Below are 72089 nucleotides of genomic sequence, written 5' to 3' on the forward strand. Positions count from 1 at the left end.
AGTATGTCCACTTGGTCTGGTGCATTTAATAAGGCATCTTAACAAATTGACATGAAGTGCCTGCTCCGGAGAGGAAGGGGGAGGAAATTGGCTACGGGGGCCTGCTTTCTGTTGGCTGTAAATGATTTCGATTGGGCGGGGTGTGCGGGTGGGAGAATGGGTGGAGATAGAGAACAATGTGTCACAAATTAGACTTGGAAATCAAGAGCCATGGGCCCTGGTCTTCATCTTAATCTGCACAGAGATCCTAATCTATACATGAAGACACACACAATCACAGGCACAGACTGGTGGGCAATCTAAGGGATAGAGGGGGGTGGGGAAGTTAAATGCAAAAGAGCAGAAGTGCAACAGTGATGGTATTTTACTTCTTTTTATTTCAGTAACTGCTTTTATGCTGGTTAGGACCTTTATGGAGTTCTGTATTCTATTCAAGAAACATAGCATGTGAGGCAGGACTATATCATGGATGAGATGCCAGTCCCAGGGCACCATTAACACAAGTTCATTCTCAGGAACTATTTAACATTGCTAATCAACCAAGTGAAATGTCAATAGAAAAATAGATACATAGGCAAAAACCCACAGGGCTCGAGGAAAAGCTCCACACAGACTGGATCTGGGGACACTAGAGCTGTGAGATGTCAGTGCTATTGTGCAATCATAAAGAAGTTATCATTGTGCACTCCCAATCAATGTAGCAATGAGCAGTATGTTTTTTCTGAAATGTAGTGAGGTAAAAAGTAAAATAATATGCATTCAAATGGTGAAAAGTAAAAACGTCTGATATTAGAAAAATACTACGTAAATGTCTACCACTTGTATATTGCCACAAAATGTGCACAGCTGGTGTACAGTCCAGCCTAATTACATATTTTTTTCTGTCCAGAGAGAGAGAGAGAGAGAGAGAGAGAGAGAGAGAGACAGAGAAAGAGAGAGAGAGAGACTCGAAATACAGCATACTTTTACATTTGCATTTCCTTGTTTCCTGTCAGCACTGGTCCAGCCTGATCCCACAACACCAACATATCAATACCTTTTCATCAAAATAACAGTGACATCAAATACCCTGTGGCTGAGTGGTCATTACTGCCACGTGGTATTCATTTAACATTATTGTACTTTTCATACTCAATTCCACACAGGTCAAGTAGGACTGGAAATAGTTAGGTAGACATGTATGAATGGCTGATCAGATGCTTTGATTTATTGGAAACACATGTCCAAGGCCTATAAATTTCTGCATGGTAAATATGCTTGAATATAGATTCTAAATTAAACAATTCAAATAATAAATGGTGAGCTATATATGCTGTGATAAGTTAGTTGAGCCTAAGATACTGAATAGTGTAAGAGTTTGAAGCAGGAATTGGAAAACCCATGCAAACTCTCGGTCAACAGGGATTCCATACCAGACCTTGTTGGCTCTAATTGAATTCAGTGACTGCGGGGTGCTGGTTAAGGTGTTGAGAGAAATGCCTGTCAGGGCATCTACAACAGGAAGCTTTGGATTGAGGTTCAGTATGCTTGGCTACTTCTTATCTATCGAACTTTTGAGGAAACGTCAAGGAAATATTAAGTAACGAGACACTTCTACGAAGGATATTAAAGCTTACCATATGGAATGCAAAATGAAACTGCGGATCACTTCCTGTTGCACGAAATGTTCATAGTAGATTTATAACTCAGTGTTGGTCACAATTGGATTCCTGTAAAGATAAAAAATTTTGCAGGATGTTATGATGATTGATAAAAACGAGTCTCAGTGGGCACTTAAATGACTCAACTGAGTGATTGAAATACTGGCATCTTAAACAGACCTTGCCAAGGTGAAGTTCAAACCCACAAAATCAGGCCCAGTGCTGAAAACAACAATAAAAAAAAAAAAATATATATATATATATATATATATATATATATATATATATATATATATATATATATATATATATATATATATATCAGCGCTCCAATTGTGTTGTGTCAAACATGAATTATTAAAATGCATAAAATAAGCCAGGAAAAATGAAGTAAAATAATCAGAGCTCATTGAATGACAGAGAAAAAACTATTACTTCATTGTTATAATTTGTTAATTTTGTAAGAAAAATAGAGTTCCATGTTTTCCTTCGTGACTATATGAAATTTATGCACGGCTTAGGAAAATGTGTGTGAAAGAGAGAAGCAAAAGAGAGAGAGAGTGAGAGAGAGGTGTGTGTGTGTGTGTGTGTGTGTCCACACACACACACGCGCTAGGGCACTTGGGAAATTAAACCAGTTTACTTTCAAGATAAATTTCAGCTGGTGGTTTCTAGGAAGTTCCTTTAAATATCCTGTGATGAGTTTGAAATATAAAAATCAACTCATGCACAGGACAGAGCAGAAAAAGAGAGCTAGAATAACAAGACTATATATATATATCTTGCAAAACATAATATGCCACAACTCATTGATGGAAATTATACCTGGATTTATCCACATGCATCCTATCCTGTCACAGGGGATTTTCTAAGATGACTTAAAAACATCACTTTCTTTAAGACAAGAAAAGAAGCATGTAACAAAACTGTACCATGAGCTTTGTCATTAAAATACATGCATATCTGATATATTATTATTTATTCCTTTTTTCCAGTTGTCTTCCACCCTGTTAAAATCCCAGAACCTGTGAATTATTTAACTTTATAGGTAACAGAATACTTGTTTTATTATGTTTAATAGTTTTACATTGATAATTACAATCACCACAAAAGTCAAGTAAAACCAAAAACTAAAACAGCTGTTAAAAAAAGTTAATGAACAAATTATGTTAAATAAATCGCAACTGTGTGAGCTGCAGGCCCACAGGAAGAAACTCAGTGGCCATTAGCACCACTGTCATCATCATCATCATCATCATCATCAGAGGCACCACCCTGAGTGCATTGGCCTGCCTCTCATTGTGACTGTAGATATTTCTTTTCCATTTCACATTAAACTGTTCCTCTCAAGGGCCTCAAGGCTCAAGGGGTCACACATTCAAATACCTTTCGGTCCTCCTGTCCTCGCTGCTCTGTTTTCAAACGAGCCCTGATAGTAAGAAATTCCTTTTCCTTCCCGTTCAGAGTGAGGCTCAAATGAAGACCCTAGAGACACTGGTTAAGGCTACTGCCAAAAACTCTCTGCATGTTGTTCTCAATGTTCTAAGAAATGTTTCCTTAGAATCAACACAGATTTATCTTAAACTAATTAAAATCACTTGCAAAAGTGATGGCCAAGCCAGGGTTTTAGTTTTGATAACAGAATTGTACATAATTCATTTCAATCACTAGGCTAGATGTCTATTAAATATATTAGCATTTTTAAATAAATAAAAGCATAATGTTAAGCAGAAATAAAGATCATCATTTTTGTTTTTTATGATTAATTAATACTAAAACCATATTATGGACCACCAGGTTCGCATGGATTTTGGTGCACTGAAGGAGGATGATCACGAAAAAACACCTGAGAAGAAATGAAGAGTAACAGTAGAGTTTTAATTACAGCTGTCCAACTGTTGCGGCCTGATCAAAGAGATCACACAACTTCCTGGATATTTAAGTGACGCATAGCACAGACCAAGACCTGAGAAAATAGGACACATACTCAAACTGTCAATAAACAGACACACACACACACACACACACACACACACACACACACACACACACACACACACACAGACTCCTCCCCAGCCAATTCTAGACACATGTCTGAGTCACTGAGCAAAGTCTGCTCCAGCAGCACAAAACCAGACAGTTTTTCATCTGGAAGCTACTTTTTTTTTTTTTTACCCCCAGTTGCCTTTGAATGTCATCATGTAATTATCTAATGTCAAAGCTGTATAGAAGAAGGACTGTGACAAGACTAAATTACATCTTTTCTTCTTTGCAGTTCAGTCTCAACTCAAAATCTGATCCGTCTACTTCACATCTTAACTTTGAGAGAAACACGGGCAGCAGGCCAAGTCAAAAGAAACAAACACACATACATAGACAGACACACAAAGACTTGTGACTTGAATTTCTGGCAAAGCAAATAAAACTTGAATAAATTTCATTCCATTCCTTCTGCACAAAAATTTGCGTGCAGCATGCACATATCGAGTCTCAGGAAATCGGGGACGACAATTTCCTCCCCACGTAACATTAGAATGCAGAAGCTTGGAGTCCCAGAGGCTCCAGAGTCGCCACTGCTGGTTTTACCCAATTACTTTCATCCTTCCCTTTGTGAGTAGAATCCAGTCACAGCCCATCATGCACCATGCCTATTAACATCAGTGGAAGAAGCAATGTTAGTTCACTTACACATCTCTGTACTGTAAGACAATTTTGACTTTTTCTCTAAGAGCAAACTCAAGAGTGATAGTAAAAATTAGAAGTTGTGTTCTTTAACAGAAAAGAAAGACAAGTGCTTTAAATTTGGGTTCACTTCATGCTCCCCATCCCGCATCCTACTGTACACATCTCTTAGACCTGCCTCTTCTTAGCAGAAACTTGACTTGTGCCTGGTGCTACAAAAATGAAAAAAATATTTTCATGGCGAATTCGAAGATGTTAGGTTTGCTTTGGACATAACTCTGAGTACATAAGCACCAAAATAAAAACAAATGAACCCACTTACTACATAGCACCAACAAATTAATGAAAAAGAACCTTATATACCTATTTACTTAACATGAATTATACCATCTAGAACTGAATGTGCAACTGGATATGTTCAATATCCTTTAAATGCCCTAAAATGGGATTTTTATCAAATGACAAATTTGGTCCTCTGTTCAAAATGTTTCCCAAATGTTTCATTGTTCATTAAATCCCATTCCCCAAATCTGCAATATCACTGAACTGAAATAATCCTGTCACCGTGGACTAATACTAAAATCCCCTGTGAATATTTAGGTTAAAGTATAGGCTCCAGTTTTGCCCCTAAATGCCCCAAGGAGTTTATTTGACCTTTGAGGATTTACTTTCTTTTTAAACTTGTGCTTAATTTAAGAACTGCTCTTTTTCTTGGGCCAGATAATCTGGAAAGTATAGATCTCAGAGATAGAGATGTGGTCCAGGACAAGCAGAGATCTGCTTCTCATATGACTACTCACTTAAGGGTTAAGGTGACACATTCAAGGTAGTCGTTAGATGTCATCACTTCTTCATTGAGTTCTCTTCTACGACCCATTACTGGGTCTGTATGAAAAAAGACGTTTTTCATTCGTTACCTGTTGCCATATATGCTGCTATGCAAGTAATAGGGGATGGGCGGAAAAGGTAGATATACTGAAACACTCTAACAAACAATCAACCAATCAAACATAACCTTATAAATTAAGACTTGTCTTGATCAAAACATGCCCCTGCCTTTGCATCTGCCTCTGATAGTTAAACAAATGACCTGCATGCTCAGTGAAATTCCAACCTGCTAAAAATGAAGTTAATGAATCGGTAACCTGAAGGTAAATAAGACAGTTGGTGTTATGTGGGAATATTTTAGGGAAGTACATGATAGAATACAAACAGGGCTTCTGTTTTTTCAACAGGAAAAACTAGTGTGAGTTATATTTTCTTATTTTTACATAGGCATTTTCTGTAGCCTTTATTTATTTGTTTCCTTGAATAAAAAACGCAATTCTAAAATCATATGCTATACCCTGAAGTTCAATTAAACTAAAGTGTTTTAAATGCCTTTTATTTGTGCTTACAGTTTCCTCATTGTTACGTCACCTTACATGGACAGGGAAACACCTTTGGTAAAATTTGTGACAGGATGATGACAGCTTTGAAAACTAAATAATACTGAATTGAATTCAGAACTACACTTCAATATATTATTGATCTGATTCATTATGAGATATTTAGTTAATAACAGTTACATTAACAGTGTATGTAAATGCCGTGAGTAGCATTTCTGCCCCTAGCTCAAGGCCAGTTTGAATCTGAGCTCAGAGCTTATTGAGCTTGTGTGGTATTTTACATGTCCTGCTTGTGTCTGTGTTGGTTATCTCTGGGTTCTCTGGTTTCCTCCCACATCCCCAGTAAGTAAACTGGTGAATCTAATCTGACACTAGGTGGACTTGTCCTTCATTTGCCTGAAGCCAGCAAAAGAGCAAACTATTGAAATAATACACCATATTGCATGTTCTCATATGAATTGCTTTTGCCTATGCTTAGCCCCCTATGACATCTTGTTCCAAACTGGCATAACTGTGCATTGGATGTCTTGGTTTTCTGGAACATATGAGATAATATCTCAAAGCATGCTGAATTGATAATTGCTCTAAAGAGTAAAACAAACAAACTTTCCAATATATAAAAAAAGATGAGACATTACCAAGAACAGAAAACAGAATCACTAGCAGCTGTGGCCCACCATCATTCCAGAGAAAACAAATCCAGTAAACCGAAGGTCAAAACATTCTAAGTGGTTAAAGTTAATACATTTGCATTATAATGCAGTAGGACTAGTGTCCAGACAGACACAGAGGGCTACAAGATTTGCACCATACCGAGGTCATAAAAGCCTCCAGCTGCCATAGCTTTGGATAGTAATGGTATCTTCCTTTCCATGCATTCAAAAACTGTCCAATAAACACTTACATGAAAGGATGAGATCCTATCAGCTATCAACCTAACAGCTGTCCACACACCTACTGTACATGCAGATAATTAAAGTGGCAAGGGTGTATTTTAGAAACTGTAGAGAAACTGTACATTTTTGTTCACAGTATTGAAGACAAAGTTTATTTCATAGGATTTTTAAACATAGACATGGCTAATGTAATCACAGATTACAAATGTATAAGCAAGCCCGGCAATTACATTGTCTAAGAAACTGTAGTCAAAATCAGCAGAAGCAGTATTGGGTGATGTGTGTAGTGTGTAACCTTGTTGGCAGACAATGGGATTCTGAAACAAGCATGGTAAACAAGCAGGAAAAACTTTGTTAACAGCAAATAAGATGTAGCTGTAAAAGATTAGACTTTATTTTTTATATATATCTGGGTATATTTTCTTGACAGTAAGGGTGGGCTCAGCCCTGCTAACCCATTTATACCAGCTGTCCTTGGCCATGACTTTATGCAATATCTAAACAAACTGAATGTCAGTGAAGGTTTGTTTTTTTCTCTGCCTGGATGGAATAACTATGATATCACAAGGCAAATGAACCTTATTATATGCAGAGCAACTAACCCTAGTCTTGGCCACACAGACTAGTCATCTTTCCATCTCTGGATATAGAATGAAAGATTAATAAACAATGTCTACTATCTTCTGTTAGATAAATAGTTAGGAAATAATCAATAGGCTGAATACATCCTCAGAACATTCATATTTAGAATGAACTAAAACATATCTGTTTCAAATTATTCCAGTATTATTCCACTCCTAAAGCTTTGCTGCAAGGATTGGCAAGTCCATGCTACTTAGTGCAGAGATTTTTTTTTAAAACCACAGTCAGTGAAATTCTGCCAGGGAGTAGCAGGGAAGTGTGAGAAGGTGGAAAGCAGCTGTATGAGCCTGGCCTTTCCAAGGTGTTGGGGGCATGATAAGTCTTGTTTAAATGTCACCTTCTCCAAAATGCAATGTGTCAACAAACGCCCGTGCCCTGTAGCTCTGATCTGGCCAGGCAAAAGTCCAGGATAGTCATCAATCAGGCTCGAGGTCTTTCAAAATTTTGGACTGAACTGCAGAAAAGATCCATGGTAGCAAGGTGAGACCGAAACCCACAGGCTGATCTCTGACCTGTGTGACATCTATGGGAAAGGGCTGTTAGTACAGAATGCTGTGTACCTTTCAGAGAAAGTGGCAGACTGGTGTAAAGTCATTTTTCAAATCCAAAACTGCCTTTTCTGCTCTGTATACTTTTTAACATATGCTCTTGCTATTTCTTTTTCATTGGCATTTTACTTAATTGTTTATTTGAAATTACTAGCACCATATGAGAAAAGAGACAATTAATTCCAAATCCAAATTTCAATAAATTCAATTGCACTTTCTGCTCTGTAAACCATTTTTTAACATATGCTCTTGCTATTTCTTCTCCATTTTAATGAGGAATTCTAGTTCTTGATTGTGTATTTGAAATTACTAACTAGCACCGTTTGAGAAAAGACACAATAAAATCACAGATAATATATAAAACACGTAATCAGTGATATTTTGAGTTGAATCATGGGTAATAAATCTATAATTTTAGTTTTTTCAAAACTATTAGCATTTTAGTTTGGAAATGACTGGCACCTTACATGCAGTGCAGGAGAATATACATTTCTGAGCTGCCAGAATGGCTTCGGTGCTCCTTGGCAGAGATTTCACAATTGACTGAAACTGTACTGAAGGAATTAACACTATTCTTCTTCTTCAAAAATGTTTAATTTTATAGTATGGGATACATGTTAGTCCTAAATCTCCCTTAGCAGTTATGATCTGGAGACTATGAAGGCTATAGCATATGATTTACACTATTTGCATACTCAACAAACCATTCACTGAAACCTGATTGGACAGAGTCACCCAGGAAGAGACCATTCTTGGATAGAAATGATTTATCATAATATAAAAGTGAACAATCAGACTAATTTTGGTATTGATTTGCAGTGATACTTTTTCTACATAAATAAAATCAAAACCACTTGAGTAAAATGACCTCCAAATTATGCTGACTGTGTCTGTGTCTCATTCAAAAAATACGATCCAATATAATCATACAAACTAGGTATGTTACTGTTAATGTGCTCTTTAGAGTTCTTGTGGTATCACAATGAAATGGAAATGGCATGCATTAGTTTAGATCAACAGTATTTGTTCTTTGTACTCACATTGTTTGGCTACGTCATTTATAGCTACAGACAAACAGGATAGGTGAAAAAGATCTGAAGCTACTGATTGCAGACTACAATGAATAGTACTTGACAAGCACAAATATTTACAAGCGCAGTCCTGTATTCTTTTTAGAGATATTTATCTGAAGTTGTGTTACTGTTGTGTGTTCAATCCCTATACCAAAACCTAAGCTTACCCTTGGTGCCCAGACGGTTTTCTTACTCTTTAAGTATTATTAGAATGTATCTAAAAATTTATATAAAACATAAAAAGCTGACTTCTTTAGAAGCATGAAGTGTTAGCAACTAGAGCAGACAGAAGACATGATTTAGCAGTTGACTCCCACTGTTTGGGTCCTGTTTTTGACGCTGGGGCTCGAGGTGGAGCTGAGAAGTTTCCCAAGGCCTGGCGAGTGCAAACGCTTGCCGTGTAGACCAGGGCTGACCAGGGGGACCCGTAATGTGTGTTTTTACGTATGTGTGGTTGAGCCAGTGTCGTCATGCGGCCCACCCACACAGCTTGTAGCCCATTGTCAGTTTCCGCTGCTGCTCAAATTAAGTCTTGAATGTTTTTTAGTTTATATATTAGTTTTAGTATGCTAATATGCCAACTGAAGGTTTCAGTGTGTTACATAATACATAAATGATTTTTTTTCCCGCAAATATGAAGTAATTGTCCATACACTGTATGGACAAGGGTACTGGGACACCAGACTTTGCCAGCCATATTTTGTTCTTCCCCAAACTCTTTAACACAAAGTTGAACAAAATCCAGCTCTATGAAGATACAGTTTACATGGGTTGGTGTGGAAGGTCTTGAGTAGTCTGCTTCAGAGCTCTGACCTCAATCCTTATGAACAACTTTGGGGTGAATTGAAACACTGACTGCACCCCAGACCCCCTCACCCTACATCAGTACCTGACTAATGTCCTTGTGGCTGAATGAGCACAAATCTCCACAAGCCCACTCCAAAATATGTAGTAAAACATATTCCCTGAAAAGTGAAGAATATTATAATAAGCAATGTTGACTAAATATTCCTGTGATTTTACTGCAGTGTTACAAACTTTAAACATGTTTCTATGACCACAAAGTTATAATCAAACCAACAACCACTAAAATATCCATTAAATGATACATGTATGGTGGTGAGTCAAATAAAAACCCTTTATTTTTTTTAGTGATTATTGCGAATATGTCAAAAAAAACATATAATTTGTCTGCATCTTGTTGAAATGTTCCAGTGCTAAATGAGGCCCTGGAGTTTGTTAGAAAAACAAACTGATTCAGTTTGAATTTATGTTGCACATTTAAGTTTTTCTTTTGACTCACCATCATAAAAAATATTTTCCACAGGCTGATGACTTTGCTCCTAGAAAATCTCTCAGATCCTACAATTCGAAATTAAATTCAAAAGTTCTCAAAATGATATCAAAAGAACAATGTAAAAAACAAATGAACACAGCTACGTGTTAGCTTTGTGAGTGAGTGAGTGAGTGAGTGAGTAAAGGAGTGAGTGAGTGAGTGAGTGAGTAAAGGAGTGAGTGAGTGAGTGAGTAAAGGAGTGAGTGAGTGAGTGAGTAAAGGAGTGAGTGAGTGAGTGAGTGAGTGAGTGAGTGAGTGAGTAAAGGAGTGAGTGAGTGAGTGAGTGAGTGAGTGAGTGAGTGAGTGAGTGAGTGAGTGAGTGAGTAAAGGAGTGAGTGAGTAAAGGAGTGAGTGAGTGAGTAAAGGAGTGAGTGAGTAAAGAAGAGAGTGAGTGAGTGAGTAAATGAGTGAGTGTCCCTCTTTTTGAGAAAAGCCCCAGGCTTTAATGGTCATCTGTAGCAAAGCAGTGGGGGTGTGATGGTCCATGCTCTCCTAGAATGGCTGAACATAGTAATTACTGGTTTTACTCACTCATTCATTCACTCAGAAACTCCTTTACTCACTTACTTATTCACTCACTCATTCATTCACTCACTTACTCAGGCATTCTGTAACTCATTCATTCACCAACACACTCTATTCCTCACTTTGATTAATCTCTAATCATTTATTCAATCACTCACACTAACACTTTCTGTACTTGCTTTCATTCACTCACTCATGTTTACTCACATCCATAAACAATTCATTTACTCCATCCCTCACTCCCTCACGTTCACACTTACTTCCTCATTTACTCAATCTCACACTCACTCACTCACTCCTTTCCCACTCACTCATTCACTCTCCAACTCTCATACTCACTTACACTCACTCATTCACACACTCATTCACACACTCACACTCACTCTCACACTCACTCACTCACTCACTCACCACTCACTCACTCACTCACTCACTCACTCCCTTTCCCACTCACTCATTCACTCTCCAACTCTCATACTCACTTACACTCACTCATTCACACACTCACACACTCACTCACTCACCACCACTCACTCACTCACTCACTTATTCACTCACTCACCACTCACTCACTCACTTATTCACTCACCACCACTCACTCACTCCTTATTCACTCACCACTTACTCACTCACTCACTCACTCACTCACTTACTCTCCCACCTCATACTCACTTACACACTTATTCACTCACTCACTCCACTCACTCACTCACTCACTCACTCACTCAATTACTCATTCTCACACTCACACGCATTTAATTACTCACTCACTCACTTAATTACTCACTCTCACACTCACTCACTCACTCACTTAATTACTCACTCTCACACTCACTCACTCATACTCACTCACTCACTCATTTATTCACTCACTCACTCACTCTCACACTCACTCACTCACTCACTTAATTACTCACTCTCACACTCACTCACCACTTACTCACTCACTCACTCACTCACTCACCTCACACTCACTCACTCACTCACTTAATTACTCACTCTCACACTCACTCACTCACATACTCACTCACCACTCACTCATTTATTCACTCACTCACTCACTTACTCTCACACTCACTCATTCTCTCTCATACTCACTTACTCACTTACCCTCACTCATTCACTCACTCTTCCATTTACTAACTCACTCTCACATTTACTCACTCAATTACTCACTCACTCACTCACTCACTCACTCACTCACTCACTCACTCAATCACTCTCTCTCACACACACACACACACACACACACACACTAATTACCCCACTCAAAATACAGTAAATATATTCTTCCGGTTAAATAAGGAGACTGTGTTAATTAAACACACACATTTATTACAGTATAACCCTAACCCTAACCGTTACATTTACCCTAACCATAGATTTTCTGACTTATTCTCTGATAAAAATAGGAAATAAAGATAAATAAACCTTTGGCATTTCTGCCAGCATTACCCATGATCCTCTGCATCAGTTGCTATAGAAACGGAGTCAGACAGAATCAGTCGTTCTGAGTGACAAGAAAATAGATGGAAATTCGTGTCCATTAACACGAATCAATGAATTAAACTTCGTGACTATATCACGAAATGCCGTGAGACTGTTTTAGAAGAGATGATTTTTATTTCTCTGTCTTTGTTTCAAACTAGGGTCTCAGGATAGACACTAAAAGACAATAATAAATAGACATTATTGCAATATTACTGCAAAATATTACGCACTTAAATATTATATATTAAATATTATAATAAATCTATAGTGAGTGGATCTGTAACAAAACAAATGAAACAGTTACTACAGTTGGCAGTTCTTTAGAAATTTCTCCTTTGCTGGTCTGTGTGTGTGATCTTTTTTTATTGTGAGATAAGGTAACTAAATCTACGGTCTGTATAAATGAATTATAATGATAAAAACAGTAGACCAATTTAGTAAATTCGCTTTTATTTACACACAGTCGACTGATGCCAAACTGAGAGTGGTGTTTAACAGTGTTTGGGAGATGTGGAAGCTCCAGACTGAGGTTCAGGAAGGGTTAAGGTCTTGTCCAGAGGAGCATGTCTCCCCCTATTGGTGATTAAAAAAAGTGCTTCCCAAAATTAAGCAACATGAAAATGTATGCACGTTATCCTGAGGAGGCAGTTTATTAGGAACACATACACTTATCTGTTTTGTTTTAGGGGTCCACTAACTGAACTTTATGTATGATGTTGATCTCATTAAAAAAAAAAAAAAAAAAAAAAAAAAAACAGGCATTTAGGTACACTATATATTCCTACTGGTGTGTAGCCTTGAGTTAGATCTTGATGTGTAAAGCGATATAAATCATAAATCATGCACACTTGCCAAAAAGTTAAACAACTAGTATTTATTAGCAATTATTCCTTTTAATGAGAATAACAGGTTATATCAATGATGTACAGATTATGCGTATGGAAGAAACACACAAGTTTAGTGCAAATGCGTTTGGTTTACTCCTCACAACACCTGTTGAAGACCAAAGTGAACTTTTATTTAAGTTTACAGTTATGGATTTACACACATTCATAATATAAACGAAAGGGCGCATAGTATTTGGAATGATTATATATTACTTTGGAAGCAATGCTTTTGCAAAACTGTTCCATGATATACTTTTAAGATTACGTGTTGCTGTTTCAATCCGTGCTCTCTCTCTCTCTCTCTCTCTCTCTCACACACACACACACACACACACACACGTACACACACACGCACACGTACACTGAGTGGTGAAGGGGGGGGGTCATGTTTAAGTCTCCGCCTTTCCATCTCTCCTCTCTATAAAACCTGCGTAGCATGAGTTAGTGTGTTCATTGCATCTCCACCTCTCGGAAATCTGAGTTCAGAGCACAGGAGCGGGATTCCTCACTAATCACCGGTCCAAGACTTCAGCAAGTTTAAGAAGCGCTCGGAATCTGATCTAATGGACTTGTAAAAAAAAAAAAAAACTGACAGCAAGTTTAACCAACGACTATTTTTTCTTTTGCACGCTCTGTGCAGGATTTTGCAATCCGAAAAAAAAAGAAATTCTTGCTCTATATCCATTTTTTCCTCTCGTATGAATCTACTCGAGTCGTACGTGAAGATGACCGACGAGCAGGACAAATGTCTCTCCGACGCGCCGAGTCCGAGCATGTCGGAAGACAGTGTGGCCTCTCCATGCCCATCCGGATCGGGTTCCGACACCGAGAACACGCGGCCGCTGTCCGAGAATCGGCTCAAGAAGGACGAGGAGGAGGAGGGCAAGTTTCCCGTGTGCATCCGCGACGCAGTGTCCCAAGTGCTCAAGGGCTACGACTGGACGCTCGTGCCCATGCCAGTGCGCGTGAACGGCTCAGGCAAGAGCAAGCCGCACGTGAAGCGGCCCATGAACGCGTTTATGGTGTGGGCGCAGGCGGCGCGCAGAAAACTGGCCGATCAGTACCCCCATCTCCATAACGCCGAGCTCAGCAAAACTCTGGGCAAACTCTGGCGGTGAGCTTCATCATCATCATTATTATTATTATTATTATTATTATTATTATTATTAGCTTCTTGTTGCATGTGAACAAATTTAGGTACTTTAAAAATACTTTCTAAATAATACAATGGTCTTTGATATCCATCATGTGCATTCTTATTAATTAATTTTGCATGTTTTTAAATATGGCATATTAAACGATGTATCAGAAATTATTATTATTATTACCAAATCAATATTTTTGTTATTATTTTATTAATATTTTTAATATTTTATTAATAATAATATTTTCTGATACCCACAGCTTTAAATAATAATACGAAAAAAAAGAGAACGAAAACAAGAAGATAAATGTCTAAAGACTACTTTTTTACCTCGCCTTCTTATCCAATTATTTGCTTCCTTATTTTTGCAGGCTGTTGAATGAAGGGGAGAAGAGGCCGTTTGTGGAGGAGGCAGAGCGACTGCGCGTGCAGCATAAGAAAGATCATCCGGATTACAAATACCAGCCCCGGCGGAGGAAGAGTGTGAAGAGCGGCCAGGGCGAAACTGAGGACTCCGAACACACACACATTTCCCCCAATGCCATCTTTAAAGCCCTACAGAGAGCGGACTCCCCCGCTTCCAGTATGGGCGAGGTTCACTCCCCTGGAGACCACTCAGGTAAGAAATAAACAGAAACAACTGCTCCACAATGCCATGCTTTCTTTTTTACGCACAAAATTATTTCAGTTATTCTAGAAATGTTTATGTACCTGTGAATGTATAGCTCATACATGAAGCATAATTCATTTATTATAGGGCTTTAATGTTGCATCATGTTGACCATTTCATTCAAGGACACCCTGATGCTAAGACCTAAAACACTTTAGAGTAGAATATGAATTTTATAGGTATTTTATCCGAAAACATACGTATAATCTATTGCTTGATAAACAGCATATTCAAAAGAATTGACTGAACTTGATATCAGCTAAAGTTGGCCTGTTTCACTGTAATGTTTATGAACCGGGATCAGAACCAAATGATGCTTGTTTATATTGTGATGATGACCATTTTAAAACATTGGGCAACTGTAAATAAAATAAAGCTGTTAAAGATTATAGAAGGGTGATGCAAACTTTCAAATCTTTTCTATTCGGCTGCTCAAACATCTCCAATGAAAATGTTAGATGTATGATTGTAACGAATGGCGACCAAGATTCTTTTTCTTCTTAATCATTTTAATTTTGGTGGTTATTGTTTTTTGCACTTTAGGAGCATGCATGAAAATGGGTAGATGGTTAACCTACTATTTTTTCTTGCTCAAATCAGGTCAGTCTCAGGGCCCGCCAACTCCTCCCACGACTCCCAAAACAGACATTCCGAGTGTGAAACCAGACCTGAAGCGAGAGGGCCGTCCACTTCCCGAGGGCACGGGCCGCCAGGCCAACATTGACTTTGGCGATGTGGACATTGGTGTGCTCAGCAGTGACGTCATCAACATGGAAGCATTTGATGTGAACGAGTTTGACCAGTACTTGCCGACACATGGGGCCCCGGCCTACTCCTCCGGGTATGGTATCGGTCAGACGGCAGGCACCAGCGGGCATGGCTGGATGAGCAAACAGCAGCCTCAGCAGCAGCAGCCTCAGCAGCAGCAGCCTCAGCAGCACTCTCTGACCACACTTGGCACAGCTGGTGAGCAGGGCCAGGCACAGCAGCGCCCAGCACACATCAAGACAGAGCAACTCAGCCCAAGCCACTACAGTGAGCAAAGCCAGGGTTCACCCCAGCACTTGTCATATGGCTCCTTTAACCTACAGCATTACACCGCCACCACCTCCACGTACCCATCCATTGCTCGCACTCAGTATGATTACATCGATCACCAGGGAGGTGCTGCCTCTTACTACAACCAGGGTTCAGGCCTCTACTCCACATTTGGCTACATGAGTCCTGCCCAAAGGCCAATGTACACTCCTGTCGCTGATGCTAGTGGTGTTCCAAATGTGCCTCAGACCCACAGTCCCCAGTGGGAGCAGCAGCCAGTCTATACCCAGCTCTCCCGACCCTAAACAAGAATGAGTGTAAGAGGGGCACAGACTAAACAATTAGCACCACCCTATCCATAAGACATTGCTCAAACACAGTGGCCTCAAAGGACCTGCTGTCCACTCCCTGCACCAGCAAACAGAAAACAAACAAAACAAACAGGACTAATGTTTTTTTTTATTAATGAAAATATCAAACGGCTCCCGACAGTGCCTTTTTAAAAAGCTCTGAGTTGCGACTATATTTTTCTAGTTCCGATGAAAAAGAAACTCGCTTGAAAAAAGAGGAATCCTCTGTGAGGACATATTCATTATAAATATTTGTTAGTATGTACTGTGTATGTATTATCTCTTTTTGTCCTTTTCAGGTTGGTCTGGGGGTTTTGTACATTTACAAAGGATGCGAGACTTCTCTCTAGTGTATTTTTTGTAAAGTCGACAATTCCCTCGTCATTCCTCTGTAAACGCTTTATTGTGATTCCCTTTGGTCTTTTAGATTTGGGTAAAGCTGACATGAAATTGTTAGAAAAATCTTTGTTTCCAGTCTGTGTTTTTCAGCCATTACGTTTTAAGTGCCACACCGAGTGCCATTTAGTTGCACACGAGGCCTTTGTTTTAGCCGAGATACACATATGCCTGTGTGCCATCAGTGCCTGGTTAAGCAGTGTAGAGATCCACAGTGCCTCAATAGCCATCGCTCGTCTCGCTCTTCATGTCTGAGGAGGACCAGGAAGTGCCCTTTGACCTGAGACTTCCTAAGTCTCTATTGATTGTTTGCGTATTCATCTGCCACCCCCATCTTGTCTTGACCTCTTTAATTTATTAATTAGTAATAACTTTATTATAAAAAGTAATAATTATTTGCATTTAATTTTTTTTTATTTTATTTTTTTGCTTCACCTTTGTCTCACTAATTTGAGATGAAATCCCCTTACCCCATGGGATCAAATTTTAGTTGCAGTGCAAAATTTAAACCATTTTGTTTTTATTTATCATTTGTAAATGTTTCCATTTAAATGTTCTTAATTCGTTTTGTACAGATATCTTATAATTGTGATAAAACTTGATCAAAACAGAAACAACTGGAATAATTTTTTACAATTAATTTTAACAAATATGGATTACTGTAGGCCCAGGCCACATTATAAAGACATTTTTTATTTTAAGGAAATTACCAGCATACGTTTTTGTTAAAGTTTTATTCCTTATTCATGTTTTGTTGCATATTTTAGACTTCATGACATTCTTTAATGCAATGATTTTTTTGGGGAAAATGCCCTTTTCTTAAGAAAAGCTTATCTTTTGTATCATACCATTTGCAATAAAAAGAAAACATATAGAAAATAAAGCCTAAATGTTGATGGTTTTATTCAGCTTTCGGGAAAAAAACACAAACAAAGGAGATTAATTCATTTAAATAATTAAAGTAGTTATTATTATAGACTTATTTATTCTTTCATTTTTACAGATAGTTTGGCTTTCTGAATTTTAGACCTCAGTATTTTTTGTATCTCAATGCTTTTTTTATTAAAAAAAAAAAAAAGCATAGCATACAAAACATTACAACAGTATAGAAAACATAACAACTGCTCTCCACACTCCCAACTCGTCCATCTCACCACACATCAGGAATTAGAATACATACAAATAAAGTGTAAATCAATAAATAGAACAATGAGCAACAACAAAAAATCGAAATATACAGTTTTTGCACATATATTTCAAATTCACAAATAATTGTCAGTAGGCCATCAAAAACTAAACATCGCACCATCCAGCCAAAATAAAATAGTCAACTCCATCAGCTGACCCTTTATTTAAATACTCTTTAAAAATAGCATAATCTCAAAACAGAAACCTTCCAACATCCATAAAAATTGCAGATGCTTTAAATGAGCATTTGCTGTAAGATTAGAATCTTAGACCATAAACTAACACTCCTCTACTGAGTGCTATTTTTGTAATGAATAAGGCCTAGTCTTCCTTGACACCAATACCCCGCTGCTTAAAGAAATAAACGGACTGCAGGATGCTGTTTATTCATTGCGAAGTCTCGCATAATGGAATCACCAAAAACCTAAATAAATCAGACTGAAAAACTGAACAAACACAAAGTTTGATTTGGATAAGGATCGAAATTTTAATGGAACTGACTTTTTTTCTAACATCAGAGATAGTCATGTAAAAATAAAGGAGAAAGCATTAGTCAGCAAGAGACAGTGTCCTTAAATATCTTCTTCTTTGGCCAGACACAACTGCACCCAGGTTATAATGGCGATAGAATTCAAAGAAACCATTAACAATTGGAAATGAACAATTAAATAACTGTCTTTGTTTAGTACCAAATTTACACTACGTAGTACAACATGGCTTATACTATATATATATATATATATATATATATATATATATATACTTCAAACCTTCAGCTCAAAATATAAAAGAGAGTAGCTATTAGGGAGATGGCAGTTAATGCATTGTGGGACACGTCTGATAAAGCCATCAGCACATATTTTGGAGTAGAAGGAGTAGGCTCCTGTGTTACTCAGAACTCTGGCTGCTCTCACAACATTCACCAAAAAGCCTCCTACAGTGCACTTGACTATGCAAGCACACAGCGCCTACATCCGTCATCATAGATGTAATTACCTTACATGAATCATGACACCATGCAGCCCACCAGGAAATTACATCAAAACGAGCAAGACATAACAACATCTGACCTCAACCAGAGAGGTTAAAGGTAAAGCCGTTAAGTTATGATTTATGATATGGTTGATAAATGTGCTGGTCATGAAGAGTAAAATGTCTAGAGATATCAAGTATAAGGAACTGCTTAGTAAATTATATTGAGTAACTTTTAGAAGTATCCTAACACATCTACTGTGAATATGTGCACTCATAGTTGCCAGAGACACCCCCAATAAAAAAAAAACAAACAAAAACAAAAAAGAAAAACAGTGGGAGTGGACTGATAAATGTTCCTGTGAGGGATCGGAAATAAGACCAAATTTTTCTTTGCTGTCAGACTGGTCTCTGTGAGGGCATGTTTCCCAGGAGGACTCCATTATTATTCCACACAGACGTCAGCCCCCTCCGGACCCAATGTGTGGTCTTTTTTTTTTTTTTTGGTCTTTAAGAGCCCACAAGAAATCGGGAAAGAGCAAATGAAATCGAGCCCTTGGTAACTGGATGACAATAGAAGCAACAAAACAAAGTGAAACAATCCTAATTCATGATTGGCAAGCTATATGGTGGTGAACAGAGAGCTGAAAAACTGAAGCATGGGTGCTCACCTTTAGATTTTCATGTCATCTAATTTTGGTAACTTCTAAAGCACCTTAGAAAAAGTTCACTAAATACTGACAGATTACATTTTCTCAACTCACATTAAATTGACAATAAGTAACAATAATTAAATAATCTGGGAGGTCACAATTTAACTTCCTAGTAAATATTAGGAGTATTAAAGACAGTTTCAAATGTCTTGTAAATGGCTGACTCGTAGATTGGTCTTTAAGCTTAACATCAGATTTTTGCCAAAATAAAAAGGTACAAGCCCAAAATAGCAAATAATTTAACAATAAACCACATGTCAGGAAATTACCAGGAAAGTTATTTGGAACAATAAACAATATTTGGAAAATTTTGTACACTCAGACATGTGCTTATTATTATTTTTGCTCAAACATTTTCATTTATTATAAAACTTATATACCTTTAATTGCACAAAAAAATCTACATAGGAGTTTTTATATTCGGTATGCGTATGTAAATGTGTGATAGTGGAACTCAACGTGCATTTGTTTAATTCTTGCAAATTATCTGACCAATGATTTGATTTTAAGACCATCAAAGCTTAATATATAGTCATTTTGATCTTGGCCCTTTTTTTTTTGCCCAGGATAGTATTTACATATTAACTTAATTACTTTTGAGATTTTCTTATGTGTGTGCAATTTTTATTGCTAAAGAATACAACTCTCACAATCTTTAATCCGCAACACACACTGGTAAGCTCTGCTAAAGGTTCCCTGGTTACCAGATCACCTAAAAAAAAATGTGTGCGCACTCACACACACTACGTCTTTTAAATAACCCAGACGCTCAGTGTTACTGTCTGAAGTCTTACTCCTTCACAGTGTTCACTGTGTGGTCATGCCAAGCCTTTATTTTCCTGTCTTAATCAGTGTTTTTACTATAGCCTGCTTCATGTTACTGATTTACTCTTATCTATTTTCTGGTTTCCTGGCTTTTTCTTTTGTCTGATAAAACCAGAAAATATTCACTTGTGTGCATATGTCCACTTAATGCCATTCTGAGTGGTCTGAATCAAACAGGGCTATTTTGGAAGTAGAGGACATCAAGCAAATACACATACACAACATAATTAGAAATATGTACTTGAACACCTAAGCAAACATGTTAAAAATTATATTTTTATGACTTTTTTTTAATTCTGTAAATCAAATCCTATCATAACGTATGCTTTTTTCAAAACAATCAGTACACAATTTCGAGCACATGCAATTAAAAAAAAAAACTTTGTAACTGGTATCAAGCACCATTTAATTTATTTACTGTCATGGACATATTGAAGATTTTCTATCAGTATAAATTAACAATTTTACAGCCACAAGCATAAGATTAGCCACTTCACTGAATGTAAAGTATCGTGACTGTTTACCTGTTGGTGAGCAGAGTAATGGGAAAGGGGAGGGGTATGAGCCCCCTGCTGGGCAAACGCTTTACACATATCCACACTAGCATATGTACAGAAATAAACCAAGAACATTTACAGTATTTGGCATATAATTTATAAAAGTAAGTTATAAAAATGATTTTGATCATTAAATGATAAAGTCTCAATAAAAAATGTATTATGATAATGGTCCATTAGAACCTTAATTAGATTATATTAGTCTAGCTCTATTGGGAGGGAATATACTGTAGTTAGATAATATATAAAATTAACCCAGCCATTAGGGAGGCACAAGCCAGTGCGCTCTTAGTGCCGATCCCAAGCCCAGATAAATGGGCAGAGTTGCGTTAGGAAGGGCATCCAGCGTAAAACGTGCCAAATTAAATATGCGGATCACGAAAGAGAATTTCTAACCTGTCGAGGCCCGAGTTACCAACGACCGCCACAAGTATCGTTATCCAAAAGGGTACCGGTGAAAATTGGGCTACTGTTGGCCGAAGGAGAGAAGGAAGAAGATTACAGAGACGTGTAGTACAAAGGAGAAGTGTAGAAGGGTGGGGATTAGGGTTGGTACTTTAAATGTTGGTACTATGAGTGGTAAAGGGAGAGAGGTAGCTGATATGATGGAGAGGATAAAGTTAGATATGTTGTGTGTTCAGGAGACCAAGTGGAAGGGAGTAAGGCCAGAAAATTAGGTAGAGTGTAAGAGTGTAGTGGAGGTGAAGAGAGTTTCTGATAGAGTGATGATTGTGAAGCTGGAAGTTGAAGGTGTAATGATAAATCTCATCAGTGCTTATGCTCCACAAGTGGGTTGTAAAATAAAGTGCTTGAGTACCTAGGAATGAAAGATTGCTGATTGGGGTAGATTTAAATGGGCATGTAGGTGAAGGGAACAGAGGTGATGAGGAGGTGATGGGTAGGAATGGTCTTAAGGAGAGGAATTTGGAAGGGCAGATGGTGGTAGATTTTGCTAAAAGGATGGAAATTACAGTGGTATACACTCATTTTAAGAAGAAGGAGGGTCATACGGTATACATATACACACATATAAGGGTGGAGGAAGGTGCACACAGGTGGACTATGTTCTATGTAGGAGATGCAAGCTGAAGAAGATTGGTGACTGAAGATGTTTACCAGAGGACAGTGTAGACAGTGACAGCATCAGATGGTGGTCTGTAGGATGGTTTTGAAGGTTAAGAAGAAGAGGAGGAGAGTGAGGACTGAAAGAAGAATAAGATGGTGGAAACTGAAGGAGGAAGAGTGTAGTGTGAGATTCAGGGAAGAGGTCAGGCAGGGGCTCGGTGGTGGTGAAGAGGTGCTGGATGATTGGGCAACTACTGCAGAAGTAATAAGAGAGACAGCTAGAAAGGTACTTGGTGTGACATCTGTAAATAGAAAGGAAGACAAAGAGATGTGGTGGTGGAATTAGGAAGTGCAGGACAGCATAAGGAGAAAGAGGTTGGCAAAACAGAATTGGGCTCGACATGGTGATGAGAAAAGTAGGCAGGAGTACAAGGAGATGCGGCAGCAGGTAAAGAGGGATGTGGCGAAAGCCAAGGAAAAGGCATATGAGGAGCTGTATAAGAAGTTGGACAATAAGGAAGGAGAAAAGGATTTGTACCGATTGGCCAGACAGAGAGACCGAGCTGGGAAGGATGTGCTGCAAGTTAGAGCAATAATGATGGAGATGAAAATATGTTGACTAGTGAGGAGAGTGTGTTGAGAAGATGGAGGGAGTATTTTGAGCAGCTGATGAACAAGGAAAATGAGAGAGAGAGAGAGAGAGAGAGAGAGAGAGAGAGAGAGAGAGAGAGAGAGAGAGAGAGAGAGAGAGAGAGAGAGAGAGAGAGAAGGTTGGTGGGTGTGGTGATGATGAAGCAGGAAGTGGATAGGATTAGTAAGGAGGAAGTGAGAGCAGCAATTAAGAGGATGAGGAGTGGAAAGTCGGTTGGACCAGATGACATACCGGTAGAAGCATGGAGATGTTTAGGAGAGATGGCAGTAGAGTTTTTAACAAGATTGTTTAACAGGATTTTGGAAGGTGAGAAGATGCCTGATGAATGGAGAAGTAGTGTGCTGGTACCGATCTTTTAGAATAAGGGAGATGTGCAGACCTGCAGTAACCTCAGGGAAATTAAGTTGATCAGTCACACCATGAAGTTATGTGAAAGAGTAGTTGGAAGCCAGGCTGAGAGAAGAGGTGACCATCTGTGAGCAACAGTATTATTATTAGTATTATTATTTGCTTCAAGAATGTTGATGGAGAAGTATAGAGAAGGTCAGAAGGAGTTGCATTGCGTCTTTGTGGATTTAGAGAAAGCATACGACAGGGTGCCGAGAGAGGAGTTGTGGTACTGTATGAGGAAGTCAGGTGTGTCAGAGAAGTATGTGAGGGTGGTGCAGGACATGAATGAGGACAGTGTGACAGCAGTGAAGTGTGCAGTAGGAATGACAGACTAGTTCAAAGTGGAGGTTAGACTGCATCAAGGATCAGCTCTGAGCCCTTTCCTGTTTGCAGTGGTGATGGACAGGTTGACAGACGAGAGCAGACAGGAGTCTCCATGGACTATGATGTTTGCAAATGATATTGTGATTTGTGGTGAGAGTAGGGAGCAGGTTGAGAAGAGCCTGGAGAGGTGGAGGTATGCGCTGGAGAGAAGGGGAATGAAAGTCATTAGAAGTAAGACAGAGTACATGTGTGAATGAGAGGGAGGCCAGTGGGGTGGTACGGTTGCAGGGAAAAGAGGTGGAGAAGGTGGAGGATTTCAGGTACCTGGGGTCAACAGTGCAAAGTAATGGAGATTGTGTTAGAGAAGTGAAGAAAAGAGTGCAGGCGGGGTAGAGTGGGTGGAGAAAAGTGGCAGGAGTAAGGGTTTTTGCAAGAGTGAAAGAGATAGATAGATAGATAGATAGATAGATAGATAGATAGATAGATAGATAGATAGATAGATAGATAGATAGATAGATAGATAGATAGATAGATAGATAGATAGATAGATAGATAGATAAATGATAGCAATGCCCCTGTGCACAAAGTGAGCTCCTTGAACATATGGTTTACATGCTTTGGAGAGGAAGATCTTGAGTGGCCTGCTATAGAGCTCTGATCTCGTCCCTACTGAACACCTTCGGGATGAATTGAAACCCTGACTGCACCCCAGGCCTCCTCACCTCACCTACATCAGTACCTGCCTTTTGTAATACCCTTTTGGCTGATGAACAAAAAATATACATAAGCACACTTTAAAATCTAGTGGAAAAGCTTCCCAGAATAATGTGGAATGCAATACTCACAAATCACATACCATACTTATGACGAGGTAACCCAATACTTTTGGCAATATAGTGTATAACAATAGCAAATCGTAATACGTACAAAGATGTATGTGAGCCACAATAAATGTAAAACCTATATAAAGAAATATGCAATGTATAAACAACAGTACTTAGGACAATGCACAGCATATATACAGATAGTATATGAGCAATTAACCACTATTATGGAGTGTGACATCACACAACAATTCTATTAAGGCCTTAAAAAGATTAACAACAAGAGAGCGTATTTGTGTTGCATGAATTAAAATGTTTATCCAACCTTGGTAACTTTTATACATTTTCTTAGGAATAAATCAACCTGTTTAAATGTGTATTAAGTACATTTTAAGTATTCCTCATTAGATAGATCAGATACAGTATACAGTAGATACAGTATACAGAATGTACAGTATGTAAGGTGTATATATAGATACAGTATACAGGATGTACAGTATTTAAGGTATATAGTGTTTATACAGTGATCTAACGGTGTAGTGTAGAGTTCAGTAGTGTGATGGTGGATTAAAAAAAAACGAACCTGCTGGTTCTGGTGTGTATGTTCATGTATCTCCTTTTTGATGGAAGGATGTTAAACAGTTTGTGATTAAAAACTTTGTTTTTGTGAACTTTTGTGAATAATCCAAAATTAAAACCTTCACTGTATTTTTATTAGTAATTTTTAAATGTGTATTTTTGTAGCAAAGTAATGACACTGAAACAAATATGTTTCATTTATTTAGCATGTTTTGGACTATTGGTATATGTTTTTTAATTAAAAGTAGTCTTTTCTAGGCAGTTACCACACTATATGTCATTACACATGTACAAGTACAAGGCAACGAAATGCAGTTTGCGTCTAACCAGAGTGCAATATCAGCAAGTGCAGGATATACACAATGCCCCCATGCACAATATAGACAATGCCCCTGTGCACATGAGTTCCATGAAAATATGGTTTATGTAGGTTAGATTTTGAGTGGCCTGCTATAGAGCTATGACCTCAACACTATTAAACACTTCCACCAGTATTCGACTTTGCTAATGCCATTTTGATTGAATAATCCCAAACCTTCACACACACTCCAAAATTTAGGGGAACATATTTTTAGAAGAGTCAAAGTTTTTATAACATAAACCGAATGTGGGAACTAAATGTAGAATTGGATGTTTAAAAAAGCACATACAAATCATATGGTCAGGTGTCCACAAACTTTCATTCATTTAGTCTATATACACAGTAAACACATATGTAATATTGATTACAGGGGTTTCTGAGATAGGAGGAAGTCAGGTTTCACAAAGCAGCACATCTATAGCTTTAAAAGTACATGTAATACATCAAATATTACACCAAAGTCTATTTAAAATACATTAAAACCCTATGTTAAAAATGGAATCATGTATTGAAACAAAACAATTAAAAAAAAGTATCCTGGTCTTTAGCTATAATTTGCCCAGCTTTGTTATTGTATTAGTTTCAGTGCACTATATGTATAATAAATACATATTTTATAAATGCAACTATTATTGTGTTTGAAACATTGAAAAATAAATAGGCCCTCTTTTTTCTTTCTCTCTCTTTCTTTTGTAATTCCATATATTATTACTCAGGAAGTGGGTTTGCACTCAGTAAATATTCATCTAGCCTAGCCCCATTAAGAAATCAAGCCGTGGCAGCAGTATGGCCTGAGGGACCCTGCAGCAGCTCCTTTTCTTTGTCTCAGGATAGGGATAAGGTTGGCAGAATCCCCAGGTCAAAGCAGCAAAATTCTATTACCATAATCTCATTAACTGTATCTGTGGCTTTAGGCACTCCACATAGCCAGGGCTCAAAGTCAAGAGAGTGAGGGATAGAGGTAGCAGAAAACACACATCATTATCACCAACAGTCAGTGCTTGGTTTTTCTCTGGAGCACAGACTAGGATCAGAGCTGATGTGCATCAAGACACACAAAAGTTTTTTAAATAGATGACACTGTCCATGAAGACTTGAATAAAAGCCTCCATTGTCAATGGATGGTTGAAATTCTGTGCATTGAAAAGTAGGACGAAGATGCTCACACACACACACACACACACACACACACACACACACACACACACACACACACACACACACAATCCAAAACCTCTTTGGTGTGAGTAGTTCCCTTCATGTACACACAGAAGATTCCAATATGCTGTAGATTTCCCAAATACTAACAGTAACAGATACTAACAATAACAGTATACAAACTGTAACAAAAAGCCACCCTCATTCATTCATTCATTAGTTCTTTTGTTTGTTTACAATTCGTTCTGCAGTGCAGTTACTTGAAACAGATAAAGCTTGTTAAAAATAAATAAAACATTTACCTGTTACTATTAAGCATCTACTGTATGCTAATTGTGCATACCCATCCTTTCTACAGTTCTCAGAATTGCTCTTCCACAACAGTGAGTGCTCTTTACCAACTTTAGACTGATGATCTGGACACAATCAAATGCTGTAGACTACACACTTGGCCTTAATTTGATGCAGAGTCTGAGCATAAATCAAGGATCTCATCTCCATCTTTATGCCCATTATTCAATAACATACAGAGGAGCAATCTTGATGCCATTAAGAGTCTTTTTCTTCCCCAAACTTCCATTTGTTTTCAATTACCTACTTGAAAAAAAGATAGTTGCTGGCTCCACCACACTGAGTTTGTCTTAGTTTGCTCTTGCTGTTACCTTGTAAATCTCAGTTGGAGTAATCCGTTTACAGCCTGGGCCCCAAATGCACAAAAACTGTTTGCTCAAGTGGAGCTGTTTGGGTGAAAGTGATACCACTGTTTGTCTAATTGCTCTGCAAAGGTGACGTTGCACATCCTCCTCGAAGCCTGAAAGTGGTTTAAGTGTAAATGCTCCTATTTTTAATTAGACCTTTATTAGACCACTTTTCTTTAAATGTCCAACATTACAATTCGAGAACTTATGATGCACATTGCAGTTGTTTGCCAGTGTGCTTCTAATTTGCCTCTTATTTTGGGAAATAGACACTGAAGAGAACTTCTCTCAAAGGGGGTGAATAAATCACTTGAATTTTCCAGGCAAATAATATACTTTTTTTGTTTTGATTTCTCTTTGCACATGCATTCTGAATTGATTTGTTTAGCGTTTAAATAAATAAATACATACACACATACATACATACATACATACATACATACATCAAATTGGTGTGATTAACAAATAGAAAAAAAAGAGAAGAAGAAACAAATCTAGCAAACGCTAGCAATGTTTTTGTTTTTACACCATTCTGTGTAAACACTAGATAATATGTGTGAAAAATCCCAAGAGATTAGCAGTTTGAGAAATACTCCAACCAGCCCGCCTGGCACCTTAAAAACTAATAAAATAATAAGCGTAAAAACAATTTTAAATGCGGGAGAGTTGAATAGGTTTGTCATTCTTTATTACTTTTTTTTTTTTTTTTTTTTTTACTAAAATAAAAACTTTTAAGTAATAGTTTTGAAGGAACATGTTGTTGTGTTTACAGTATATAGAAGTATAATAATGTGTATTATTATGACGTATTATTATACAATTTTAAGTATTAATAAGCAAAGATTTGAAATGATTAAAACAGGATGGCAATTTGGATAAGAAGCTATTGTGTATGGATATTAAATCTGTGCATGAAAAAAAGGAGAAAGGTCAATTAGAATAAGACACATTTTGACAAAAGACAAAATTCAATTTACTTACTTTATATTAAAATTAAGTTTTATTTGTAGATTAGTTAAGTCATGTTTCCATTTGGAACCCTTAGCTGGTCTAGCTTCAGATGAGATGTTTAACTTAACAGAGAGAGACAGAGAGAGAGAGAGAGAGAGAGAGAGAGAGAGAGAGAAGAGGTGGCAAGGAAAGAGAAATATAATTTATTAAGTATCCTTATTGTTGTATAAAAAAAGACACTGTGCAGCTGGGGACTCCAGCAAAACTCGCTATGGCAACATAACTAAAATGAGGGATCTCTGGAATAAGATAAGGCCCACCATGCCATTATCAACAAACATGAGTGAATGCGTGAGAGTGAGAGGACAACTCGTCGAAATCGTCTCCAGGTGACGTATGTAACCCTGGTTCACTGAGGGAATTAGACGCTGCATCTACAACACTTTGGGAATGCTTCCGCATTGTCCACGCTTTGAATCACGTGTGTAGTCCGTCCAATAGAAAGCGCAGCGTTACCAGCAGGGTGATGTCACGACCAGGAAGCTATAACAGCATATGCAGTGAAACCAGTGCTAGCTTCTGAAAGAGAATGAAACGCTGCAGGGATGCTGGCAGTGTGGCCTGGAGATGCAGCGTCTCGTTCCATCAGGGAACCAGGGTTACATAATTAACCTGGAGACGTTCCCTTTAAGGAACTCAAGCTGCATCAACAACGCTTTGGGAATGAGAGTCCAATAACTCCAGACTGACCAGTCCCTGCCTAGTGAGCACAGCTAGTTCGAAGGACAAAGGGTCCAGGAGTGCCACTGATTATAAAGATTATAAAACCGGACAAAGGTCAGCAGGGTGGACCAGCCTGCAGCGTTGCAGATGTTAAATTGGGAGAAACTTCAGAGGACCAAATCCAAAGGACCAAGGCTGCCACACTTCGGGTTAAGTGTGCTCTGACACTAAAAAGAGCAGGGCAACCAGAGGACTCGTAGGAGGATGCAATCGCTTCCACAATCCACCTGCTAAGCATCTGCTTGTTCACAGGGAGGCCTCTCCTCTGAGGGCCATAGCAGATGAATAGTTGTTCCGACTTCCTCCACAGACTAGTTCTGTGGACGTAAATGTCCACTGCTCGCACCGGACACAGCCGATTTAGCTTTTCTTGGTCTGGGGCCTGAAAAGGGGGAGGATACAATGCCTGGAGCCTAACAGGTCATGGGACGACCGAGGGCACCTTGGGGACATACTCTGTTCTAGGGTACAGGAAGGTCTGACAAGAAATGCTTTTGCAATTGATGTTTGATGCCGCAGCACATAGGGCCCTCCAACCAGACCATGGGCAGAGCAGCCACTCATGACTGCTCCCCAACCTGTGAGGGAAGCATCTGTCGTTATCGTTATGCGACGACCAGGAACTCCCAACATGGATCGCTCCAGACATCTGAAGCACATAGAGCTCATTGCATGACCTTGATGTATGGAGCGAATTGCGCCTCCAAGATAACTCTCGGGTCCTGAGCCACCACTAAAGGGGTCTCATGTGCAGGAGACCAAGTGGAACCACATTGGACGCTGTTGCTGCTAACCCTAACCCTGAACCTAACCCCAGCAGTCTCTGGAACTGCTTAACAGTGAGTGACTGTCCTTCTCTGACCATCCTGATGGCCATAAGGACGCAATGCAGGCAGAAGACAGCTGCTCATGCATAAGGGTCAAATCCCATACAACCCCCATTTCTTCCCTCAAACCATCAGGCTTCTCAACACAAAACTAAACTGAAACTTACGCACACACAAACAACTGTGTGTCTGATCTGTACAACCCGGACTCAAACACACAATCGTACTCACTTCACACATCCATGTCTTCAACACACTCATATTGCATCACTTCATTACTACAAACTGTTTACATGCCGTTTTTGCACAGATTTTTTTGGATTGCTGCTATTGCTCTTTTGCACAACATTTTGTTTACATTTTTGTTAATTACAATGTTCACTTTACGCTTTTACACACCGCAGTGTGCAAAATACAACAGGTTTACTGGCAGCGCTATTTTGTGTTTAGTGTATTTGTCTTACACTGTCTTGTGTTGTCTTTGCACTGTTTGCACCAGGTTGCACACGATGCACTTTATGTGGCGAGGACACTTACTAGTCCTTAGCCCTGTGTTTTCTGTGATTGATGTTTTATGTAGCACCAGGGTTCAGGAGAAACGTTGTTTCATTTCCTTGTGCACTACGTCAGCTATATATGGTTGAAATGACAATAAAAGCTTCTTGACTTGACTTGACAACACCTAAGTAAGTGGTTCTTACCACACTCTTTTTGCCGTTCAGCCAAAACCCCAGTTCCTTCATGTAAACAAGAACGACATTACAATGCTGGTTGATATTAGCTCGACTGACAACACCTGAATGGTTCAGCTGATGTATATCTAGAATAGGACGCAAACCCCCGTTTTTGGAAATGGGTCCTTTTTAATGGACAGGTTCCTAGGGGTGCCTGGGTGCGGTGGGCCGATGTGGGAGGAACCGCTGAGGAACAGCCTAGGTCGCAGAAAGCGCTCCTCAACCTTCCTCCTCAGAGAAAAAGAGGTGGAGCTGAATGCTCTCTTCGCAAGAGGAGAAGACCACCGTAAGTCATGCTTCCGAAGCTTGCAAACGATCGCCGGACCAGGCAGGTAAGGCAGGAGAATGGGACAAGCCTGTCTCGAAACCCTCTTTAAGGTCCATCTGCAAGCCCCAGAAACTAGCGTGCCGCTCCACCGCTGCGAGAGTTGGACCAGAACCATGAGGAGCGGGGGCACCCACCCCGAAGAGTGCCCACTGGGAGCCGTGCGTTCACAAAGACAGGAAAGCGCAATCTGAGCACTTGGCTCTCTCGAGAACTGAGTTAGCATTCTCTTCTTCCAGGCAAGCCACACACAGCCAGAAGGTGTGCTTAGTCTTCTTGCTTGCCTTCATTTTCTTTTTATATATTTTCTTCTTTGAAATTTACCACTTACCAAGTGACAAACACACACATAAAGCGCTTCATGAACAAACAGAAGCTAGCACCGGCTTCACTTCATGTGCTTTTATAGCTTCCTGGTCTTGACGTCACCCCCCCGGTGACACCACGCTTTTCCATTGGAGGGAATTTCTGCATCCTGTAACAACAACATATTTCTAATTTTAGCAATATTTTTGAGGTGAAAGAAGGCTATACTGGTAATGTTATTCACATGTTTTTCACATGTTATTCACACCTCAAAGAAAGAAAGAATAGATTGAATTAACAAAATTGTATCTTCATATAATGTATTATATTATAATACATTCATATTATAATGTATACAGTGTTCTCATAATAATAATAATAATAATCTTCTTCTTCTTTCGGCTGCTCCCATTAGGGGTCGCCACAGCGGATCATCCGTCTCCATACCACTCTGTCCTCTACATCTGCCTCTTTCACACCAACTACCTGCATGTCTTCCCTCACCACATCCATGAACCTCCTCCTTGGCCTTCCTCTTTTCCTCCTACCTGGTGGCTCCATCCTCAGCATTCTTCTACCAATATAATTCATGTCCCTCCTTTGCACATGTCCAAACCATCTCAATCTCGCCTCCCTCACCTTGTCACCAAAACATCCTACATGCGCTGTCCCTCTAATAAACTCATTTCTAATCTTGTCCATCCTCGTCACTCCCAACGAAAACCTTAACATCTTCAGCTCTGCTACCTCCAGCTCCATCTCCTGTCTTTTACTCAATGCCACTGTCTCTAATCCATACAACATCGCAGGTCTCACTACAGTCCTATAAACTTTCCCTTTCATTCTTGCAGATACCCTACTATCACAAATCAATTTTAATAATAATAATAATAATAATAATAATAATTATTATTATTATTATTATTATCAAATAATAATAATAATAATTATTATTATTATTATTATTATTATTATTATCAAAATAAGAATCCCAGATTGTTTTCTTTAAGCCAGTCACTGCTCTGCTATGTCTCATGCACACAAACAAAGATATCTTTGCAAATTTATTCACATTAGCCGTTTGCATAATCTTTATGTTTATACAAGCTTCCCTTGTAAGCAATTATAAATTTCAAATTCACTTGCTTTTTAGTGTATTTAATATTGAATGATTTAGTTGCAAGTGGAATATTTATAATATATTATGGAATATATATCATTTATGCCTGTCAATCAAGTAATATCAAGAAGCTTTTATTGTCATTTCAATCCTATCTAGCTGACGCAGTACACAGTGAAATAAGACAACGTTCCTCCAGAACCTTGGTGCTGGAACACAGAGCTAAGGACTAAAGTAATTTGTCCTAGCCACATAAAGTGCATCATGCGCAACCTGGTGCAAACAGTGCAAGACAAGACAGTGCAAACAGACAACACAAAACAGTGTAGGACAAACACACAAAATACAAAATAGTCCCACCAGTAAACCTACTGTATATTATAGAGTACAGTGTTCAAAAGAGAACTGTATACAGGAGTGTGCTTGTAAATAAACACAAAATGTAAACACAAAAAAATTTGCAAAACATCAATAGCAGCAGTCAAATGGATGTGCAAAAAACATCATGTAAACAATATGTAATATTAAAATAATATAATATGTGTGGTGCTGAAGACATGTTTGTTTGAGTATGAGTATGAGTGCGTGTTTAATTTCAGTTTTATAGCAGCCCAGTAACACACAGTTGAGTGAGTGTGTGAGTGAGTTTCAGTTAAGTTCTGTGTGTTGAGGAGTCTGATGGCTTGAGGGAAAAAACTTGCACAGTCTGGATTTGACAGCCAAAATGCTTCGGAACCACTTTCCAGATGGCAGAAGGGTGAAGACTGTGTGTGAGGGGTTTGTGGGGTCGTCCACAATGCTGTTGGCTTTTCGGCGTGTGGTGTAAATGTCCGTGATAGAGGGGAGAGAGACTCAGACGATCTTCTCAGCTGTCCTCACTATACTCTGTAGGGTCTTGCTATCGGAGATGGTGCAGTTCCCAAACCAGGCCGTGATGCAGCTGCTCAGGATGCTCTCAATGTTCCTTCTGTAGAACGTGGTCAGGATGGGGGGGAGGGAGATGGGCTTTCCTCAGCCTTCTCAGGAAGTTGAGGCGCTGCTGTGCTTTCTTGGTGATGGAGCTGGTGTTGAGTGACCAAGTGAGGTTCTTCACCAGATGAACACCAAGGAATTTGGTGCTCTTGACAATCTCCACGGAGGATCCATTGATGATGTTCACTCCTAAACACTTCTAAAGTCAATAACCATCTCTTTGGTTTTGTCAACATTCAGAGACATATCCTACATATGAATAATATTGATGTATGATGATGATGATAATGTTGATCTTGATGATTATCCCTCTTTTAAATGTGATTCATTCCTTTTGATTGGAAATGCATGTAAACACAAATAATGTTTGTTTAACGTTTATTCTCAAAAAAAATCAAATAATGGACTATGTCTTAAAATATGCTTTGATTGAATTAGGATTGTATTTGGAGCAAAAATAATCATAATAATAAAAAAACATTTTATTAATTTTTTAATTTTAAGATTCTTTACTGGCCTGGCCAATATTGTTCTATTATAAATCATTACAATAATGTACAAAGTTAATACTATTTAAATCACGTAATAATGATATGGTATATCATTACTCTTAATACTCTATCATACCACACAAGTTAGATTCTAAATGTTTTATCTGTGATAAAAAAAGAAAAAAGATTAGAGTCGGAAATAATTTTATACTATAAATTAAGAGTGTGTGAGTTTCCACAGAATACTGGTACAGTTTAATAAATGCTAGGATTTAGATAGTTTCCTTTGCCTGAGGATAAGCATGTATATATACTGTGTTTATTTGTTGTCTCTGTGAGTAATACCATAAAAGCACAACTCTTGCTAATTTATGTCCTGTCCCTGCATCACACATGGCTGCACTGTGTAGACACTGATTCCAGATGCTCAACGTGTGTGTGTGTGTGTGTGTGTGTGTGTGTGTGTGTGTGTGTGTATGTATGTTTGAAATTGAGTGGTTGTTTTGTTTGGAGTTTCCTTTCACACCCCTGTGGTCCTCCTCTTCCTTCTGGCTGTTGCTCATGGTCTGCAGTTTAACATGTGCGACCTGTCACAGTTCGTTTGTATTCCTCTGCGAAAAAGCTGTGCGAAATATAGCAGTGTTCATGCCATCAGTGGCGGTATTTCTAAGTAAATATTTCTGTAGAGGCATTAACCCAGAGGAATCAGAAAATACAAAAGTACAGTTGCAGTTAGTTAGAAGTACAAAGTTCATCTGAATGTGTATGTACAGCACTGTCGGCATCCTGGTTGAACAGGATGATATAGGTAGTTACCGACTTATGATGAAGAGGCATTATAATGACACCATCATAACAAAAAAAATATCAGTCGAGAGAATAAAAGTCGAGACATGGCCTAGACTACCCGGGATGGTGATCAGTATGTGGCAGTACACTGTAATTTTTAATAATTTAACAAATGACAGTACATAGTTTAGCAAAACAGAGCAATTTACAGTACTGTAATGTAAAAACGTTACAGTATATATTTATGTGGCAGCAGACGTGTGGACGAGAGCCAGATGGGTGCATGTGAACGAGCTCCGGTTTGTGAGTGGACAGTGAACACTGTTTCAGTGTTCGGTGACCATTTGACTATTTGAATGGTATTCTGAATATTATTATTGTTATTGTCATCATCATTCATGCTCCATAACCCAGCCATTAGGGATGCACAAGCCAGTGCCCTCTTAGTGCCAGTCCCAAACTTGGATAAAATGGGGAGGGTTGCATTAGGAAGGGAATCCAGTGTAAAACACACAATATGCAGATCAGTCATGCTCCATATGTAGTAAGTATGGTTGAGAGAAATCTCTGCTCTTACATTTACATTCAAATATTGTAAATATAAGAAAGCTAATTAGACATATTTGTTATGAAATGTTATGAAATGCCAACACAGTCAGCAAACTATATAACAATTTGCACATGGTGTTTCTTGCAAATAAATGTTTTCCTCTGATCTCTGCATGGAATGGCTTGCTTTCAAATGCCTACACGGCTCATGACATTTTATTAAAACAAAATGTTATACAGTAGTTTATCAAAAGTCCTCAGTAAAACTACATTTTGTCTGCCTACAGGGGTTCTTTTAATATCGATGAACCCTTTTAGCTGTGAAATGAAATGCATTTCATGAATGTTATTTAAATGTATACAATAATATTTATTTATTAGCGCCATATTTTTAGCGCATATATTTATTTCTGTGCTATGAAACACTTTAGTAGCAAGGCACTGGATATATTCTACCTGCATATAAGTTAAGCTCTCGGGTAAAAACCCATTGAATTAATTCAAACTCAATTATTATTTCAGGAATTGATGTACTTTTACCACTGTAAAGTAAAAAAAAAATTCAAGACAATAAACATTTAAAATCAGGGAGGCTAAGAACTTTAAGACAGAACTTAGACACAATCCAAAAAAGGAAGAGAAAATTATCGAGCGTTCACAGGGCAGCTGGAGGGAACAGGTGTGGGGGAAGGATAGAGGGCACATGCACTGGATGACAAGAGTGGCCACATGTTTTAGTCATAAATCCCTCTGAAGGAGAAAAACAGGAGAAAGCTGGAGTGAAAGAGACAGACAGAAAGAAGATGATCCCATTACACTTTCCTGCTCTAATGTTCATGTCTAATCGAAACCTAGACCAAGACCTGGCCAATGCATCTGGAGAAAGTAGCACTAAAAAAGGCAAGAGGTTCACCATTGCCAGGTAACTGTCATTTTGAAATCATTTGGATAAAAAGAATTTTAATCTGGTCTTTTCAGTGCAGGGTTGCACAGCAGGAATTCAATAAATAAAGAAGAATCATGCTCAAAGTTAAGGCCAATATGCCAGATGCCGAAACCAGACTCACTTACTTGCTTCCCTAGCTACACCCCCTCTCTCTCTCTCACTTTTTTTCTGCAGTCTCTCATGAAAATCCAGGAAAGTAAGGAGAGAGTAAAAATGAATCAGAGGCTACCAGCATGTCACACTTCACTGACTTGTCAGGCAAAGGGTTATCTCTTCATATTACTGCACTCCATTCATTCATTCATTTCCAATTATTCTGAGAATAGTCAAAGCATCCTGTGTCACAAGTGCACAGCCATTATTTTACCTGGATATGCTGCAGGTCTCACATGGAAACTGCATTTCCTATTGTGTGAAAATTGAATGTGAAAACTGACTCTGATAATTAGAACCATATATATGTAGGGCTAATCATAGCCAGCTTATGTGTCTTTTAACTTAGTTCAAGAGTTTTTTTTCACACCTATAAGTCTAAATGGGGGAATAACTTTCGGTCCCTTTCGTGTTTTTTTTTTCTCCTCGCATGCTTTTTTCTTTCTGCAATGGTGAAAAAAGTTAAGCCAAAACAAAACAAAATTGTGAGAAACACAATCAAGCTTACAAAAATCACAAACTTATAGTGCTCCACTAAATAAATTATTAGTCAATTTTAGATACAAAATAATTTAACAAATTATACTATGTATCACATGCACTGTTTACTTTTTTCTCCTCATCTGTCCAAATATTTGAAACAGGAATTTCATTAGGAAAACAGCTCTGTCCTCTGATTTCAGTCATATGGCCTTGAGTTGGTCTATTTTGGTCTACACCAGAACATTTGAACAATTAAACAACAACAAACAAGTAATCATTCCAGTGGTCAAATTAAATGAATGAAACACTGCTTATGTGTATGTATAAACGCCTTTAGTTGTAAATCCCAGAATCAAACCAATTATCTTACAAAATGTTCACAATCTATTAAATATTAAAAGAAAGGGTGGTGCAAAAAATGAGACGATTTATAAACATACTATTCAACTTTGGAAGTCTTAAATGAGGCATATTACTACAATCTTGTGAACATCTAAAACTAAAATAGTCACTCTAAAAATAATTTTTACTGATTAAACCTATGAACAGTTTGTCAGCAAAAGAAAAATATATATATGTATGATCTTAAAGCCTGAAGCCTCTTCTTCCCTCCCCACTTTGTCAGTCTATCTGTAATGCACTCTTTAACCACTTCATTAATCTCTTACTTAGTATAATCTCTCTCCATATTTTTCTATTTTCTATTTCACTATTTATATAACTCTAATTGTCATCAAATTGTCATCTTTCTAACAGTAACTCTCTGTCTTTCTGTGTCACCTTTTTTCTTTCTGTCTTTCAGCCTAAACTATCAAGCTAGCAAATCTTTAAACTCTTGTGAAAGGCCACATTGACGTCATCAAAAATCTGATGCTATTTAAAGGCAAATCGTCATTTTATTTATGAATATTTACAAAAATAATTCACTAAACACTAATGCACTAAAGAGCTAATAGTAATAAAGGTCACTTCTGATGTTCAGCTGCCTTTCAATCAGTTCTCTTAACAGTGACAGCCATAGTTAGTCAAACACACAGGTGCTATAGAGGGGAAAAAGTAAGAAATGATGAAGGCCAGTGACACGACCCAAGAAAGCTAATTCCACAGCAAGTTGACCTTACATATTTGTGTCTATTTGTGCCTTTTAGAAAGGCACATCTCTATGTTCAATATTTTTCTTTAAAACTTTAGAAATTGTTTAATATAAGACACATAATTTATATAGGACACTTAGTACCGTGAGTCAATGCAAAGTGTTTCAGTGAGCAACCATGAGAACTGAGCGTCCATCTCAGGCTCATGTGAACTCATTGTTGCATATAAATGGCCTAAGCAGGGAAAGAGACCAAATAGATGGAAAGTGAGACAAGCAAAGAGAGACAGAGAGTGAAAAAGAACACAAAAAGATGATAATGAACCACACACACACACACACACACACACACACAAACACACACACACACACACACACACACACACACACACACACACACACACAGAGCTGTAAAATATGACAGGCCAACCGAAAAAGAGGCGGGGGTAAAGGAGGCCATATTGTAACAATCATATACTGTGGTCATTAATTGTATCCTGCTGCTCCTCTAGCTGTGTGTACCATCCGTATGTCAAACACATTTCCCTCCCTTTCTCCCTCTCTCTCTCTTTCTCTCTCTCTCTCATTCTCTTTTTATACATGCTCTATCATACAGTAAAACACTGCTAGACTCAATGTGTATTTTTTATGTCTTCTACTGCACCAGCCTTCTCTTTTTTCTGCTCTTGCTTTACATTTAAATACTTAAACAGACAGTATAGCTTTACATATCTGACAGTATAAAATAATTTGCCTACCCTTTTGTCAGAAATGAAACCAATATTAAAATGAGCATGTGCTGATTCATCTCAAAAGGTTGCAAAACACAAAATGCAGAGTATCACTGTGTTTGGTTTCATTTCTGCATGGCCTTGAGTTTGTCTCTGACATTATACTTTGCTTCCTTTTTGCGCAAGCAATCCAAAACTATGTAGCTTTTTAATCACATGCTCACTGAACAAAATCACTGGCTCATAGCTCTAACTCAAGCAGGTATAGTCTTCATTAGTATGATGTTAATAGACCAATATTGGCTGAAATCTAATGCTAATGTCAGGCAGTGTGTTAATAAAATACCAGTGCTTGCTAAAAGTGCACTTAGAGCTTTCCTGTTTCCTGTGTTAAAGGCAATGCGGTCACCTTATAAGGAACTGAAACATTTCCCTTTTGTGTGTAAAAGCAATCTTCAGGAACTCACAGTGTTTTCAAAAACTGTACCTGGAAAAGAACTAGTATAGGCAAAAACTAATGGAAAAGCATAAATTAAAAAAAAATAAACGTGTACATTCTTTTAGCATGTGTAGCATTGCTGGGTTTCAGGGTTCACAGATTACTTTCCCTGTGGAGTTGATCTGCATATTTATGTGTCCATGTAGGTCAGTCTGAGATTCTTCAGTTTCATCCCACCTCCCAAAAATGTCCTTGAGCATATTTTCTATTCTAAATTGCCACGAGTTGTAAATAAATTGTGTGTCTACAGTGTCATGTGATGGAAAGGCAATCCCATCTAGGATGTGTTCCTCATGCCCTTTTTATTCTTGGATGAGCCTCGAATCCACTGTTTTGACAGGATAGGGGTAGTTACTGAAGATAAATTAATAGATAATAGATCATGATTTTTGATGTAGGTCATTCTACACTTTAGTGTAATCATCATTGATTGGCAAAGATTTCTGAAAAAAATTGTCAGCATGGCAGAGAGAGGGCCATACCTTGTAACCATTTTTAACTTTAGACAGAGTAACAGGTATTGTGCACCATCAATGCATCCCATTTTTAGGGCTGAATTGGGGTCTTACTTTGTCTGCCCTCATTCAGTCCACTATGTATTGTTCTCACTTAGTGTCTAAGCAAGGTGAGGCACAGCTGATAGCTAGCTTAATAATCAATATGGTGTCTAAGGTCAGATAGCTTGCCCGAAAGCTTTTTAGGTGGCCTCAACAAGAGTAATTCACCTACTGGTGCAGCAGAAGGGGCATTCAGAAGTGATGCACCAGAATTAGACAAGTTTTGGCAAGACTAATAAACTAATTTTCTAAATGAAGGCCAATGGTTTTGATTGTCACAGGGATCAGAAAAAATATATTAATAAATATATGGTAATGTGGACTTGTAGAATGTTCATGCATACAAAGAAAGAGAGGAAAAAACACTGTGTCTATGGCACAATATTTGTGAAAATCCACATGCCTACTTACTCATCCTGCTGGTGGCCTTGATTATTAGAGACCTCAGGATGTCTCCTCTTATTAGCCCCACCATTTGTCATTTTGACTGACATCTGTCAGCATGGCCAACAAACAGACAACAGGACTGACTCCATGGAGCCATCTCCAGTTCCATCTTGGTTTAATTTCCTTCAGAAAGTTCTGTAAGGCTCACTCGTTCCAACCATGTGTCTTTTGAGACATAGTCCGGAATCTGTCAGCGGGTGGCAATCCCTGGAGATGGTTATGGAGAAGAGCACAATGCAAGACAATACTGTTTCACTAACTTCTCTATCTGCTTAAACTGTAATGTGCAGGATTTGAGTAATTATTTGCTTATTTTGAGGATTGTAATGGCATGAAAACCTAACAAATCGATTCTATTTATGGTTCTCAACAAACTGTATAGTTTTTGTCTATCTGAAACATAAATTTTAATTGGAATTATTATACTTTTACAATAAAAGGAAATCTCTTCCTGCTCTTAAAATGGGAATTGAGAAAAGATTAAGCAATGGATGGCTTATTGGCAAAAAATAGAAGTAAATTAAACAAAATAATATGAACAAATCTAGGGAGAAAAGGAAATACAATAATTTAGATTACACGTTCTTTATAATATTAAAAGTAAATGAATACATTCAGTTGTGTTAATCTGAAGGCCAACTAAAAGATAAACCACTAAAAAATTCATTATAGAGATGAAATAAGATTAACATCACCTCTGAACCTGACCTCAATAAACACTTGCATGACCAATTAAATGTTTTGTGCTAAAAAACATTGGATATTGTGCTAGAAACAATATTTGTATCAATACCAATGTTGGAACAACAGAGTATGTCTGTAATACAAGCCAAATTTAATAAAGGCTTGTGCTCACTTTGCAGCTTTTAAACAGCTGACCTATTACTATTGTGTTGTTTTGTGGCCTAGTCCTTGAGTGTATTTTGTGTTGCATTGTAATAATATATTTTATATTTATATTATAAGTATGTGCCTAAAACTATAGAAAAATATATACAGTACCTATATACACTATATGGAAAAAAGTTTGTGGACACCTGACCATAAGATTCTTAACTGCTTAGTGAACATCCTATTCCACTTTTTAGTCCCGTTTGCTATAATAATAACCTTCACTCCTTTAAAAAAAAAGATATTCCACTAGGTTTTATATGAGAAGGCCTGGCTTGCATTTATACAAGACATCTATGCATTTGTGTGCCTCTTACATTTTGCTAAGAGTTTGGGAAAGAACCACATATGGCTGGAAAAGAAACGTTTCCCCAATACTCGTGTCCTTGTCAATTATATACTATTTTAAGAGTTGATGAGCAGAATAAGATTACTTTCTAATCCACTCTCGTGTTCATGTATTTATACATTTTTAATCACAAAGTGGCATTTTTTTTAATCTAACTAATTAATATGAAATTAATCAGCTATTTTACCACACATAATACAATTCAAAGCAAAAAAATACACTTGATAAAATGACATAAGCACACTTTTGCAGGTTAATAATTAGATGAAGTGTTTCTGACTGATCTCTCAACTGAGGGCAACGTCAGAGAGGAGCAGCAGTCAGCTGGATCATCAGGCTGTGATGGATTGGGGCTACCCAGCCAGTGGTAAGCAGGTCTCATCTATCATTGACAGACTAGAATTGTTGGAAGGTCGCCCTTTTGTGCCCAGTCAGAGCATTGAGTCTGGCAGATACTAGCAAGCAGAGATTATATACTTCTATATATTCCCAGTTATATTCATCAGTATTTACTTTTCATAAATTGATTTTGAGTTCACCTGATAAGGAAATAATTGCTGAGTTCTGGAATCCAGATAATGTATAAACTTTAATAAAGCCAGTCATGCTAAACCACATTAATTACACTGCTGCTCATTTTAAAACCAATGTGTTCCTGCTTCAAACTGACCCTAGTTTAACTCTTTGTGTCCCAACTGTCTATTGGGAACTCTGGTCGATGTATTTTAATGTCTTCTCTACATCTCATCATTCCCTATTCATGAGTCTGACCATGCATTACTGTTCTTTGCATCAGTCATCCAGTGATGTCATGTTGCAAAGGGATAGGTGGAAATGCTCATTCTTTTTGAGGTGTTTGATAATTGTAACTTGATCATTGTAACTGTAAAGCTAAATCTAAGCCATATGAGTTGCAAACAATTACTAAAATCAGAAAAAAAATAGACAATATCCAGTCTTGTCTAGACAGCTTCTGAGTTACACCAAAGGTGGACATCACACTACCCAGTTTTGAGTTGATCTCTTCCATATGGGTCCAGCCATTTACTGGCTCTATTTACACCCGCTGCTTCCTCAAACATAAAGGAGTGCATTCCCCTCAACACATACTTTCTGCCGCCACGTTGGTGGCTGAACCGTCCATGAAAAACAAATCTATCTATCTATCTATCTATCTATCTATCTATCTATCTATCTATCTATCTATCTATCTATCTATCTATCTATCTATCTATCTATACACACACACACACACACACACACACACACACACACACACACACACACACAGCAAAGCAGTCATATTTTTATAATTGCTAAGAGCACCTGGCATCATGTCCAAGTCAACACTTTTACTCTGGCAGCTAATGAAGAGCATCACTTGTGACTACTGCTGCTGAAATTCTTCTTTTGCTATTGATAAATTGCCAGCGGATCAGCAGAAGAGTGGCACCTTTCAGAAAACTTTGCATCTTTGTGCGCAATCTGCTCAGGGGGATTTATTGAGGTTTGCTTTTTCAGGCGGCCTGAAGTCTTTAAGTATTAATTTCAGGCTCAAGAAAGAAATGTTTGCAAACTAGCCATTGCTGCAAACTGTAGAGGTATCATAAGTTTCAGCTCAGAAAAGGTGTGAAGTTCGAGAGTGCTAATTTAAAATAAATTCATAACACTTACCACTGTGTGTGGAGAAGTAGATGGGAATAATGGATGGAATGCTCCATGCTGAGTTATTTACAACAGATTTGGCCTGAGAAAGCACTGTACTCCGAAACATTCCTTTACATCAGATGCCAAGTGAAATCGTAGACAAAGAGCTTTTTTTTTTATCGATAACATCCATTCATGATTTAACCAGATTGTTTAACAAAAATTTGGAAGGTGAGAGGATGCCTGAGGAATGGAGAAGGAGTATGCTGGTACCGATCTTTAAGAATAAGGGAGATGTGCAGACCTGCAGCAACTACAGGGAAATAAAGTTGATCAGTCACATCATGAAGTTATGGAGAAGAGCAGTAGAAGCCAGGCTGAGAGAAGAGGTGACCATCTGTGAGCAACAGTATGGTTTCATGCAGAGGAAGAGCACTACAGATACAATATTTGCTTTAAGAATGTTGATGGAGAAGTATAGAGAAGGTCAGAAGGAGTTGCATTGTGTGTTTGTGGATTTAGAGAAATCGTTAAAGGGTGAAAGGGAAAGTTTATAGGACTGTGGTGAGACCTCCTATGTTGTATGGTTTAGAGCAGGGGTCACCAACATGGTGCCTGCGGTCGCCTGCAAGGACCACATAAGTTGCCCGTAGTGCCACTTACCAGTGAGCTGCATCTAATTTGTTTTTTTGTTTTTTTGCTATTCTTTTTTAAATCACACTTGCACTGGTATAAAGTTATATATAGTTATATAGGTTTATATAACTTATATAAACCTATATAACTATATATAACTTTATGCCAGTGCAAGTCAAAATCATTGTTGATAATTATTGTGGGAAATCATTAACATGATCAGTGTCTTCACATAGATGACTATCATTAATTATTAATAATAACATATAATTAAAGGTAAATTGAGCAAATTTGTTATTTCAGAAGTGTGTATCAAACTGGTAGCCCTTCACATTAATCGGTACCCAAGAAGTAGCTTCCAGTTTCAAAAAGGTTGGTGACCCCTGGTTTAGAGAGAGTGGCATTGACTAAAAGAGAGAAGGTGGAGCTGGAGGTAGCAGAGCTAAAGATGTTAAGGTTTTTGTTGGGAGTGACGAGGATGGACAGGATTAGAAATGAGTTTTTTAAAGGTACAGCGCATGTAGGACGTTTTGGAGACAATGTGAGGGAGGCGAGATTGAGATGGTTTGGACATGTGCAGTGGAGGGACATGGGGTATATCGGTAGGAGAATGCTAAAGATGGAGCCACTAGGAAGGAGGAAAAGAGGAAGGCCAAGGAGGAGGTTTATGGATGTGGTGAGGGAAGACATGCAGGTTTGAAAGAGGCAGATGTAGAGGACAGGGGGTTTGGAGACAAATGATCCACTGTGGCGACCCCTAATGGAAGAAGCCGTAAGAAAAAGAACAATGATCCATTCATGAAAATGACAATTGTTACTTAAGTATTTAAACGACGTTTATGAAAGTCGAATCCCAGAGTTCAGATTTCAGAGAAAAAACAGTAGCACTCATACTGTTGGAAAAGTCTTTATCTCTGAGTAACTTTTTTCAATTACATTCTGTTTCTCTAGGGCTTATGATAAACACAGTGCATCATGACAAAAAAAAATTTTTGGGATACAAAATAAACGAGGAAAGAAAAACAACAAAAATCTAATTATAAATGCACAATAACAATAGAGAAACTCAACCACAGATCGAACATGATTAAATGGAATTATTTTGAACAGGGGTGGAAAAAGTACAGAGGAATTATATTTACTTTCAAAACCTTAAATAGAATTGAGAGTGTCCAACCAAAGATTTATTTAAGTTAATGGAATACTGACCAAAGGTTTAAGCCCCTCTACCGCCTAGCTACCACTCTTGGGCCCTTAAGTAAGGCCCTAAACCCTCTATGCTCCAGGGGTGTGCGCTTTATCATGGCTGACCCGACGCTCTGACCCCAGGTTCTGAACAAGCTGGGATATGTGAAGAAAAGAATTATGCTGAAATGTATATGTGACAAATAAAAGCTATTCGATTGTTGTTTTTCAACTTTTACTTGCTGTTTATAATGAGTAAGTTTAAGTTCTAATTGAAAATTGAAATAATAAAGTAATAAGAATAATGTACAGATGTATGCGTGCACACACACACACACACACACACACACACACACACACACACTCACATACACACCAGTAGGGTGAAAAACACACTGATGCTGTGGCCTTCAGCCCAGTGCTTTCCAGTACTTTCTTTCAGTAGGGAGTATGTGTGTGTTTGGGAGGCAGGGGGGTAGTATTTGGCAAGAGGAAATGCTCCCCAGCACCCATTTCTGGCACATCCAACACAAACTCCCACACACATCACTGCCTCACTAAATGTTGACAATTGCTGACAAATGGACCGCACAGTGCTCCATGTGACGGTTGCCCCCAGAGATGATGGGAGGTTGTGAACAGTGGGGTCAGCCTCACAGTTAGGCGCCTGGCTGGCACAGGCCGCTAAAAATCAATATGGATTTGCCTTGGAATTAAAGCCGACAGGATATGGGATAAAAGAGTGTGGGAATGTGTGACGGCAATGCACACAATTGAATTGGATGATTGAGAGCAGGGAGGTATTCGTGTGGTGTAAGGGGAAGTAAAGCGTATAGCCAGTGTAGCATTTAGACAACAAAAAAAACCTCAATGCACCTTTATGGTCATTCAATACTTTTAAATATTGGCACATTCTATAGAAACCTCACAGTGAACTTTAGATAAGCCATGAGGAGCCATCCTCAGCAGCAAAGAGTGATTATTTGGTGAAGGATTTTTAAAGCAGAAGTAAAGCTTTAGGATGGATCAGACAGGCCTGATGTGAATGCATGTCATCAGGCAGAAGGATTAATTTGTAATTACTATTAGGTATGCTCTCATTCTGTAATTGTTTAAGCAGAGTGCACGAAGGGCCCTGGCAAGACTAGCAATGACAGAAGAATTTTATGAAATCAAAGTTAACCCAAACATGAGGGCACACTGGGACATAAAGTAGCCAGCCACTCCACCATCAATAAAGCTGAGTGAATTCTTAAGACTGAGAAAGAAACAACATCAAAATATCACAGTAATTCAAATCAGTCTACACTTATCAACACTCTAGATCTTCATGTCTACCTAAAAGAAAATCTATAAAAACAAACGTGGCTAACACAAAGATTTTCAGCTTATACTTATAGACTGAGACTGTATTTAGCAAGAAGAAAAAACTCTGCAATCTGCTGTAAGAGCTTATTTTTTTAGATACCAAAGAAGAGCCTGGACCTTTTGACTGGATGGCATGGCAGGCCACTAAGGAGCAAAAAGACTATTGTTTGAGACTGTTTAGTTTATTTTACAGTGTAAGGTTTGGCTTTTGTTTTGTTTTTTTTCCGCCATTTTTTTTTTTGAGTAATTTTACTTATATTTTAATCTTAGACAGGGTGGAATATATAATGAAATGTATACCACATCTTTGAAAGACATGCCCTGACCAAGACTACATTAATTAAAACTTTTTTTGTTATTTTAATAACAAATAGCTCAACAAGATTTTAAATTTAAAATAATTTAATTTGCCATTTTCTTGCCACATTTCTGTCATTTTGTTTACCCAAATGTGGGTAATGTCATAATTTTTGCTTTTAATAAAGCAGGCCTAAATATATTTACATTTATCTATTTTACAGCATGTGCACATTTAGTCACAGCACAACATAACGAAAGGCTATGACAGTTTGTACAAGCATTAGAGTAATCCAATAAAAAAAAAAAATCATATATTGGTGTCTACTTCATAAAAGTAATTCAAATAAATACATGTCTACAAAAAATGTGCAGAGAAAGTAAGTAGGTTTTTATGACATGAGCTGACAATTTCTTACCAATGTATACCACATGGGCTATGGTAAAATTAGTGGTGATGAAAATGTTTAGCATGGATTAAAGCAGAGTAGATGTGTTTTGTCCTGGTTCAGATTCAGATGATGAGTCTCCAAGCAAAAAAAAAAAAATTCCAGGCAGTCAGTCTATGAGACTTCAGAGATAAACAAAAGGAAGAGAAGTAAAGTTGAGTGTTGTGAGTATAGCAGTAGTAAGTAATCTGACAAGTGATCTTAGTTATTATTATATGCATTGAAAGAAACAGCAAAAGCCTCTGGAGAGCTTTTACAGTGAGGCTGTTAGGTGAATCCAGATACACCTTACCGTGCAAGTTAATACATTTTCCGCAACTCACACTTTCAAAATTCAAACTAGACATCCCATAAACCCCTATAAGCAACCAGAGTACATTGTCAGTACAATAAATTGTTTTATAGTTTTAAATTTTTACTATATTTTTTTATGTATTTTAACAAATGCTGATGTAAATAAAAACATTAAATTACATTATTTTGCACTTTTTTATTGTTTTAGGTCATTTCTTTTATTTATTTATTATTGCTGACTGATAAAGTTGCATAAACTGACATTAGTCAATTTTTTTTTTATTATTACTGTTTAAAAAAACAAAGTAAAGTTTAAAAACCGCTAAGTATGTAGAAACAAGTTTTATTATCTCAGAGGAACCTGTAGTTGTCTAAGAAGACCAAAGGGGAAGTCCTTATATCAGTTTATATATTGAGTGGACTATTATGGTGTGGAACAGGGCTTACTACTTCTATAAGCGCAAATAGACTACAGATATTAACTATATACTAATGGAAATACACATAATTATATGCAGGTATACTTAATTAAATGGTAACCAAACATAGATGGTACACAATTAGGCTGGTTGTACAGTATTTGTGCTCTCTGTCAAATTTTAGAAAATGGAAATTAATCCCTGTACTCCTCATTAGTAATATCTTAGTAACATTTTAGTAATTATTTAATAATTAAATTGTATAAAAGTGAACTAAACTATTAAATATACAACAAGATAAACTTCAAGATGCCAATTTATTTCCAAAAGACAATAAATAAACACCATTGAAATATGCTTATATGCTCAGCAAATAAATCAGAGACATAAGTATTCACACTCATCATGTGATACAACGCTGACTATAACTACAGCAAGAGAACAGTCACTTCTTATGGTTTGATGTCTTTTCAGGTTATCTCATGGTTAACAACCTCTGCTTGATGTAAATGAGGTGGCATTTACAAAACTAGTTAATTAGCAAATCTAAAAATGGAAGACAAGGGACACATCATCCTGTATACATTGTAAATCCAGCCAAAGAGAACATCTAGCTAAAGGAGCAATTGTTTGTTGGGAAAGAGTACCACTGATTAGCATGCAAAGTATATAAGGAAATTGCTCGTAATGGTTTAAATCTTTAATGAGAACAAAAGGATAGAATAAGTATTTAGCTATACATATTCAAGATACCACAATAACCAACATTCTACCTAAATACATTAATGAAGTACAACTACTGTACTACAACCTGAGAATCAATTGGATTGTATGTATCTTTTCTCTCTCTCTCTCTCTCTCTCTCTCTCTCTCTCTCTCTCTCTCTCACTCACTCTCTCACTCTTTCACTCTCTCTAAGTTTGTCCCCTTTTTTGTTTTGTGACTAATTAGCTGTCCCTTTCATGCTTCCAGATTCTTCTTATTAAAAGACACTACAAATTAATCATGACCAGAAAGAAATCCATCAAACTTCCCACCAGCATAAGTACACGTGTTATGTGTGTTTTTGTGTGTATTTCTCAATGCCTACATAAGATGTCAGATTTGTATACAGAAAGGGGCTGACAAATTATGTCCATGCTATACGGTGTGACTTGTTGTATCAATATATAAATATACACATGTGTGCAAAGTGTTTTTTAATAGAAAGGAAAACACAGAGAGACACTTGGATCTGTCACCACGTTACTGGTGTGTGCATGTGTGTGTGTGCGCCGCTGTGTGTGCGGGTGTGTGTGCGGGTGTCTGTGCGGGTGTTTGCGAGGATGTCAGGCCTATGTGTGGGAACCCTGTGCTCCTCACTTCTCATACATTGTTCTCTCGCTCCTACAAACCGTTAATGCCACAAAAGATGCTCAATCTATTGTGAAGTGGGACAGCTGAGAGTTTGTGTGCTCGAGGGAGGGGGAATTATGGGAGCCAGCCCAGACCCACTCAGCTCAGCTCAACTCTCTTTCTCTCTCTCTCTCTCTCTCTCTCTCTCTCTCTCTCTTTTGCTCTCTCTCGCTCTCTCTTTCTCTCAGCTCCTCTCAGCTCAGCACTCAGCCCCTCTCCAGAGGGATTTGGCCTGGCCAGATTTAGTGGGCTGATGCTTATCATACAATGGCATTAAACCAGCTCCAGGTCCTGGGTTTTCTCTTTCTGCATGCTCCTAGCTAATGGGAGAACAGCCACTCCCATGCCAAACAGGTCACTAATGGCGAATGGTCTCAGCTCCCATTGTAATGCAAACGATGATTGTTTCTTTAATTAAAGCAAAAGAGGAGGAGGAAAAGGAGGAGATGGTAAGTAAAAGCAGCATGTGAGGAGAAATGCACAGAAGAGGTTGCACTCTCTCATCACAGCTCTTTTTATATAAATGCAGCTATCAAACTTTCACTCATTAAATGTCATGTATGGTACTATACACAGAAATGTTAATCATATTAAAGGAAAAAAGATCAGCACAAACGTATTTGTAAAAATATTTGCCAAACACTGACTTGGCATTCTCTATTAAGCACAGTGCGTTCTTTTTCTCAATGCTAGAATAAACACCGGTCCTAAAAGACACCTTTTATGCTGTTTTCTTGCATCCATGAGTGAGACAATATGCATTAAAGAAAAAAAAGAAAAGAAAATATATGGTATAATATCTGGAACTATACAAAGGATGTTAAAAAATAAAGAAAAGACAGAGGAGAAGACAAATAGAAAGCTAAACTCAGTTGTTCAGGGGTGAAAATGAAGTCACCAATGAGCCATACTACATACACAGAAAAAGAGGAAAGGGGGAAAGTAAGCAATGTTTCCCAGATGACGCTTCAGCCTCAGGAGAATATGTTATCTTATGTGTTGCTGCCTCCCTGCTCTGTGCTGCTCCACTCCCCTCTTCTGTCCTGGAACTCACCGGAACACAATGTGTACAAAGAGACTGGAGAACAGATGTGCAGAAAAGGGTACAAAGATGGCAGAGGACAGATTCCATAAATGAGCCAGAGTGATTCCTATGAAATGGACATAATGTATATATATATACACTGTAAGTGTAATTGGTTTCAGGTTTCAAATAACTTTACTTTTAATTATTGAGTTGCAATAGCATAACAGACAAGTTGTTTATTTTCTCTTCATATGGGACAGAACCAGTCCAGATGTGGATAAATCCTGATTCAGGGCTACACAGGATCACTTGGTCATGCCAGATGTAAATTCAGGAAGTTGCCACTGTTGGCTTGTTAGTAAGCCGACTAAATACACAAAAGCAAATCAACATATAACTTATTAAATATGTTTAAATCTGTCTTGTCACTTGGCAACAGCTTAGCTTATACTAAATGGAAATTGCATAACAAATGAGCTTACAATTTATGACATGTGACACCTCAGGTGTGTGCAGTGTTTAGCTGTTAAAACTGCCACTAAACAGAAACGGAGACAATGATGTCTTTACCATGTATTTGTTTTAAACAGCTTCCATCTTGGTATTGATTGATTTGTTTTAACACTATAATTAGACCATAATATAAACAAATTCAACTAAATTTCACTTGACACTAAAAATTATACAACATTACCACACATTCTGGAATGCCAATAACACCCGACTGATTACTATTCCTATAATATTCCTAAGCAATATTAACAGTGACTCTAAAACTATTTGTGCTGGTCTCCCAATTAGCATCCATATTGTCAGTGTGCATTTGATTAGATGTCTATGCTTATCTGGGACTGACCAGAAGTTTTCATGAGACTGCTCACCTCACTCTTTAGTTCCAATTAAAAATGTATAATTTGGAAAATCCATTCAAGAAACTTCAAGAGCTCAGTGAAACACTTATTGCTGATGAATGAAATCATTCATCTCTGCAATTCACATAAAATTTACCATGTGTTCTGGCTACTACTACTACTACTACTACTACTAATAATAATAATAATAATAATATTATGTGTGAACTCAGGAAAAAAATTAGAAAACAGAAAATTAGATACTGTCTAATTATATAGAAGGTGCAAGAGGATTATAGGTGATATAAGTGATGTTCATGATGCCAACGAAACTTTTACCTCACACCACTGGGCTGAATGAAATAGAGCTTTTATGGAGGCGTGTCTTGCTGCCTGGCCCCCAGCTGTTTAAGCATCTGTGTCTTTTAGTCCACTGTGACATGAAGGGGGGGTGCATTCCATGGCAGCAAAAAGTTCCCTGTTTTTTCACATGGGGGAGATTAGCCAAACTAAGACCCTAGCAGAATGCTCACTTACCCGTTCCAGCCACGTACTCATTTGAAAGAGAAACTGAGAGTTAGAACATATAAATATAATTAAGAGCACAATTTTTAGCCAATCCAATTCAAAACAGTGGCACAGCAAAGGAGATTATTGCTGTCAGCATGCTGGGGATTTTCATGGCCGTTACTTGGTCATTATCACATTCCAGGCAGCGCACATGAACTAGCATGTGGTGGCAGTTGAAGCTTTATTTTTCATAAAGGAGGGACTTCCCCCTGGGTCTTCCTAGACAGCTACAGGTTCCTCTAAGCCGATGAAACTTATATAATAAAAAGAATACTTAGTGGTTGTTTCTATGTTGATTAATGTTTATCTCTTTTTGTAGATAAATAATTATTTTGTCAGAAATAACATTTTACAAAACATACAAAACAAAAAAATGTCAGTCTAAAATGCCCTGGACATAACATAACTCATAGTGGAATGCACATAACTTAACCTCCTACTGCAGATTTCTTATTTTTGGTCTTGTAAAAGCCCAGAATTTTGTTCTAGATCTTCAATGAAAGCTGGAGAGAAATCTCTGGCCTACATAAAAGGGTCAGTAGTCTCCTTAGGGATTTGTACATTAAATGCTTTAACATATGATGCCATTTAGATAATGGGTAATGGGTTTTGTGCTTTCCTCAACTTGGACTCAACAAACTGGTTTCTTTACACACTTTATTGCCCTAATTTATGTAGAATAAATATTTTCACTGTAATTGTTTAGACAGAATGATTTATTGGCATATCCTTTATGAAATGTTCAGAATTCACATTTGCTGTGTCCTAATCATGTCACTTACTCGGAAATACATTGTCTAGTCGGCTGGAACAGTCAATTAGTATGCAACCATGCTGTAAGTAAGTAAGAGGAGGGGCATGTGTGTGCATGTGTGTGTGTGTTAGAGAGAGAGAGAGAGAGAGAGAGAGAGAGAGAGAGAGAGAGAGAGAGAGAGAGAGAGAGAGAGAGAGAGTAAAGGGAGAGAGAGTGTGTGTGGGTCTGAACTGTGTTGCATACAAAATTGGGATTGCAGATGAGGAATGGGGCCACCACTTGCAACCACGCCATGCTAAATAATTAGGCTTATTTTCAATGGACGGGTGCTCTGTGAAGCCCCTGGTGCCAAGTGCAGACTGAAAGCAACTTTATTTGTGCCATACATCCACTTCTCTTCATCAAGTCAGAGAAAATAAAGTGAAGGTCATTAATAATGTTGATCCAGATGAATAGAATGGTGGCTGAGAGTCAGTATGAAATCCAATTAAATGCAATATGTCTACTCCTTTGCATGACCATCAGTGGCTGTTTCCATAAACCAGTGCTGAACAGCATGACATAATGACCACAGATCATCCACTACAAGTCTTTTGTTGTCTAAGGCACAATGGACAGCTAAAGTAAACTAATTGGTTCATAGTTGTTCTGAAGAACACTGCCTCATAAAAAAAATTTAGAAGTGGAACTCTTGTGGAACAGTTATTACATTATACAAATACAGATTATATCATGTCTCCACATATCATAAATTGTAATACCACCAATGTTTCCTCACTCACAAGAACCACCAAATAGCCCCTCAGTTATGGTACAGTTCAGGTTCAACACTTATTGGACTCCCTTTTTTTCCACCTTTTTCTTCTGAACAACTTTAATGGCAGCTGCATACTTTGAGGTATCCTGTGCCAATCAACCACCACTGCAGCTAAACCAGAAGTGATAAGTGCAAATGCCCACTAAAATATATTGTTGTTGTTTAAGTTTGTGAAATGTGTATTAAAACCTCTATGGAGTCAGCAAGTATCCAGGACAAATCTGTAATGTGAAAGCCTGTCAAAAAAGTTTATATGGTAAGCATTGTTTGTTAGTTCTCAACCTAACAAACAGTTACAGTAGTTAAGCCTGTGTGGGAAAGTTTTACTGAATTGCTGGAAACAGGGCAGGGCTAAATATGTATAAGTTCAAAATTAGTTGGGCAGACTATCAATGTGTGGCTTTTCTGTACATCTCCGCATATGGTGTGCTGACTTCCTAAGGCAGGCTTTGGTGTGGTTTACCAAGAGACAACCATTAATCATGTCTTCTTGGCAGCTGATCTACTTCTCTCCCACTACAGACAGAGGAGCAGGAGGCACCATCAGTGTTCACCACATGCTAATCTTTACTCATTATGTCTCCAGAGAATAGGATTATAAAAGTTGAGAAAGTGCTGGTGGGATTAACCAGGATCAGCAAGTGCAATGATGACCTTGCATATGACCTTGGCATAAACACTTGCTCGTTTTTTCCCAAACCAATCCCCAGTTGTCTAAAGACAGTCCATAGATTTATACTCTCACTGCTCCTTACAAACCAAAAATATTCAATGGCTTAAAGCCACAAACAACAAAGGCAAATAAAAGTGAATTTAGAGTTTGGCCGATATGGGGCTGGTACCTCTGCATGGTTATTTATGAACTACCACAATGTTGTTCATCATTTCAGCAAAATCTTGCTTTCAGTGCCATTAGCTTTTGCCCACTTTCCAATACAAAAAGCAGCGATCAACCACAAGCAGCACTTGCCAGTACCATGATTGTCTCAAAGGATTTCAGCCAAAATTAAAAAAATTTCTGCATTTAATTTTTTTCTTTTGAAATTACCAATAGTGGAAAAGGCTGGCATAGACACCTCCTATCTTAAACAGGTAAGTGAGTTCTGGGATCTGGCTCTTTTGAATTTTAGATTTTACCAATCAGCTGGCCTGAGAGAAATAGTGTAATGATGGGTGTTTGGTGATTAGTATTCTAGGTGCATCAAGAGCCCCTTCCTGTTTGTTTGTTCTCGGGACAAGTTCTCACCGTAAATCTACCCTGGGAACCTCAAATGTCGCTGCTGCCACTTCTCTTAAACCAGCACTCTGCTGGAGAACACAGAAAACCAAGAAGATGAAAAAAAAAGAAAGCAGGGTGCATATATATATATATATATATATATATATATATATATATATATATATATATATATATATATATATAGTGGAACCCTGTTGTTATAGCCGTCCCCACGCTTCATTCTCAGTCGCTTCATAGACATTGTTCCGACTCCCCTTCCAAAAATGTATCTCCTCCACCTCGTCCCCAACATCATTTCACCCTCACCATCAAACACTACGACACTATGTAGGTACAGTACAGTACTCTAAAGTTTATTTATTATTACATTTTATTATTTATTCATAAAGATATCTATTTCTTTGTTCATATTGTATTAAAAACTCCTAAATTCTATAAGTCAGTACAAGCTACCATTTAAACAGCATGCCGTTTCTATCTTGTCAATGTAATTCATAAAAAAATAAATGCACAGGGGAATAGTGATTGCACCAGGAAAGTGTAAGGGAATTTCCTTCCTAAGAGAGCACATGGGGAATTTAGCCCTTCTTTTGCCTTGGAGAGGTTGAGAAAGGCAACGGGGTTACCATGCTGCCGTGCTGTCAAAATGGCAATTTTTTAAACCACTCTTCTAGTTCTTCTGAAAGAAGAAGTAGAGTCTCCCATCATATGTGCAGTAACACTGGGTAATTTACAGCCGCACAGTTTTTTGTTAAATAGTTAGCTGGAACAATAGCCAGTTAGTGACCGCTTCTGTTGGACTGAGAAAATTGCACCCACCATGACATCATGCAGATGTGAGGGAAGTGAAAGCAGACTGAGAATGTGAGAGTCTACATGCAGAGTCACATACAGTGGAATTTGGCATGACCATGAATGGTGTGAGCAGTGAAGTCACAGCTTTTTTTGACAATATCATTTTATTTAAGATATCTGAATTAACTAATAGAATTATGTCATTTCAATGACTTCACTAATGAATGTGAGGCCAGGAGTGGTAAATTCATATGAAGATTTGGTAACCACCATTCTTGGACATATTTTGGGTGTTCTAATTGATCTCAATCGGTTTTGAAAAATATTGTAATAGTTTATTTGGTAACACTTTCTAGAGCCAATCTGCTGTAGACAGCTGGCACTTATGAAGTAGGCTATACAGTATGTAACATGGTGCTTGTTGTTCTTATTGTTTCTTAAGTAATACATGATCTTTTTTCGGTAGCCCTATTATGATTACAAATCTCAGAATCAAAGAATATTTGACGTTTTATGTGACATATATGACAGGATGATACATTACAGACTATAGAAAGTTTGTAGTGTCTACATAGGATTTATAGATTTTGTGACTTCTCTGACAGCTTGACATGGTGATGTTTTTTTTATAGATGTTGTTACATTTGAGTTGTTGTTTTAAGTTATTAGAAGGTCTTAAAATAGTGAAATATACAGCTATTTTGATTAGGATCTTTATCTATATAGTCCATAAAATTTGCAGAAGCAGCTTTATAGTCTCTATTATAATAGTTCATTTTATGTATTTCAATTATGAATGCAATCACTAATTCCTCTATGACTGTCATGGAAGCAGAAAGGAAATGAACAAGAAACAGATGGATTTTTTTTTTCTCTCCCTGAAGTACATTTTCAAAAATGGGTCTAATTGGTATTCTTGGAAAAAGTCTCTTGGCTCATGCCATGTGTGAACGTTAAAGTAGACCGTGCAAGCGTGTGTGCGCTTAGTCTTACTGTCGACACCAACACTAGTATGGCAACGCCTGGTCCCTGGCTGTTCACAGCTCCCTTTGGGCAAGGGTTTTGGAGCTATGCCTCGCTTCTGGAATCAGGCCCTTTCTCTCTCCCCATCTGAAAACTGTCTCTTCCCTCCTGTGCCACTGCCCACTGGATTATGCCTATATGCTGCTTGGCCAAAAATCACCCGACAGTTTCCTATTTGACTGGAAACTGTGGATTCCTCACAAGAAAATTGAGCCCCAGTTCCCATAATTGAACAAATTGTGGGGATTGGGATTTGGCTGGCCTGGGATTCATGTGCTCTGGGCTGTTGGCTAATGTAGAGATCAGGACACAAAGCTGCGGCTCAAATGTTGACAAGGCAGCAAGACCAGAGTAACAGGGCCAAGTGGCTTTTAATGCTTACCTGCTCTACTTGAAAGTTCCACTGTCCTTGTAAAGAAACTTGAGCCACTTGTAGCTAGATAGAGGCATTGATGAGTCACTGCATGTAATGAACATAAGCTCTAGGCAGGACTGGGATCCACTGCTAACCAAGCACATATGCAGCTGGACATAACAAAGTCATATGGAAGGAGGTAAAGTCAGGCAGCGGTGTCTTAGGGCATTAAAGTACAGAAATACTCATATCCTCTAGAAGGAGTCCGTTTAATTAACCAACCACAACTTGTTTCCCCAAACTCCTCTTATTCAATGCCAGTGGTACAAATGCAATAATTATAATTTAAATAACATCTATAGCTTTAAAAGACATTTATACACCATTGAGCCTGAGAAACTAATATGATCCAAACAAGATGGTTGACAGCCATTTTAATTATATATTACTACATTGCATTTGGGTCGAGTTTGTTTTGTTGGCTAATCCCAGTACACCATATGGACAAAAGTATTAGGACAACTGACTTTTCCAGCCACATTTTGAGAAATAGGTTTAATAATCTTATATTTGATCTAGATATTTTCAATACACATTTTGAACCCATCTATTTTTTCATTCAATCATTCATTCATTCATTTAGTGTTAAAATATAATGATCCAAGATTATGCTTGTTCTTGAGAAATTCAGGAAGATCCCATGTTCCAAGATCAATAGCTAAGGCTCTGATTCATGAGCATAATCTGATTATAGTGTGGGGCGTGGATTAAAGATATCTATCTTAGTTTCATACATATAGCATCTGTATAAACACTATTATGTTTTTAATGTCACTAAAAATTGTATGAATCTTTTAAAGCATTATCGCGGGCATAAAAGCTGTAAATCTGGTTGTTGCAAAAGAGTATGATAACTATTACAGCTATTATGTAGAACCCAAGATCTTAGGAATAGTTGTGTTTCTAAAGAAAATCTACAATATCTTGTTACTTGCATAAACTATAATATAAGTAAACCAAAATCCTTATATTTTTATTTCTAAATCAGTTAACATAAACTTGATATATGCATTAGACCATCAGCCATAGCTTTATTCATTATAAAAAATAACTTTTGCCACTTAATCATTTAAATACAACATCAAAATGGTGTATTTCTCTTTTAAAAACATCACTAAAAAAAACGTCAGATTACAGTGTGCATGGGTTTGTACCATAGATGGTGTCTGATTTCGCTTTTACACCTCTTAGCCCTTTTCTTTAAATATTTTCCTTCTGTAGTAGTTCTGCAGAGTGCATTACTTTTATTCCTGAGCTTAGCCATGGCATGGGTTGCTTTCTTGCAGCTTTCTTCAGTTCACATCAACTCCTTTTGACATGCAACCGTAGCACATCATTGGTTGCAAGAAGAAGAAGCTTTAGCTTAGAGTAACGAGGCTAGATCTGTCTGATCTCTTACTTGTTTTTAATGCTGAGCAGAACAAAGCTTATCTTGTTCTCCGTGGTAAAGCAGTAATAGTGTTTTGCAGCACAATGGCCATGGCACTTAATTGTACAGGCTGGATTCCCATGGTATGGGTTCCTCAGTAGTGTGTTGTTCGCCAGTGAACGTCCTGTAGTATGCCATCAGGCTGTGAGAGCTTCCCTGCCTCCATGCAAGGACAAAGACGCAGGTCAGGGAGGCAGAGCGACCAGGGCTTTCAGTGCACTCGGCACCCTGAGATGGGCTGTCTTTCCCATGCCAAGACAAAAGCATTAAAGCAGAGGTGCACATATCATTTACAGCCTCAAACAGCAGGAAAAAGACTTAGTTAGAAATGTCAACTTTACTAATAATGAAAGAAAGGTAGAAGAGTCCACTTATATTTAGAAAAAAAATAACTGTGACAATAAGACTATATTGGTTCAAAATTTCTAAAAGAAAAAATAAGTAACTATATAGAACATCTAAAAATGTCGGTATGTCATATTTCTTCCAGTGATGTGAAAAAAATGGCCTGAAGTAGCTCCACTGCAAAAAAAATGGCACGTTCTTTTTGGTTAATTTCAGTGATTGCATGGCAAACAAATTCCTACATCTCTTTGCAGTATCTACAGTCTGTTTTATTTTAGCCATCAAATAATAAGGTTTATCCATGCCATAATAATCTCAATCCTTCTCAGAAATTAATTTCAGAAACCTAATTAATACAATGTCAGTACAGTTTCTTTTATTTGCCATAGCCTATTTTTACAGAGGTTGCGATTTAATTCTAAATATTTCCTTTAATTGTTTTTTATTTTCTTAAAAAAAGGCAAAAACTACAACAAATCTAAATGAAAATCCTATTTCACTCTCAAATTAGACCAATTTCGTGTAGGAAAAACCATGAGCCTGGCAACCGTGACTGTGCCGCCAATACAAAGCCTTTATCTGCATTATCGGCCTTTGCCAGACCTCATAGGACCCCCTGCGAGCTGGCTGCACAACAAAGCGGGCCTCAGCTCACAGCCTAGTGTAATCATCCTGCATCAATGAGGCAAAACTGCTCCGCCCTCCCCATCCAGTAAACTGATAGACACTTTGATACTATCTTGCCCAAAAGATAGTATCATATGTGCCTCTCAAAAAAAACTACCCCATTCTCCTTCTTATTCTAACAGCATAGCTTAATTTGTTCCTTGCATGTCCTCCTTTCAAGTTCCAAAAGGAGTGCGTCAAGTGTTTTGTCAGAAAAAATGTGTTGTCACTGTGTTGTCATCTGCCCCTCCCCTCCACCTGTAGGCTTCTTTGTGCTAGATGAACTTGAGCTTTCCGGTGCCTGTAAGTAGGTCTAAAGTGCTGAATGTGTGTATGTGTGTGTGTGTGTGTGTGTGTGTGTGTGTGTGTGTGTGTGTGTGTGTGTGTGTGTATGTGTGTGGCAAATGTTGCTTGACAGATGTCTAAAAGGATTAGAAAGTATAGATGAGCATGCAGCCACCGAGTTGCCTATTATTAAAGAAAACATTCCAAAGTTGCCATAGAAACTCTAAGTGCTGACAGGTCTTTGTCAAGACAGAATTCCTGCCCGCTGATCTTTTCTCTCTCTCACTCAGGACAAGCGCCAACAGGTAGAGCAGCTTCAAGTTTCATGTCCCGCCCTTGTCTCTAACTTCCTGTTGCACGTACGCCACTTCACCTTTCACAGAACATCTCTCAATTTATGCAACATGGAGGTTCGGCTCTGTGTAAACATACCCTACGCAATGCCTTACAACAGCCCTTTGGAATTCTTGATTTAAAAGGTGTGGATTCATTTATTATAACAGCTTTGACAAGTAACATACATGATAGTTTTTTCTGAACACTCTTCTATTCTATTAATATCTGTTCTAATATTGTTTTTCCACTTCATTCACTGGAAAAGAAGATCTAATAAAACTAATTTAGTATTTTAAAAAAATTATTATTGATATGGTGAAGATGTCTGCAAGTAAGTATAAAAGCATTCTGTGGTATAAGGAAGAAGGATAATCTAGTAGGGTCCCATGACACCATACATTACAGATTTCTTCCCTGTGTTTTATTCCTTTCTTGCTGTATGATATCACTTTTATGTGTATACTAGAAGTGCAATTTAACTTCCTTTCTCATTTAAAAGTTTTCGTACTTTCCAAACAGTCAACTCAATTTTTTGTGCACACTGACCTTTATAATGACCTTTTTTGACCTTTTAAATTTGTTTTCAAAGACTGGATTTTTGACAAATTCTCTCCTCTCCCTATTTCTCTCCACCACTTCTCTTTAGCAGAAGTAGATGCTGGGACACCCCCACAGTTCCTGGTCCTTCTCACAGTAGCTTTACTGCTGTGACGAAAAATCCTGCAGCGTTTCAACCTTCAGAAAGCCATGGATGTCATTTTGTATGATTTGGATGAGTCAGATTTTCAGTTGAGTGTACACTGTTTTTCATAGATACAGTACATTGTGACCAAAACCAAAACGGAGAGGAAAAAAAAAAAACTAATGACGTAAGTGAATTAAATAAAGATTTTCAAAGTGAGATTGAGTCCAAAAGCTGGAGGGTGACATCAGAGCGTGGCAGTTTGTTTTGCCTGGTGTACGTTTTATGCGAGTGTGTGCTTGTGAAACATTGATCCCCAGAGAACTGTCCCAAGTACCCAAGGAGAATCTGTATTTTTAACTGATATTTACATCACTCAATTGGTTGCTCATTTTCAAAGGTCCTTCCCCTGAGTGTCTTATCCGTATTGTATCAGGGAAGGGACATCTTTCCTCTCTCCTCTTAGAGATGTGCTTCACTGGAAAACATGACGTAGGCAGCATGTGGTTACAGTTAAGGCCAAAGAACTAGATTGGCGAATATACAGGAGAGGCAATATTAAAGAGTTTGGACTCTGTGAAGTTCTGAGCATGTTCGTGGAACTCTGTGGGCTCTTGTAAACGCAGCTGCTAGGTGCGTAAGGTGCGTGCTCTCCTACAGAGCTCTGGCGCCAGGTTACTGGAACAGCAAAGGACGCTGTGCACTGCTCCAATCAGAACAAATCACTACATTAGACAGAAGCACTACAAGATAATATACTAAAAGCTCATTATTTGCTTAAAGGTTTAACGGTTCGATTATGGAGTACTGACAGTTCTAACTATGCACTATGACCCTTTAATTAAAATTTGATATTTGGCCAGCTTTTCTGTTTTTTTTTCCCCTCCACACTTCGTAGCCCAGAAGGAGGCAGCGTAAATGTCCTTTCAAGCCCTGAATCCATTAGAATGAATGGTGTAAGTACTGTTCCCTTTAAAAGCACTGAAACCACAAGGTTTGAGATATAAAATGACATGAGATCGTAAATGTGAATTTTTCAGCTAAAGCTGTTAGAACTTTCATTTCATTTCAGCTATTAGCTTTTCCTGATATTTACATCTACATGTGTTAAACTCAGAACATGGCACACAGCACTTTTGGTGTCAGACCACCCAATATTTTGGTGAGCAAAATCAATGGAAAATCCTGAAAGCATATGAGGGTAAATAACACTTAATATTCAGCTGCATATACATTTAGGCACACTTTACTTAAATATGCAGGGTGTGAGAGCTAGAGGAGACTAAATATTTATTTCTGCACTACACATTCTGCTGCAATACACATCCAATATCTGGTTGGAGTGCTGCTATGAGTTTTAATTCCATAACTTGCATGAGTGATACAAAGCAGTGTTACCAGTCCCAGAGCCAGAGACACACTTCAGACATAAACCAACTGGTGGAAATATACCAACTGACCTTGTTTCACAACCAGTTATACAGCTGAACTTTAAATTTGATTTGTGTGTGCATATATATGTGTGTGTGTGTGTGTGTGTGTGTTCAGACATGGCAAGAAAAATATATCCACTGCCCAACAAATCTAGCTTGTGCCATTATAGTGGTTCACCAAAAACCTAACCCAGACGCACACAAAGAAGAGAGTTTAGGGATTTGTATACAGATCACAGTGGGTTAATTTTACTCTTAAGTAAAATTACTGTATTACAATACAAGATAGGCCTTCCTAAATCAAAGGTCATGCTCAAATGTGTCCGGTAATCTCAGAAAAAAGATGCAAAGCTAAGAACATACAGTATTTGTGGCGGCTTTATAAAAAATGCTTTTGTGGCGCACCCACAAAAAAATTAAAATGTTACTTTTGCACATTTTGGGAAAATGAGCTAGGTCCAATCAGTCAATGAGTCTCCACTGTCAAAATATTCATTGAGACTGAGCAGTGCTGTTCGCAGTGCTGCCAGCAGCCACGCGGTCACACTCCCTTGCCATGAACACGGACCCACACACTCACAAACACATGCATATAAACACACAGCACTCATGGTTGATCAAAGTGCTTTGTCCTGTCTTTCATATAATGAATGGTGATACACGTGCAGACATATTAACATGCGCTGAAGTGCATACCAATCCCAGCTTTCTCAGAACTATTGATGTTGATATTGATATTGCCAGTTTGAAAAGTGTCAGAATGAACAGCGCCAGTGGAAATATATGATGGTGAAAGAGGGGAAAAGCAAGCAAGTCTCAGCAAAACTGCTCATGTTATGTACTGCCCAGGGCTGTGAATACTGCAGGTAACAACTTGCTTTAAGGGGAAGCTAGGTTTTATATACCAATCATAATAGCACTGAAGAGAAATCCATCTAGGGTTTTTAAACAATGCCATTATTCCAATTCAATACTGCTTCTAACTACTTTGTGAAGTTCTTATACACTGGAGCAAATGGCAAATTGACATTTATCACTGTGCTTGGAAAAAAAAATGTGTGCTTCTTTTGGGTAACATTTGCAGCCTGTTACACTTATTTTGAATGGTCATCTCATGTTTTGTGCTAAACTTACTATCCATAGAGTTTTTGAGGCTTTAACCATTAAACCACACTGCTGCTGGCCAGTGTGACCAACATGGGACCCACAATCACAACCTTGAAATTAAGGCTATTATGCTCTACTGAGTGAGCTACTCATGAAATTTTAACAAGAGCAAAGCTACAGTAAATAGTGTGTTGTGTAGTAGGCTTCTCAAAATGCTGATACTACAGCAGCACTTCATTAGCAAGTTTAGCAAACTTGTCAAAATTAGCATGCACAATCTGACTCTATAGATACCTAAAGACATAATACAATGTCAATATAGCATTAGCCTATTTACTACAGTAGTACTGAAACTTTATTAAAACTGTACTCATCTCTACTGTAGGTCCCGACTTTGTAAAGCTCAAATTATGCAGAATCAATAGAAATTGCAATATTCTCTATTGTAAATTCATATCCAAGATATTTTTATCCCTTATTGTATGGGTAATGAACCTGGTATCTTATAGAAAATTGGCATTAAGTGTTTAATGCCGTTAGAATCGAAATTAAAATCACATTCACTGATAAAACCACATTGTTTGCTTGACAAGCCCAGCTGCATCTCACTCAAAGATAATATTTTTTGTTGTTGCAGTTTTCACTCTGCAGTTTAATCATATTTTTAATCTGAAACCAACAGTCCCTGATAAATCACAAGTCTACAACCCATATATATATTTTGGAAAGGGAAGGCAAGGGGGGAGTTCTGCCCTACTTGACTGCACACAAACCCGCAGCCCTTGGCAACAGACATATGAAACTCAAGATAGCATGAACGTACTAATCTTACTGAGTCCAAGAAAAAAGACGATGGGTAAAAAAAAAAAAAAAGCTTGTGCTGTGGTGGTGTTGCATAATTCCTCTGTCTTTCACTGGTGGGGACTTTTAGATATCAGTGACATCTATGTCAACACTGTCCTCCTTTTGAACTGTGATCACAGAGCAGACAAATCAGAAGAGGAGAACAAGCCCTCATGAATCTGAGGCAGGTAAACTGCAGCGAGAGACAAGGAGTTGTTCAATTCGGAAACGTGACACTCCTTAAAACAGGAAGTCTTTCTTTTTTTCATCCACTGAAATAAATAATTAAATCAACATAAATGAGGTGTCTTTACAAAGCTGCCAAATGTATTGTACCTGATGCAGATAAAAAATAAATAAGTAAAATAATATTACATCCACATTAAGCTTACATTTAAGCAAAGACATTTTTTAGAAACATGCAAATGTTTGCAAATGTTACAAAATTTTACAAAAATGACTTGATGGGTTAAGAAAGAGCAGATATCAGAAACCATAATAACAGGGCTAGAATTTTTACCTCTGGGTACAGCCCACCCATACCCACTAAAATATGAATACAGATACATACACAAATATTTTTAACATTTGAACAAAAAAATATATCATTATGCACTATAATATTGACAGGATGTGTGTGACATACTGACTGTATGCGAATAGCTATAAATAAACAGTCATGTTAAAAATGCAATACCTCTTTTTGAAGGTTTTCCCGTCAAAGTCCAGACCTCTGCGGATTGAAATGCTGTGCCAGGGACTTAAAAGAGCTGTGCGTAAACAAGTGCCCAAAATCCTCAATTAACTGAAATATTATTTTAGTAAGAAGAAGCGAGAATTTCTCTATATTTATGTGAGAGAATGAACACAATAAAGAACACAATTACAATTATGGTTCTACAAACCATTGAATCTTAAGGTGTACTTAGTTTTCACACATGGTTTCTCAATATCAGCTTGATTTTTGTAAAAATAAATAATGACATAGTGTAATGTGATATTGTTCATCTGTGGTTGTATTTAATTAATTCTTAGGACTGATATGGACCAGATGATTTTTGCCCTGTTAGGTAAAACAATTTAAGTTGCACTTTAATTTTCACATGACTGGATGTGTAAATGAAACATTTGCAATATCATAACTAATTGCACTATAGTTTTAAATAAACAACTTATTCTCTAAAGTAAAATGAAAATCTTTCTCAATATTTGTAAAATGCTAAAAATGAATGCAGTTTCCTCAGCAAACATTTTTTTCATGCACAATGCCCATGCTAGACTCCAAGGGACAGCCATGCATTGGATTTGTTTTGGCTTGCTATAGACAAAGAAGTAAACAGAAAAATCTGCAGTTGGTCTGTCATTAAGAATGCAGTGTGTGAAAACAGAAAAAATACATATATATGCGGTATGGTGAAAGATGGTACCACATGGAAAAGGTGATGTAAGGGATGTGAGCAGGCCTTTAGAAGTGAAAGCTGAAGAATACTGTGTTGTGACAGACCTACCACATGTGCAAAGACTTTGCTCATGCCAGAAAGAACGAGAGCTGATGAGATGCTATAAGCCAGACCCTAATCGCATTTTTAAAAAAAGGGCCAAAAAAAATGTGACTCATTAGCAAGGTTTCATTAGCATAATGTCTTTACACCATTACTAGATTTAAATAATTAATATGAACTTGCTAAGTGAAGTAAGATGTAGAGGAAACATAGAATAACTAAAGATTTAACCAAAATGCAGCAGGATGGTAATCGCATAACAGTGTAATGTTAGATCTTTTTTAGCTGTTGCATTTTAGTTTTGATATTCAGTAAAGCCAGAATTTGTGAGTTAGGTATTCCGATGGGAATGTTAAAGAAACGAGTGCAGACATTACACAGTGAGAGGAGGAAAAGACAGTTCCCATACAACATGCTATTGTTGCCTTAGGCATGGTGCCATGACCTTGCTATGCTGTAGTGGAGCATAGGGATGTCTGGGAAGCTCAGACAGTGGCAGCGCTCTGCTTCTGTGGTTTCTCGCTCATGATGTTTCAGAAAAAGCCAAATAGGGGATTGACCAAGTAGGTGGGCCCATTGTCAGATTTAAGTGGTTGTGGTTGTCTGACAAAATGAAATATATCATCCATTCAGACAGATAACATGGACACGTATCAAGAATTGTCACCAATTATAGAGATTCAAAGAACTAGATTTTTAGCTATGGCATCACAACAAGCTGTAAAAAGCAAAGGAATCATGCAAACAATGAACCAATAAACTTTTTTCACCTTACTAGAGGGAATGAATGTGTGTAGCTTCACTTAAAACTGCTAAACAATTTCTCTCAGAGAATGTGTTTTTCAGTCCCACTGTGTTGAAAACTGTCCAGCTAATGAAGCAGACTACAGTAGTCGAAGCATGATAACTTGTACCAGGTGCCACGGCCTAGTCTATAAACACCAGGCCTACTTAGAAGCACCGCGTTTGATTTTCACCCTAGAAACGATAGCCGACTTTGCGTCCTCGTTTTGATTCGAGCAAAGCTCCATGAAAGAAAAGCAGCAGGCATGTGTTGTTGTTTCAAGGAAGCTGCTGTAAGCTTTATGCAATAAGAAATTGCACAACATCCCCTGCAATCCAGTTAGTAAACAACAGATTAAAGGAGAGAAACCAAGTAGGCTTTTCAAAGCTATTAATCTTCATTTTCCATTCAACCAATTATGAGATCTGTAGTATAACTAAATCCACTTGGAGACATGAACTCAGTTAGTCCAAAACAGCAAAGCCAACTTTCCACCAAATGTATTCTGTATGTGTATATTCAGCAAAGAATCAATAGAGTGGCAATTGTGATCAATGGCAAAACATTGGATATGTTGCAACATTTTTACTCATAAAACAAACTGATCTATGACTAAGTATACATGCAAATGTGAAAGGAGTAAACAATTCAATGACTGCATGCAACAGAACATTGTTCAAAAAAGGTGCTTTTCATTTCAAACAACTAATTTTTGGTTAAACGTTATATACAGCTCTTTCGGCTTAATACAAGCATACATTCATTTGTCTTACATTAACGATGACTCTGGAGATGCATGAGATAATGATTCTGTAAATGAATATAACTCTATAGCAACAGAGTTGGCTGTTCTCCTGGTATATGGTAAGATTTGATCAGTGGTACACGCCTTTGTGCCCATTGGCCAGCACTTCTAGACTTGGCCATAAGTGTGCTTAGTACTTAGTAGCCATATATGTAAATGAAAAATTACAACATGTGTTTGTGTGTGTCTGTGTGTGTGTCTCTATGTGTGTGTGTTGTGTGTGTGTGTGTGTGTGTGTGTGTGTGTCTCTTTTTGAAGGTTCTTGGATGAATGCCAGCAGACTGTGCAGGAAGCACGTGAAGAGGGTGGCTGCGCACACGGGCAGGTGGGTGGCTACGTGCCTCCTTAGAGGTAGCTAAAGGGGCCCATGATGGGGAACAGAACAAGGAGAAGAAAAAAAAAAGAAATATACAAGAAATATGTACTTTTTTCCAGTTCTAAAAAAACTCTTCTGAAGCATGCTGTCTGTCATACACAATTACAATCTTTAAATGGGCTAGATTAATCTTAGTCCCTTCTGCCATTTTTGATGCCTCGCAATCATTTTTATTTATCACCCCTATACTCAAACTTGGCCACTCTTGATTTCCTCACCCTTGCCCAATGGACATCATTCTTTCCAAAGCCACTATCACTGTTCTTGCCCACAGGCTTTTGAGGCAGAGTGATTACCTGGAAATAATGCCTATGATTAGTTGCACCCAGGCTCTTTCACAAGCCTTCGCAGAAAGGCTCAAAAGCTCATAGCAAAACTCCTTGTTCAGACATGCCCAGGCACTTGGCAGCCATCTTTGTTCACATGGCAAAGCTACCCCAAAATATACAGCACAATCAGAGCACATGCCTTTGCACTTTCTGCAACCAATTTAGCGCTGTGAATCAAAATAGGTTGACCACTGCCTTAAATTGCACAGATGAGTGCAAAGTTTGGAAAAGGCAGAGGTTCGAGGAAAAAAATTTACACTCTTACCAACCACCACACACCATTTTCATTACTGTTTTCCCACACCACCATTCATTATCATGCCCTCTGTGCACAATATGAGCCTGTTAATAGTCTGCAAATACACATTATTGCATGTACGTTGTGTTCAGTTGTTGTTTGGCAACACTGATCCGGTGGTTTTCATGTTTGTTCAAAATTCAACATAGAGATCAACAAGTAGAAAGTATTCCACCAAACATCACATCAGCTTGCAGTTAACCATGCCACAGCCATCCAATGAAGGGCTAATGTGTACTGTAATTTTATTAATGTCTAAAAATCACTGGATATTCCATAATAACTGGCCAGTTAGGATGATAAAATGCTGTTACTGAACACAATTTGGAGCATAGTGAAAATGATAATAATAAAAAAAAACATGCCAAATTCACATCATAACAGCATTCTTAAATATTGGGGCCCAGTACTAATAAAAATCTACAACATTTGTAACTAAATATGATAATCTGTCATTTTTTAAATTGGCATTAGCCAGTGAGGTTAGGATAGGATAATGGTTCCAAAATGGCAAAAATCAAACTTATCTTGATATTTGAAGTGACGTCTTATGTCTGAAAATATTTTTTGGCCGTGTTGTGCAAGGCTCTATAGAGTACTGCACATTTTTTATAGTACTCTCCAGCAATGAAGTGAGCTATGTGTAATGGTTTTAAGCCTCAGTGCTTTGGCAGAATGCATAATTTAATATTGTTGTCGCATTCATCACTGTTTGGTCACCAAAATACCCTCTAGGCTTTATAGCAAAAAGTCATGCGATCGTTGGTAATCGTCATTGCAGTTCGACAACAGCACCCTGATAGTGCTCACAAGGACACTCCAGGAGTGCATTAATGCTCCAGGAGCCACCTGGAGGTGATATAAAATACAATTGTTGTAGAGTCTGAGGGCATAAGGTCAGACAGATCAACCTATCTATCTGTGTCTGCTGCCACAGGCTGTTCCTTTTGTTCATGGCGACAGGCAATAATGGGACTCTAATGGCTGTAAACTATAGTCTGACAACTCTTGCCAAACTTGCCTCTTCCAGTTGCTGCCAAGTAACAATGTCCCTGGCTCACACGTACGACAGAATTCATCCACAGACATCACCCTATCTTCTGATTTAGAGTCCAGATGGCGGCTTATCAGTACGTCATAAAAACATCTGATTAAACGATCAGATCTATCTCATTGTAAACTCCCTTTTTCTCGTTCTCTCTCTCGCTCTGCTGGTTAGAATACAACTTCATATTCAGCCTGACAGACAAGCTTGAACAGCATGAAGTCATCCTGATTGTAAATCGAGATTGTCATTTTTTTTTTTTTTTGATTCTCAACCAGTAGTTGCATTATTTGTTCTAAGTTCTTTCAGAGCCAGGAGCCTGCATGAGGACAAGATGTTTGTCAGGAAAGGCAGATGACATCATGGCTACAATTGTTTATTAAGTGTGATTGCCAAACGCTGGTAGAAAGGTACAAAATGGTTCAATTCTTGGCAAACTTTAAACTTGTTAGGTGCATGGTCGTTAATGAGAGAAAAAAGAAATCATTTCACTTCTCACAGCAAATATTACTAGCATATAACTAAGATTTCCCATCCCATAATATCTGTCCTCAAGATCACCAAGCGCACAACTCATCACAATCTAAGGATGGCATCTGTTGTTTGTATGACAAGAAAGATGAAACCACATGTTGATAAAGTATAAATGACCATCTCACACTTTGAACTCCAAAAACCTGTTTAATAGGGGAAGTGGTAGAAGAGATAAGATTTGTACGTGTTGGTGAGTAATGTCAGACAATTTCGTAAGGCTCATTCACTTTTGCATATGTGTGTGTGTGTGTGTGTGTGTGTGTGTGTGTGTGTGTGTGTGTGTGTGTGTGTATAAAGTGGAGCTCAAAATGTGCTAAACCACTAGTGAAAAAGCTTAAATCATTTTCTAATTTAATACAAAATATTTCATTGCAGATGTAAATTGAGTTTTGCTTAAATTAGCTTGTACTACTGAAGGCATGGCCTCCATGTTAAACCAGAATGCATTTGGTATCATACATTTATTTTTCATTTAAATTATTACCAAGCATAATTTGAAATATTGAATATTCAGTAATGTATGTTTTTGCTGATATTTTCTTTAAAAAATATAATTTTGTTACAGTTTTCCCACAGTATATATGTATGTCAAATCAAGAAAGTGACTATTTTTATAGTTTATAATTTACATGTGAGTTACTGTGACTAAGCATACGGTCAGGTGTAGTTGTCACAGTGATGTGCGAGTCTGGAAGTCATGCTGTCAGATATGGTGTGTGTGTGAATTTTTTTGGCAGACCATAGCTTTGAAGAATGATACTGAACCTGAAAAACAAGTCACCTCACCCGCTGTGTGCCCCCTTCACCCTGCTGCATCAGTAATGTACACTTGTGTGCCTGGGGCAAACACACATTGATCTGCTGCATACCACCTCCTGCACACTTTAAACTGGGTGTGTGTGCAGGCTTATCAGCACATTTCATATGCAAATAATCAATGGAGTGTTTGCTTATAGAAAGTGTGTGTCAGAGTTGTGCAGGTGCAACATTGATTGGAAATGGAAGGCCGATAATCCCAAGGATTTAGCAGTAAACTAGACTCATGCAGGGTCTGTACTCTGAGAGTATGTGTGTTTGTTGTGGTGTGCCCATCTACAGCACACCACCTGACCAGCTTGAAATAAGCCTCCAGGATAACTAAGCCCAGGCCACACACAGCTGTAAGGATGCAGAAGTTTGAGAGCCCTGGAAGTAATTTTCAGTAATTTTCCCATTTGTGGTCCACCTTTAGTTCTTGTTTTAGGCCTGACCAGAATAAAGTCCAAGATAAAGTGGTTATAAATAAGTAAACTTTTATAGATGGAAGTGTATTTATTTATTTGTTTTATTACAAATATTAATGCAACACAGTATAGAAGCTGTAAAGATTTTTTTTATTTATTAATCACCATGGCATGGTGAGGCAACAGGTAGCACACACAGCTCACAATTAGTTTGAGTTTGGTTTACAGTCTTTGGGGGATTCTGTGCATGTTTCCCTTGTATCTGCATGGGTTTTTCTCTGGGTTCGCCATTTTGTTTCATCTTCCTAAAGACTACTTTAAATGACTCTTTGTGGGAATGTGTTCATGCACAGTATTCGTAATGGCCTGTTATCCAATCGAGGATGTATTCCAACTTCATGCACAGTATTCTCTGAATAGATTCAGGATGCACTGCAACCTCTGCAAGCAGCTACTGAAGATGCATACTACAATTTTTTTGTAAGATTTGTGCTATGTTTGTAAGTGCTCCTGTTTTCCTCCCAGGTTTAGCCCACTGGTGCTCCATTTGGCCAAAAGCTTAGACAGAATCCGATTTGGTACTTAAACACAAGTCACTCGTGCTCATGACGCATGACAAGAAAAAACATGGCTAAGCATTTGGCTCACTGAGAGAGCTATGGCTCACTGCTACACAGAGGACAAATTAGTTTGTAAAAGAGGAGTAGGAAAGTGGTTTGGCTTCACGAGGTTAGACTCCAAAAATGTTGTCAGTCAATTTTAAACAGCAAACCAAACTAACTCAGACATTAAATGCTCCTGCTTAAACTTTTAAGATGCATTACTGCTATAAACATGAATTTCCCATCTTGTGGCTTATACTCCTTAGACTTTGTTGCTGTTTGGAAAATTCACACATTTGTATTCTATATACAGATAAGGTGGTAAATAAAGCCCACAATCTTTATCTATTCCACTTTATCAGAAAACTCCATTGTTGTATGATGTAAACCTACATGGAAAAAATAACTGCTGAATATATTCACTATAAAAATAACTTAATTTTGCTGTAAAATGTAAATTTGTAAAACTTTGTAGCTACAACATAAGGTTTGGTTTCGGTCAAGTAAAAATAAAAAAGAAGATAAAATAAGTACAGAATGAAAAAAGTGAGAGAAAGCAAATAAATTAAAACACTAAGACATTTTCATAGATGGTGATACCTAATAAATCATTGCACACAGACTAATTCATTAATTTGACCAACTTTATCATTAAATAAAATTAAGAAAGGCTTTCAGCTTTGTATTCTTCAGAAGGAAACACCCCAAAATGAAGTTTTAGGAAAAAGACAAAGCTGACCTTCAGTTGAGATAAGTAAGACTGACTATTTGCAAATGTCACCATGCTTTTTGAATGCAGTCAGAAAGCTGAGAATTTCTAACTCATCTCCTTCTGTGGAATGAGCACGAATCAAAAAGATCCAAAGTATCAGCTTGATGATTAATAAACTAAATAACTCACACTGAGTTTATCCATTAACAAAGATATTTGTTAAAGTATTTGAGTGAAACACGCCTTGATGGCTAAGCACTGAAGGATGTGTACACAGTGGTTAAGGTGGAAAAGTGATGTCAACATTGAGGTGGGTGGTAACCTGAGGAGGAAAGGAGGGTTTATGAGCTAATTAATAGTTGCACCAAGTGACATTGTTTCATGAAGTCTTAAGTTATGACTTAAAACTTATAACTACTTTCTACTGAACGAAGGTACTGATTATTATTATTGTACCACTAAAATCTTTAAAAGGTTCAACATACTGTAATATTAATAAAATGTGATAATCTACTGTATTTCACACTATAGAATGTTAACAATTGTACAGGTGTTTGTTACTT

General features: G+C 37.8%; 1 protein-coding gene and 1 long non-coding RNA gene across 3 annotated transcripts; both read left to right on the top strand.

Moving 5' to 3' along the window:
- Positions 1-13567: 13567 nt before the first annotated feature.
- Positions 13568-17589, top strand: LOC124397012 (transcription factor Sox-9-like). The gene is made up of 3 exons (XM_046866449.1): positions 13568-14222; positions 14624-14871; positions 15523-17589. Exons 1-3 carry the CDS (start codon positions 13807-13809, stop codon positions 16263-16265), a joined length of 1407 nt encoding a protein of 468 aa, XP_046722405.1. The 5' UTR covers positions 13568-13806; the 3' UTR covers positions 16266-17589.
- A 41318-nt stretch (positions 17590-58907) lies between these two features.
- LOC124397103 lies at positions 58908-66951 on the top strand. Of its 2 annotated transcripts, XR_006927888.1 has the most exons (4): positions 58908-58933; positions 59206-59394; positions 59901-60039; positions 66666-66951. It is a non-coding gene; the product is annotated as an uncharacterized LOC124397103 (long non-coding RNA). The 2 variants fall into 2 exon arrangements; XR_006927887.1 differs by lacking the exon at positions 66666-66951 and having other exon boundaries at positions 59901-60677.
- Positions 66952-72089: the final 5138 nt, after the last annotated feature.

The sequence above is a fragment of the Silurus meridionalis genome, chromosome 14, assembly GCF_014805685.1.
Source record: "Silurus meridionalis isolate SWU-2019-XX chromosome 14, ASM1480568v1, whole genome shotgun sequence".
Lineage (NCBI taxonomy): Eukaryota > Metazoa > Chordata > Actinopteri > Siluriformes > Siluridae > Silurus > Silurus meridionalis.

Bases quoted from the DNA above. Each gene is read 5' to 3' on its own strand.
- LOC124397012 (XM_046866449.1), top strand. From the start codon at position 13,807: ATGAATCTACTCGAGTCGTACGTGAAGATGACCGACGAGCAGGACAAA. The intron at 14,223-14,623 runs GTGAGCTTCATC...TTATTTTTGCAG, and splicing joins ACTCTGGGCAAACTCTGGCG to GCTGTTGAATGAAGGGGAGA. The intron at 14,872-15,522 runs GTAAGAAATAAA...TGCTCAAATCAG, and splicing joins CTCCCCTGGAGACCACTCAG to GTCAGTCTCAGGGCCCGCCA.